The sequence below is a fragment of the Octopus bimaculoides genome, chromosome 2, assembly GCF_046866305.1.
Source record: "Octopus bimaculoides isolate indiv1 chromosome 2, ASM4686630v1, whole genome shotgun sequence".
Taxonomy (NCBI): Eukaryota; Metazoa; Mollusca; class Cephalopoda; order Octopoda; family Octopodidae; genus Octopus; species Octopus bimaculoides.
The window spans coordinates 84,418,708-84,490,796 of record NC_142929.1 but is presented as its reverse complement, the minus strand read 5'-3'; the positions used below and the strand labels follow the sequence as shown (position 1 = coordinate 84,490,796).

Sequence of the window (72,089 nt, the reverse complement as noted above, 5' to 3'; positions counted from 1 at the left end):
TAAAATCGACTGGAAATCACAAAATAAGCATTTTCAAGTTTTGTTGCTTTTTCATGGTTATTTGCCAAATTTTGTGAGTTTGTGTTTTCTGAAAACGGTTGTGACTTCGATGAACGCTTTGATAAATATAATGTTTTCAACACCCATCTAGCTTATATTAACCATCTAGACATCAAAACAAACAGTGGTTTTGCAAAAATGAAAACTACCTTAAAAGTGTCTAAATCGACTGGAAATCACAAAATAAGCATTTTCAAGTTTTGTTGCTTTTTCAAAATTATTTGCCAAATTTTGTGAGTTTGTGTTTTCTGAAAACTGTTATGACTTCGATGAACGCTTTGATAAATATAATGTTTTCAACACCCATCTAGCTTATATTAACCATCTAGACATCAAAACAAACAGTGGTTTTGCAAAAATGAAAACTACCTAAAAGTGTCTAAAATCGACTGGAAATCACAAAATAAGCATTTTCAAGTTTTGTTGCTTTTTCATGGTTATTTGCCAAATTTTGTGAGTTTGTGTTTTCTGAAAACGGTTGTGACTTCGATGAACGCTTTGATGAATATAATGTTTTCAACATCCATCTAGCTTATATTAACCATCTAGACATCAAAACGAATAGTGGTTTTGCAAAAATGAAAACTACCTAAAAGTGTCTAAAATCGACTGGAAATCACAAAATAAGCATTTTCAAGTTTGTTGCTTTATCATGGTTATTTGCCAAATTTTGTGAGTTTGTGTTTTCTGAAAACGGTTGTGACTTCGATGAACGCTTTGATAAATATAATGTTTTCAACGCCCATCTAGCTTATATTAACCATCTAGACATCAAAACAAACAGTGGTTTTGCAATGAAAACTACCTTAAAAGTGTCTAAATCGACTGGAAATCACAAAATAAGCATTTTCAAGTTTTGTTGCTTTTTCATGGTTATTTGCCAAATTTTGTGAGTTTGTGTTTTCTGAAAACGGTTGTGACTTCGATGAACGCTTTGATAAATATAATGTTTTCAACACCCATCTAGCTTATATTAACCATCTAGACATCAAAACAAACAGTGGTTTTGCAAAAATGAAAACTACCTAAAAGTGTCTAAAATCGACTGGAAATCACAAAATAAGCATTTTCAAGTTTTGTTGCTTTTTCATGGTTATTTGCCAAATTTTGTGAGTTTGTGTTTTCTGAAAACGGTTGTGACTTCGATGAACGCTTTGATGAATATAATGTTTTCAACATCCATCTAGCTTATATTAACCATCTAGACATCAAAACGAATAGTGGTTTTGCAAAAATGAAAACTACCTAAAAGTGTCTAAAATCGACTGGAAATCACAAAATAAGCATTTTCAAGTTTGTTGCTTTATCATGGTTATTTGCCAAATTTTGTGAGTTTGTGTTTTCTGAAAACGGTTGTGACTTCGATGAACGCTTTGATAAATATAATGTTTTCAACGCCCATCTAGCTTATATTAACCATCTAGACATCAAAACAAACGGTGGTTTTGCAAAAATGAAAACTTCCTAAAAGTGTCTAAAATCGACTGGAAATCACAAAATAAGCATTTTCAATTTTTGTTACTTTTTCATGGTTCTTTGCCAAATTTTGTGAATTTTCGTTTTCTGAAAACGGTTGTGACTTCGATGACCGCTTTGATAAATATAATGTTTTCAACACCCATCTAGCTTATATTAACCATCTGGACATCAAAACAAACAGTGGTTTTGCAAAAATGAAAACTACCTTAAAAGTGTCTAAATCGACTGGAAATCACAAAATAAGCATTTTCAAGTTTTGTTGCTTTTTCATGGTTATTTGCCAAATTTTGTGAGTTTGTGTTTTCTGAAAACGGTTGTGACTTCGATGAACGCTTTGATAAATATAATGTTTTCAACACCCATCTAGCTTATATTAACCATCTAGACATCAAAACAAACAGTGGTTTTGCAAAAATGAAAACTACCTAAAAGTGTCTAAAATCGACTGGAAATCACAAAATAAGCATTTTCAAGTTTTGTTGCTTTTTCACGGTTTTATGCCAAATTTTGTGAGTTTGTGTTTTCTGAAAACGCTTGTGACTTCGATGAACGCTTTGATAAATATAATGTTTTCAACACCCATCTAGACTTCAAAATGAATAGTGGTTTTGCAAAAATGAAAACTACCTGAAAGTGTCTAAAATCGACTGGAAATCACGAAATATGCTTTTTCAAGTTTTGTTGCTTTTTCATGGTTATTTTGCAAAATTTTGTGGGTTTGTGTTTTCTGAAAACGCTTGTGACTTCGATGATCTCTTTGATAAATATAATGTTTTCAACACCCATCTAGCTTATATTAACCATCTAGACATCAAAACGAATAGTGGTTTTTCAAAAATGAAAACTACCTAAAAGTGTCTGAAATCGACTGGAAATCACGAAGTAAGCAATTTCAAGTTTTGTTCGTTTTACATGGTTATTCGCCAAATTTTGTGAGTTTGTGTTTTCTGAAAACGCTTGTGACTTCGATGAACGCTTTGATAAATATAATGTTTTCAACACCCATCTAGACTTCAAAATGAATAGTGGTTTTGCAAAAATGAAAACTACCTGAAAGTGTCTAAAATCGACTGGAAATCACGAAATATGCTTTTTCAAGTTTTGTTGCTTTTTCATGGTTATTTTGCAAAATTTTGTGGGTTTGTGTTTTCTGAAAACGCTTGTGACTTCGATGATCTCTTTGATAAATATAATGTTTTCAACACCCATCTAGCTTATTAACCATCTAGACATCAAAACGAATAGTGGTTTTGCAAAAATGAAAACTACCTAAAAGTGTCTAAAATCGCCTGGAAATCACAAAATATGCATTTTCAAATTTTGTTGGTTTTACATGGTTATTTTGCCAAACTTTGTGAGTTTGTGTTTTCTGAAAACGCTTGTGACTTCGATGATCTCCTTGATAAATATAATGTTTTCAACACCCATCTTGCTTATATTGACCATCTAGACTTCAAAATGAATAGTGGTTTTTCAAAAATGAAAACTACCTAAAAGTGTCTAAAATCGACTGGAAATCACGAAATAAGCATTTTTAAGTTTTGTTGCTTTTTCATTTTTATTTGCCAAATTTTGTGAGTTTGTGTTTTCTGAAAACGGTAGTACCTTCGATGAACGCTTTGATAAATATAACGTTTTCAACACCCATCTAGCTTATATTAAACATCTAGATATCAAAAAGGATAGTGGTTTTGCAAAAATGAAAACTACCTAAAAGTGTCTAAAATCGACTGGAAATCACGAAGTAAGCAATTTCAAGTTTTGTTCGTTTTACATGGTTATTCGCCAAATTTTGTGAGTTTGTGTTTTCTGAAAACGCTTGTGACTTCGATGAACGCTTTGATAAATATAATGTTTTCAACACCCATCTAGACTTCAAAATGAATAGTGGTTTTGCAAAAATGAAAACTACCTGAAAGTGTCTAAAATCGACTGGAAATCACGAAATATGCTTTTTCAAGTTTTGTTGCTTTTTCATGGTTATTTTGCAAAATTTTGTGGGTTTGTGTTTTCTGAAAACGCTTGTGACTTCGATGATCTCTTTGATAAATATAATGTTTTCAACACCCATCTAGCTTATATTAACCATCTAGACATCAAAACGAATAGTGGTTTTGCAAAAATGAAAACTACCTAAAAGTGTCTAAAATCGCCTGGAAATCACGAAATAAGCATTTTCAAATTTTGTTGGTTTTACATGGTTATTTTGCCAAATTTTGTGAGTTTGTGTTTTCTGAAAACGCTTGTGACTTCGATGATCTCTTTGATAAATATAATGTTTTCAACACCCATCTTGCTTATATTGACGATCTAGACTTCAAAATGAATAGTGGTTTTTCAAAAATGAAAACTACCTAAAAGTGTCTGAAATCGACTGGAAATCACGAAGTAAGCAATTTCAAGTTTTGTTCGTTTTACATGGTTATTCGCCAAATTTTGTGAGTTTGTGTTTTCTGAAAACGCTTGTGACTTCGATGAACGCTTTGATAAATATAATGTTTTCAACACCCATCTAGACTTCAAAATGAATAGTGGTTTTGCAAAAATGAAAACTACCTGAAAGTGTCTAAAATCGACTGGAAATCACGAAATATGCTTTTTCAAGTTTTGTTGCTTTTTCATGGTCATTTTGCAAAATTTTGTGGGTTTGTGTTTTCTGAAAACGCTTGTGACTTCGATGATCTCTTTGATAAATATAATGTTTTCAACACCCATCTAGCTTATTAACCATCTAGACATCAAAACGAATAGTGGTTTTGCAAAAATGAAAACTACCTAAAAGTGTCTAAAATCGACTGGAAATCACGAAATAAGCATTTTTAAGTTTTGTTGCTTTTTCATTTTTATTTGCCAAATTTTGTGAGTTTGTGTTTTCTGAAAACGGTAGTACCTTCGATGAACGCTTTGATAAATATAACGTTTTCAACACCCATCTAGCTTATATTAAACATCTAGATATCAAAAAGGATAGTGGTTTTGCAAAAATGAAAACTACCTAAAGGTGTCTAAAATCGACTGGAAATCACGAAGTAAGCAATTTCAAGTTTTGTTGGTTTTACATGGTTATGCGCCTAATTTTGTGAGTTTGTGTTTTCTGAAAACGCTTGTGACTTCGAGGAACGCTTTGATAAATATAATGTTTTCAACACCCATCTAGACTTCAAAATGAATAGTGGTTTTGCAAAAGTGAAAACTACCTGAAAGTGTCTAAAATCGACTGGAAATCACGAAATATGCTTTTTCAAGTTTTGTTGCTTTTTCATGGTTATCTTGCAAAATTTTGTGAGTTTGTGTTTTCTGAAAACGGTTGTGACTTCGATGAACGCTTTGATGAATATAATGTTTTCAACACCCATCTAGACTTCAAAATGAATAGTGGTTTTGCAAAAATGAAAACCACCTAAAAGTGTCTAAAATCGCCTGGAAATCACAAAATATGCATTTTCAAATTTTGTTGGTTTTACATGGTTATTTTGCCAAACTTTGTGAGTTTGTGTTTTCTGAAAACGCTTGTGACTTCGATGATCTCCTTGATAAATATAATGTTTTCAACACCCATCTTGCTTATATTGACCATCTTGACTTCAAAATGAATAGTGGTTTTTCAAAAATGAAAACTACCTAAAAGTGTCTAAAATCGACTGGAAATCACGAAATAAGCATTTTTAAGTTTTGTTGCTTTTTCATTTTTATTTGCCAAATTTTGTGAGTTTGTGTTTTCTGAAAACGGTAGTACCTTCGATGAACGCTTTGATAAATATAACGTTTTCAACACCCATCTAGCTTATATTAAACATCTAGATATCAAAAAGGATAGTGGTTTTGCAAAAATGAAAACTACCTAAAAGTGTCTAAAATCGACTGGAAATCACGAAGTAAGCAATTTCAAGTTTTGTTGGTTTTACATGGTTATTCGCCAAATTTTGTGAGTTTGTGTTTTCTGAAAACGCTTGTGACTTCGATGAACGCTTTGATAAATATAATATTTTCAACACCCATCTAGACTTCAAAATGAATAGTGGTTTTGCAAAAATGAAAACTACCTGAAAGTGTCTAAAATCGACTGGAAATCACGAAATATGCTTTTTCAAGTTTTGTTGCTTTTTCATGGTTATCTTGCAAAATTTTTTGGGTTTGTGTTTTCTGAAAACGCTTGTGACTTCGATGATCTCTTTGATAAATATAATGTTTTCAACACCCATCTAGCTTATATTAACCATCTAGACATCAAAACGAATAGTGGTTTTGCAAAAATGAAAACTACCTAAAAGTGTCTAAAATCGCCTGGAAATCACGAAATAAGCATTTTTAAGTTTTGTTGCCTTTTCATTTTTATTTGCTAAATTTTGTGAGTTTGTGTTTTCTGAAAATGGTAGTACCTTCGATGAACGCTTTGATAAATATAATGTTTTCAACACCCATCTTGCTTATATTGACCATCTAGACTTCAAAATGAATAGTGGTTTTTCAAAAATGAAAACTACCTAAAAGTGTCTAAAATCGACTGGAAATCACGAAATAAGCATTTTCAAGTTTTGTTGCTTTTTCATTTTTATTTGCCAAATTTTGTGAGTTTGTGTTTTCTGAAAACGCTTGTGACTTAGATGAACGCTTTGATAAATATAATGTTTTCAACACCCATCTATCTTATATTAACCATCTAGACATCAAAACGAATAGTGGTTTTGCAAAAATGAAAACTACCTAAAAGTCTCTAAATTCGACTGGAAATCACGAAATAAGCATTTTCAAGTTTTGTTCGTTTTTCATGGTTATTTTGCTAAATTTTGTGATTTTGTGTTTTCTGAAAACGGTTGTGACTTCGATGAACGCTTTGATAAATATAATGTTTTCAACACCCATCTAGCTTATATTAACCATCTAGACATCAAAACGAATAGTGGTTTTGCAAAAATGAAAACTACCTAAAAGTGTCTAAAATCGACTGGAAATCACGAAATAAGCATTTTCAAGTTTTGTTGCTTTTTCATGGTTATTTTACTAAATTTTGTGAGTTTGTGTTTTCTGAAAACGGTTGTGACTTCGATGAACGCTTTGATAAATATAATGTTTTCAACACCCATCTAGCTTATATTAACCATCTAGACATCAAAACGAATAGTGGTTTTGCAAAAATGAAAACTACCTAAAAGTGTCTAAAATCGACTGGAAATGACGAAGTAAGCAATTTCAAGTTTTGTTCGTTTTACATGGTTATTTGCCAAATTTTGTGAGTTTGTGTTTTCTGAAAACGCTTGTGACTTCGATGAACGCTTTGATAAATATAATGTTGTCAACACCCATCTAGCTTATATTAACCATCTAGACATCAAAACGAATAGTGGTTTTGCAAAAATGAAAACTACCTAAAAGTGTCTAAAATCGACTGGAAATCACGCAATAAGCATTTTCAAGTTTTGTTGCTTTTTCATGGTTATTCGAAAAATTTTTGAGTTTGTGTTTTGTGAAAACGCTTGTGAATTCGGTGAACTCTTTGATAAATATAATGATTTCATCAAACATCTAGCTTTTATTAACCCACTAGACTTCAAAATGAATAGTGGTTTTTGCAAAAATGAAAACTATCCAAAAGCGAAAAAAACGACTGGAAAACACGAAATTTGCATTTTGAAATGTCGTTTTTTCATGCGTATTTAGTCTTCAAGTGATTCATGTGAGAGGGGATCACGGACAGGGTTCTCGAAGTCATGTGGGACTGGTTTTAGAGCTGACTTACACTCTGCGTACACAATTTTTACTTTGGTTTTCTTTGAGAAACTCCTAATATTACTCATGCAAATGTAACAATCAAAGACATGATTGGTTGGCTCATGTCATACCATTGGTACAGCAAAAGGCATTCCCTTTCGTTTCCTATTTAGCCACTGTGCAAGCCCTGAGTAACACACGGTGCAACATATATGAGGTGCCTGCCTCTTGTCTCGGTCCCCAACTTTACACTTGAAATAATATTTACAGGCAGCCCTTAATATGGTGGCAATGTTCTTCCGATGGTCATGTGGAGTAAATTTTCCACAGACATAACAAAAGTTGTCTAGGTGATTCATACAGCCTGTCCTATTCATAATCTAACACAATGAACATAGTTAAAACGATAATCACACAGAGTGAGAAATACACATACGACATGTGATGGCAGAGCAAAAGATCAAACTGTTGCATTTGGCACTTGCACACAATCTATTGCTAAACTAAATAATGAATTTTCTCATCATTTGTTTTATTACTGTTATTTCTTTAATTTTGAATTAAGACCACTTTCATTTTAGTAAATTTTATAATATGACCTATATCTAGCCGAAAGTATAGCTATAATCTTGTGCATGCACATAACTCAAAATCCTGACGTGCTCGAACATTTCTGAGTGTGGATTCAGAATCAACATCCTTGATTTAGTCTAAAACACATGTTTTTACCCCAGTAGCAACATTTTTGTTGTCAAGTGTTATTTATATTTATGCTAATACCCATGCATGGTTAATATTCCTGCTTAGATTAAAAGTAGTTATATTATCTGGTATTTAGTACAGGTTCAAATTTCATATTATTATTATGTAATATAGTATATGTTATTTATATTTGTTATTTCCAATCATTTTAATTTATGTTTGATTTTTAAATTTAGCCATTGTTTTATATTATTTTTGTATTTTTAATGTTAAGTTCAATTTATTATCTGTTTATTAAATTTATTTAAATTTCTACATTATATTTAGGTTAACCACAACAAATTAGAATAGTTTAATGTTTGGTTACATTTATTATCTATTCAATAAATTTATTTGATATTCTAAAATTACATTTAGCTTAATTGCCATAAATTAAAATATGCATCTTCCCTAAGTTAATCAAATTGCATTTAGATGTTATATGCTTTAATTATTACTGCTTATTTTGTATCTTATACTCATAATTTTCATTTCGAAAGACACATTACAAGTAGTGGTAACATGTCTATGCTTACAATTTTCAGTTTAATATTAATCTACTAATTTATTAAATTTTCTAAAAACATAATTTGAGTAGTGGCAACAAGCTAAAATATTTTTACAAGAATTCAATAATTTATGTTAGATTTTATGATTTGAAAAATCTCTTTGGTACATAAACGACATTTCCTATCTGAAATATGGTAAGCTATGACATGGCTTACAACCTCCCATTTAATCGTATAATCTTTTCCATTATCCTTTAACATTCATATAAATTTGCTGAAACTAGTATTATTAATTTTATGTCATGGTTTGTGATTCTTCATTTAAATCTATTTTCAGTTGAACCTAAGTAATAGTATTCCTTCCCCTCAGATTTAACAATAAAAATCAAACAAAATAACATATACTATATTATATTATATAATGTTTCAATTTCATTTTACTATCTGTCAGATAATATAACTACTTTTAATCTAAGCAGGAATATTAATCTTGCATGAGTATTTTTTGCTAATCAAGGCCTTAGTTTCCAGGTTTTGCTTTCGCACCTAGAATTTCTAGTTTAGTTCTGATATGGAATCTGCTATGAAGGCAAGATCATCAGCATAAAGTAGTTCCCAGCATATAGTAGTTCCCTGCTGGTCCTCTGTTATAGCCTGGAGGACAATGACGAAAAGGAGGGTACTAAGGACTAAGCCTTGATGAACTCCTACCTGTACACCAAATTCTTTGTGTACTCACGGTTAATTCTCTCCTTATTAATAGTGTCTAACTAACGTGGTCTGTACAGCTTTCACCAGCCAGCCACTCATCTATTCCTAGTTTTCTCAAGGTCCACCATATCACACAGCAGGGCACTCTATTGAAGGCTTTCTCTCGATCAACAAATGCCAGATGTAATGGTTTATTCTTAGCTAAGCAGTTGTCTGACTATGAAAATAGCATCAGTAGTGCTTCTTCCCCAGACAAAGCCAAACTGGATTTTGTCTAACCTAACTCTGATCTTCATTAATTGGATTATAACTCTCTCCACAATTTTTATCATCTGGTTCAGGAGTTTGATGCCTTTATCTATCTAAAGCATCACTCTTACCCTTGTAGCAGCTAACAATAATGCTCCTATGCCAGTCACTGGGCATGTTATATATACACATTCATATATATATATATATATATATATATATATATATATATATATATATACACACATTCATATAAAAATATGAAATAGCTGTTAGATGGGATGCAGTCTATTTGCATTGAATTGATAAATAATAATTGATGTAAATCAATTGCTGTTTATCAGTACTTCTCCATTTTCTGTTTTCTTTAAATTTTGATTCTTGATAAACCCATGTTTATCCTTGTCTTTACCTATAAATTAGAAACACAATATGTTTGCATATGTATACTCATGGTTAAGTATAGGTAATATACTGGTAGTGTGATGGATACTTCTATCCTTTAGATGGTTATTTTAACCTCCAACTCAACTAACCTATATATATATATATATATATATATACACATTCATATATATACACATTCATATATATATACATTCATATATATTAGTGCAAGTTTCGAAGAGGGCAGTTCGATTTTAACAGTTATTTTTTCAAAGCTATAATTGAAGTGACAAAGGAGCATATTTGGCATATTTTGCTTTATGAGTTCAATAAAGGCAACAAGAAGACGGAAAGTGCAAGAAATATTAATGCAGCATATGGGGTTCAGACAATAACCATAAACAAGTGTCAACGGTGGTTCCAGAAATTCCATCCTAGAAGATTTGTAGAGCTCAACAAGGATGTCTTGCAAACCCTGCTGGAACAAAATCCCATCATAACTGTTGAGGAACTAGTAGAGAAGCTTGGATTTGGTCATTCAACCAGTCATCAACACCTGTGTGCCATCGGAAAAGTCAGAAAATTGGGTCAATGGGTTCCTCACAAACTTTCTTAGTCTAATCGTGTGCAGAGAGTGAATGTGTTCTCTTCTTCGTTGTTACAAATGAACCTTTTTTTAACCAAATAGTGACTGGTGATGAGAAATGGGTTCTCTATAAAAATGTCAAGTACTGAAGAGAGTGGGTAGGGAAAGAAAGTTAAAGAAGGTCTTCACCCACATAATGTGTTGTTATCTGTTCGGTGGGATATGAAAGGTTTAGTCCACTCTGAACTTTTAAACCCAAACCAAACGATGACAAAAGAGTTCAACTGAGCAGCTTAAGTCAGCACTAGAAGAAAAACAACCATCCTGATGGAAGAACACCTTTCATCTTTGGTTTCAAGATGAATGGTGTTCTTCCATCAGGATAATGCTTGGCCACATACAGCAAGGATGACATTCCAAAGGCTGGAACAGTTTGAATGGGAAACGATGTTAATCTTAATTTTCAAAAATAAAAGAAGTCTAAAAAAAACATTATCTATAGGATGACCCAATATATATATGAAACAAAAATTAACAAAATGGAGAAATAGAATTTAATAATTCATTGGATATTACTATCCCTTAATGAGACTAATTTAACCTCTAATTGAGTATATATGTATATGACTATTGTAAATATGAGGGTAATAAATTAAAATAATTTATTTTAATTTATAAATTAAAATAATTTATTACCAGCGGTTAGCATGCATAAATAAAAGTCAAATATATTTTTAACAATATAAGAGTGTATAAAAATATTTTTATACACAAAGAGGAGACCATTGACAGGACTCTTCTTATGCTAAAAAGGCCAGTTAAAACCCAAAGAGAATTCATGAGGCACACCAATTATAACCCTAGAAGGAACAAAAAATGAATTAGTTAATCCTGACTCAAATCACCGAAACTCAGTCTCCAATCAAGAAGTCCTAGACATAGCAGAGTCCACAAACATATGAGTTACATTGGACTGGCCACATTATCAGAATGAATGACCACTGCATCACCAGACAGCTGATGTACGGTGAGCTGAAGGAAGGCACAAGACAACAAGGAAGACCCAAATTGAGGTATAAGGACACCCTAAAGGGCCACCTAAAGTAGTACGGCATCCATCCTTGCAAACTTGAGACTGCAGCCACAGACAGGGCTATCTAGCGATCAATCACCCACACAGCTGTAGCTGCCTTTGAGAAGGATAGACAGCAATGCCTTGCAGCCACAAGAGACAGATGTCACTGGTCTGCATCATCCTCAGTCCTAATCACAAACTACCAGTCTCCAACCTACGGGCACCCATGTGCTTCCAGCTTTAGGCTGTGGAGCCACATGCATTTCCACTGCTGACTGCTGAGACCACTATGTCTTCATTGGAGATTGATGGACTACCCAGAGAGAAGACACATAAATAGATAAATTTACCAAACATTTCAGAAAACCTACATCATTAAAAAACATGAACACTGAAAATCTTGCTGATCAGAGTGAAATAATTCAAAAATTGCAAAGTGATAAATTGTTGTTTTCTCAGGGTAAAATCCAGTATTTGTGACTTTCAACTTTTCTCCCTTACACTTTTCAGATTGAAATATTGATTTTCTATACATATACTAATTGCTGTGAAGATTATACTTACCAAACATTTCAGAAAACATACAACATTTCCATAAAAACATAAACACTGAAAATGTTAATCAGCATGAAATCATTAGGAAATTGCAAAATGCAAAATGGCTGTTTTCTCAGGTTAAAATTCAACATTTGTGACTTACAAGTTTTCTTACAATTGTCAGATTGAGGAGTTCATCATCATCATCATTTAACATCTATCTTCCATGCATGGATGGGTAGGACGGTTCACAAGAGCTGATCAGGTAGAAAAACAACCCCATGCTACTCTGTTTGGGCAGGGTTTTTATGACTGGATGCCCTTCTTGACACCAACCATTCTGCAGAGTGGGCACAGTGCTTTTTACGTGGCACTAGCACAGACGAGGTTAATTTTGGCATGATTTTGACAGCTGGATGCCTTTCCAAATGCCAACCATTTTACAGCATAGTCTGGATGCTTTTTACATGGCAGCAGCACTGGCAGGGTCACCAATTAACTCATGAGAAAAGGAATTATGAAAGGGGCAGGGGCATTTGAGGAGGGTAACTTGTGTCAGAGGATGAAAGATTAGGTGACAAAGAGATAGAGAGGCAGAAACAGGTGTCTTGCTATAACGGAGGTGATCCAGTATCAGATGATGAAAGGTTAGAGTGTGACAGAGAAATAGGGAGGCAGAAATAGGTATTTTGCTAAAGAGGAGATACATGGTTACCCAGCAACCAATAATGAGAATTCAGGGGTAATATACATTTACTAATAGATGGGAAGACTATATTGATCAAATACTTCCGAAAATCTACATTTCCTAAAAAACGTGAACACTGAAAATCTTGCTAGAGTGAAATAACGCAAAAATTGCAAAATGAAAACTTGTTTTCTCGAGGTAATATCCAACATTTGTGACTTTCAAATTTTCTCCCTTACACTTGTCCCCCTCCAATGCTTTGTGGATCCTCCTTGAATAAGAAATTTGTTTTAAAAGCAAGATCAATACTAGACTGCTCTTACATGATGGCTGAGCACATTTTGACATGATGAACCAGTGTTTGATTGCTTTCCTGTGGTACTTGGTATTCAGGTTGGCACCACATCATAACTGAGAGTGGGTTACTTTAACCATATTTGATTCAAGTCCAGTGATTACATTTTATTTAGAATTAAACTAAAAACTACTCCAGGTTCAACCAGCCATTCAAGTAAACACAGTTTCGTATATAAATGACACTGAAATTTAAATAGTTTTACATGTGGCATCTGGAGGCAGCACTGGCAATTGCATGTGGAAATTTCCAGCATTATTGTTCTTCAAACAATTACATTTAGATATTTTACCTTGACCATTAGAATGGTGTGAAGTTGTTTTACTTTGAACAAAATTATAGCTCAAAATATATAAACATCTTGAAATATAAATTAGGATCTTACATCTGAGTAGATTGAAGTTGGAGCTGCAATACCTGAACATAGAGAGAGAAACTTAGAGTAATTCATCTACAGATGCAAACAAGTAGTGATAAGAGTTAAATGTTTTCATGGTAACATTGTGATTTCAATTTTGTATAAGTGATGCATTGACTATGATTTGTTTTTATATCTTCTAAAGAAAATAGCAAATCTTGTGAATTTCTGACTACTTTCAAGAGTTATTTTGAATAAGGAAAATGGGCACAGCAAACAAATTGATGACTTCAGTAATAAATTACCCATTAAAGATTGTTGATTGTTCAGACTTAACATAAATACCTTCATTAAGGCAGTACAGAGAAGGGAAACAGAGATACAGCTTAGTGTTCATGTTGGTGGTTATATGACTGTCAGCTTGCTACATGCTATAACTATGCAATTCTGTAATATGAAATGTCACCATTCTTCTGCACTTTTCTTTATTACTAACCTAAAACTGAACTATGCTAGTTCATACTGATATTTTCACTCACTTTCATCTCTCTCTCTCTCATAGTTGCCTTTTCACAGCTTCAATGATTCTTAGACAAAATAATCTCCAAATTTTATTAAGTATAGCAACAGGACCACTTGATAACCACCAAATTTGATGACTGGCACCTGTGCCAGTGGAGAGTTAACAGCACCATCCAAGTGGGATCATTGCCAGAGCAGCGGTCTTGCTTCCGTGCTGGTGGCACGTAAAAAGCACCATTTGAGCGCGATCATTTCCAGCTTTGCCTTACTGGCACTTGTGTCGGTGGCATGTGAACAAAACATTGGACTGACTCCTGTGCAGGTGGCACGTAAAAAACAACATTTGAGCGTGGCCGTTGCTAGTACCACCAGACTGGCCCTCGTGCCGGTGGCATGTAAAAAGCACCCACTACACTCTCGGAGTGGTTGGCATTAGGAAGGGCATCCAGCATGCCAGATCAGACTGGAGTCTGGTGTAGCCATCTGGTTCGCCAGTCCCCAGTCAAATTGTCCAACCCATGCTAGCATGGAAAACAGACGTTAAATGATGATGATGATGACCATGCTAAGAAAACAGACATATGTCAACACCTATATAAAATCCAAACATTTATGTTATGGTAATGTCAATATTTCTTCGTTAAGATCTGTCAGGCAAGTGTTCTCACAAACCTTCTTTTCAAATGCTGAAAGCTGTCACCTCACTCCTGCAGCCAACCCAGCCTCACACTATCTCTCTTTCTCTCTTGTCCTCTCCTGTCAACTATACCTTCATTACTATCCTATTGCTCTCTTCTGAATCCCTCCACCTCGCCCAACTCATGCATCATTAGTCCCCCAACCCATCTTTATTCATCACTTCCTGCATCTACCTTTCAACCTTACACAATCTTTACAGTTATTGCCTACTTCCCCTCCCCTTTCATTCCCCCATACACACTTGACCTTCCCTACTCTCCTGCTTCCTCTGTCTCCACTCACTTCTATTCATATCGTACCTTGAGGGGTCACCTGGACACCTCGTTATCACTAGTTATATTTCTCAATTTGCAGCTCCTCTACAAGAATGTGCTCTACCACTCTCCATAACCCTATCAGAAGCCTCCTACTCCTTTGTTTCATAGTCTTGCAAGTTGCATAGTAAGCTCACTTGTGCCAGTGACATGAAAAAAAGCAGCCAGTGCACATTGTAAAGTGGTTGGTATTAGGAAGGGCATCCAGCCATGGAGATCATGCTAAATGACATGTATGAGCTCCTAGTTTTTGAGAACCATAACTCTCAATCAGAGATGACTCAGATCATGATGACTTATGGAAGGCATATATAAAATCACAATGAAGCTAATGTGTCAGTAACTAAATAAAGACATAAAATTCTTTAATAAAACAAAAATGTTATTTCTTCTTGAAAAATGAAACGTAGTTTTACTGACTGTTTTTTTCTCTCCATAAAGGTGGTCTTTCTTTTTCTTTTTAAATTAATTTCTCACAAGATGCAGTAATGTGATTTCAAGTGCAACCAGATTTTAGAGTCAGTTTTCTCTGGAAGTTTTCAATAAAATGTCAGCAGTCTTATTTGGAAAATTCTTTTATGACAAAATGCAAAGGAACTCAGTGTTCCAGAATGGAAATCAGTTGACCTGAGATGTCATGGACTGAACCAATTTTTATTTGGAATTATTGATCTCCTAGCTGACGCAGGGAAGCCACATCTTACTTGTGCACTCCATTTTGGCAGGGTTTCTATGGCCAGATGCCAACAACTTTACAGTCTACTGGGAGCATTTTATCATTGCATCAGTACTAGAAGGGTTGCCTTATCCCTCACATGCTAAATAGTCCTACTACTTTCTCCATTTATTGGTAACAAATATGACTGAGAGGGTGAATAGAAGAGAGAGAGTTAGAGGATAAAAGACAGAATACAAGTATGGCACATATAAAACGCAGAGACAGTGTTGGTTCAATACAATAATATAATTTAATTTCACAATTATATTTCTTAAAAAATACAATTTTTGCTTGGAAATATTACAAAAGAAAATCCAATTGCAAATAAAACTTTTAATGTATGTCTGTGTAAGTATGATTTCATACACATGTGTGACTAGTTACACAGCAACTATGTATTATATACACATACACATGCATAAATATAAATAGGTGTAATATACATACAAACTTGTGTGTATGCATGTATAAATACACATGCACACACACAATGATAGCAGATGACAAACTCATGTTTTCTCTGTGAAGAAAACAAATTTCTACAGAAGGTAAGATTAGATCCCCTACCCTTTCCCACAAAAAATAAAAAAGAGAAATAAAGAATTATATTATTCCAAAAAATTGTGTGTTTATTGTCAGTAATTAGTTTTGTTGTAAGAGAGGTGCAGGCATGGCTGTGTAGTTAAGAAATTAGTTTTCCAGCTATGTAGTTTCAGGTTCAGTCCCATTGCATAGCGTCTTCGGCAAGTGTCTTCTATTATTGTGAGTAGTGCTGGTAGACAGAAACTGAAAGAAACCCATTGGGTGTATGTGCCTTTGTCACTGTATGTGCCTTTGTCACATGTAGGTGGTGTCTTTTGTTTCCAGGTTTTCATGGAAAACATGTCCAATCAAAAAGAACTATTACCTTACTTGGAAACAGGTTGGGCTGGTGACAAGAAGGACATCTGACCATAGAAAATCTGCCTGACCCATGTGAGTATAAAAAATTGGACATTAAAATGATGATTTCTGTTTAAATAAAGATTGTTTTGTGGCGTGTGGACAGCTTAATTAGGGTCTAATTAATACTGTGGATGATGACACAGCACTAGAAGTCATTGTGAATAAAGAAACAATAATGATAATAATTCTAATTTTGGCACAAGGCCAAAAGAGAGGGAAAGTTAATGCTAATCAACTCAACTACTTAACTGCTATTCTATTTCATCAACCTTGCAAAGACAAAAGGCAAAGTTGACCTTGGTGGTATTTGAACACAGAATATAAGTAATTGAAAGAAATATTGCAAAGCATTTATTCTGATGCACTAATAATTCTGGCAGCTTACCACCTTAATAATGATAATAATTACTGATTTGTTTCCTAACACAAATTCTTGAAGAGATGGGGACCAATTGTAGTACTTGCTTTATCAAGGATTAAAAGGCAAAGTTGTTAGTAGGATTTCAGGTCAGAATTTAAATGAATACAAGGTACTACTTTTCAGAAATAATGATTTACATGGGCTCAAGGCCACACATGTGCAGGGACAAGATAGAAAGGATTAAAATAGTCTCAATTCTAATCAACTCCTGAAAAGATGAATAAAAAGTAGACAATTTACGGCTTCATCATAGAATATAATATCATAAGGCATTAAGTATTGTGTTGTGGTATTATATTATTTTATTACCAGCTAGCTTACTGCATCTCTAAGTTTTGCAAAGGAGATGAGTCATGACTGAGATAACCCAAAGGAACATCAACACTGGAGACAATTGCAATAATGGTTTTTAACATCAGCATAAAGGCTGAAACAAGGCAGGCGAAGGTTAGTCATAGATGTTAGTGGTTGGAGTTGATGAGAAGTGGAAGGGCAACTGCAGTGACTCTTTACAGAGGTCACTTGACTGGAGATGTCACCCAACAGTTTGCAACACTAACACTTATGGGTAGTGGTACTATCAAACCAGATAATGGATTACAATTAACAGCCAAGAACAAGAACATCAAATTATACTGATGAGTTTTTGGTGAAACTAAGGCTTCTTTGTTAGAAGACACTTGCTTAAAGTGCCATATTGTGGGATCAAACCTGAAAATAGGAGTTTAAGGTAAACCATTCACTGACAACTTGTTTTAGGGACTCTCAACAGATGGGAAGTAAAATTCAACCAGGCTCTCTGATTAACTCAGGGTTTATGATTTGTTATGTTAGTACATAGAGAAAAATTTAGGGGTATGGAATGGGCACAAATCAAATCCACTGAGTACATTACTGATAATGTATTTTATCAACACCAGATGGATAAATTCTGGAGAGGGATATAATTAAATATGACATCTTGTCTGATACTTTACCACCCACATACCTAGTCCTGCAGCTGCTAATAATAATAATCCTTTCAAGGCCTGAAACTTTGGAGAAGTGGGCTAGTAGATTACATCGATCCCAGTGCTCAATTGGTATTTATTTTATCAATCTCAAAAAGATGAAAGGCAAAGTCAACACTGGTGGCATTTGAACTCAGAATGTAGTGTCAGAAGAGATGTTCAGCACAGTAACAATTCTATCAGCTCACTGCCTTAATAATAATAATATGCAAAAACCTGGACTTGCCCCATGATAAAAACTGGTGGGAACACAAACCATCCCCAGTACTTGAAAATGATCACATCGCACTCCTCTGGAACTTCACCATTCAAACTAACAGAAAGATAGATGCAAATAGGCCAGACATCATACTGAAAGACTTCAGACAAAAGTCATGCCTCCTCATTGATATGACTGTCCCAATCGATATAAACATATCTGTCAAGACCTACCAAAAATTGAGCAAATATAAAGATCTTGAAGTAGAAATTAGCAAAATGTGGAACCTGAAGACTAAAACAATACCTATTGTCATAGGTGCCCTGGGAATGACAGCGAAACGGGCTGATTACTACCTAGCTCAGATACCAGGAAACCCCAAAATGGCTGAAGTTCAAAAGATAGTGCTCATGGGAACTGCCCATATCCTACGTAAAATACTGTCTATGTGATCTCAAATTTTAAAACAAACACATAATTTTCTTATGGTTTCTTAAACATTCTCTAGAACAACACTATGTACAAATCCAAATATATGGTACCCTAGGCGTAACACCTACATGAACTTCTAACTTGTTGCCTCTTGAGGTCTCTGGGTGAGACTTGGATTCAACTTGTACAAATGCAAAACAAAAGTCAAACATAAAATAATAATAATAATAATTTTTTCCACTATAGGCACAAGGCCTGAAATTTGATGGGAAGAGATAGTTGATTATATTGACCTTGGTGGAATTTGAACTCAGAACATAAATAATGGTTTCAAATTTTGGCACAATACCAGCAATTTTAGAGGTGGGGGGCTAGTTGATTACATTGACTCCAGTGCTCAACCCCAAAATGATGAAATGCAAAGTTAACTTGGGCAGAATTTGAACACAGAATGTAAAGACAAACAAAATGCTGCTAAGCATTTTGTCTGGCATGCTAATGATTTTGCCAGCTTGTAGCCTTAATAATAACAATAGGTTTCATATTTTAGTACAGGACCAGCAATTAAGGTCCTGTACCAAAATATGAAGGGTAAATTGATTACATCAGCTGCAGTCCTTGGCAGGTGCAATATTTTATTGACTTCAAAAGGATGGAAGGCAAAGCTAATGTCAATGGGGTTTGAACTCAAAACATAAAGAGCTAGAAGAAAATCTATTAAGCATTTTGTCCAATGCACTAAAAGTTCTACAGCTCACATTCTTAATAATGATAATAAATTCTGATTTAGGCACAAGTCCAGCAATTTTGAAGAGAGGTGGTTATTAAATATTATTGACCTCAGTAATTGACAAGTATTATATTTTGACTCCAGAAAAGCTGAGAGGCAAAGATGACCATAGTGGGATTAGAATTTAAAACATAAAGAGTTGGAACAAATATCACAAAGTATCTTTCCTAATGTTCTAATGATTCTGTCAGTTTACCATCTTTGGTTTCTAATTTAAGCACAAGTTCAGCAATTTTGAGTGAACCATGTTAGTTAATGCCATTGATCCACTAGTTGACTAGTACTTTATTTCATCAAACTTTGCAGGATGAAAGGCAAAGTTGACCATGACAAGATTTGAGCTCAGCACATAAAGAACCAGAACTAAAGGGTAGTTGATTGGTAGAATTATCAGAGTATTGTACAAAATAATAATAATTCTTTCTACTATAGGCACAAGGCCTGAAATTTTTGGGGAGTTGACCTTAGTGCTCAACTGGTCCTTATTTTATTGACATCAGTGGAATTTGAACTCAGAATGTAAAGATGGTTGAAATGCCACTCAGCAGTTTGTCCGGTGTGCTAATGATTCTACCAGTTCTCTGCCTTAATAATAATAATAATCCTTTCTACTAAAGGCACAAGACCTGAAATTTGCGGGAAGGGGACTAGTCGATTGTATCAACCCCAGTGTTTCACTTGTACTTAATTTATTGACCCTGAAAGGATGAAAGGCAAAGGTGACTTCGGCAGAATTTGAATTCAAAACATAAAGACAGACAAAATACTGCTAAGCATTTAGCCCGGTGCGCTAACGAGGGGATGAGTTGATTACATCGACCCCAGTGTTCAGCTGGTACTTGTTTTATTGACCCTGAAAGGACAAAAGGTAAAGTCAACCTTGGTGGAATTTAAACTCAGAACATAGTGACAAGCGAAATACCACTAAACATTTTATTTAGCGCACTAACGATTCTTCCAGCTTGCCGCCTTAATGATTATATCAATATTTAAAGTATTGATGTTACTCTTCCAGAAAGTAAAGAAACAATAAGAAAAGTGCGACTGTTATTGAATGAACAATATTTCGACATCTTGTGTGTCTTCCACAAGTTCAAAATAAACATCCCAATCTACTTCATTTTGGTAATATTTACATTACCAAAATGAAGTATATTGGGATGTTTATTTTGAACTTGTGGAAGACACATGAGATGTCGAAATATTGTTCATTCGATAACAGTCACACTCATCTTATTGTTAGTAATAATAATAACAATAATCCTTTCTATCATAGGCACCAAGCCTGAAATTCTGGGGGAGGGGGATAGTCAATTACATCAACCCTGAAAGGATGAACAGTAAAGTTGGCCTTAGTAGAATAATAATAATAAATTGCATGTTTTAGTAAATTTCAAAAAAAGAAGAAAAAAAAACCAATGAGAATCTGTATGAGGTCAGTGAACCTGCTAGAAATAGCTATCAAATCTCTCACAAAGCATACTTACCATGAAGGAAGAGAAGATACATTGGATAATGAAGTCCTAAACACACTTCAAAGGATAGTTGTGGTTGGAATGCCTTGATCAAGGGTCTTCTCACTCATAGATTATCTGGGCTTAAACAACTAACTTATATAGAACCTTGGGGAATATTTTTACTGGATATCACCTCAATGTGCCAGAAGATACACATACACACATTTTATATGTATGACATGCACACAGAATTATGAATAGGAATTTGTATACGTGCGTGTATATCAGACTATACAGAAAATTCTTGTCTAAAAGCTGTACTGTCTCCAGTGCAGGGTATCCAAAATGTTATCTTATAAAGACATAACACTTGTCATTTGTAGGAAGTGAGTCAGTTGATTAAATCAACCTCAGTACATGACTGGTAATGATTTTATCAAAGCTATAGGAGATGAAGGACAAATCTGACCAAGAGAGATTTGAAGTTTACATTCTAAGTTCAAATTTTACCCAAATTAACTTTGCTTTCCATCTCTCTGAAATGCAATACGAGTGGTGTGCAGGGATTGACGCATTTGACCCATCCTCTACACACAAATTGCTAGTCTGCTGGCGAAACTACTACTACTACTACTACTACTACTACTACTACTAAGGACCTTCTATGACAAGTGTTATGTCTTTATAAGATAACATTTTGGATACCCTGCACTGGAGACAGTACAGCTTTTAGACAAGAATTTTCTGTATAGTCTGATATACACGCACGTATACAAATTCCTCATCCCCTCGTTAGCGCACCGGGCTAAATGCTTAGCAGTATTTTGTCTGTCTTTATGTTTTGAATTCAAATTCTGCCGAAGTCACCTTTGCCTTTCATTCTTTCAGGGTCAATAAATTAAGTACAAGTGAGAAGACCCTTGATCAAGGCATTCCAACCACAACTATCCTTTGAAGTGTGTTTAGGACTTCATTATCCAATGTATCTTCTCTTCCTTCATGGTAAGTATGCTTTGTGAGAGATTTGATAGCTATTTCTAGCAGGTTCACTGACCTCATACAGATTCTAACAGGTCCACTGACCTCATACAGATTCTCATTGGTTTTTTTTCTTCTTTTTTTGAAATTTACTAATTAGTAGCATCATTAGAGTGTAAGAAAAAAATTCTTTCTGGCATTTCTTCTGACTCATCCTGGGGTCAACTTTGCTTTTCATTTATTTATCATTTTTGGGGGGTGGGTGGGGGTGGGGGTGTCAATAAAATAGACTACAAGCCAAGTACAGGGGCTTATTTCCTTTCATATGAGCACAGTTTGGACTGGAAGTGATTTTATTTGGTTTAGAAAAACAAGCCTGTAAATGCTGGCCAATTATTGAGTAACAAACAATATTTTTAATTTGTGTACCATGTATACACAGTCAATCAGTCTCTCTCTCTCTCTTTCTATATATATATATATATATAGATAGATAGATAGATATATACATACATACACACACACACACACACACATGTATCATCATCATCTAACACCCAAATTCTATGCTCGCATGGGTTGGACAGTTTGACAGGAGCTGATAAATGCAAAGACTGCATCATCCTCTACTGTTTGCTTTGGCATGGTTTCTTTGGCCATGTGCTCTTTCTAAAAACAAATACTTTACAGCATATATTGGATGCTTTTTTGTGGCACAAATATTTGTAAGGTTGCTACACAATTTGCAAAAATTAAGAACCCCTTCAACTGAGTGGGTTTACAGTAGAGGAATATCTATCTATCTATCTATCTATCTACCTGTCTATACACACACACACACACACACACACATTAAATACAAATATACACATATGATGTTACATAAACCCACACATAACTGTTCCTCTTGTAATTAATTTTCTGTTAATTTTCTTGTAATAAAATAATAACTGTTTCTAAAATAGAGATTAGGATTAGGAGGAGATTAGTTGATTATATTGACATGGTATTTCCCTTTATCAACCCCAAAAGGATGCAAGCAATGCTGATTTTGGCAGGATTAAACTAAGATCCAGAATAAATATACAAAGTATTTTTCCCAGTAATAATAAAGGTTTGGAGACTGAAATTTGTTGGGGAAGGATTAGTAGATGATATCAACCTCAGTATTTGGCTGCTATTTTATTTCAAACATCCTGAAAAGATGACCTTGGTAAAATTCGAACTCAGAACATAAAGAATCACAACAAACACTGCAAAGCATTGTGTTTGATGCTATGCTGACTCTTCCAATCCACTGACAAAGTAATAATAATCATTCTTTCTTTCTATTATAGGCACAATGCTTGATAATTTGGGAGAGGAGGCTATTTGAATACATTGATCACAGTGTTTAAATGGTACTTATTTCATCAACTCTGAAAAGGTGAAAGGCAAAGTTGACCACACTGGTATTTGAACCCAAAATATAAAGATGTATGAAATGCTGTTAAACATTTTATCTGGCATGCTAATGCTCCTCTAGCTCATCCACTTGATAATAATGGTTTCAAATTTTGGCAAAAAGTCAGCAATTCTTAGAGAAGGGATCAGTCGATATTATTAATCCCAGTTCTAGAATGGGATTTATTCTGTTGACTCTGAAAGGATGAAAGGAAAAGTCAACCTCAGCAGAATTTGAAATTAGAAAGTAAAGATGGATGAAATGCTGCTCAGCATTTTGTCCAGCATGCTTAACAATTCATCTGGCTTGCCAACTTAATAATAATAGTAATCCTTTCTACAAAAGGCACAAGGCCTGAAATTTTGGGGGAAGTGGACTAATCGATTACATCGACCTCCCCAAACGAAATGCAGCTAAGCATTTTGTCCAGCGTGCTGATGATTCTGCCAGCTCACTTGCCTTAATAACAATAATAATATAGAGTTTCTTCCAAGTTATTTTATACTTTTAACTTTTTTGTTTTGGTTTAAATAATTTGGTTGCAGGGCTATTCTTTATTTTATTTAAAAAATTTTTATATTTTTTTTTTTTTTCTCATAAACACTCACTACATGATATATGTATATATATATATATATATATATATATATATATATATATATACACACATACACACATACACCCTTACATATACTTACACACACATATACACCCTTACATATACTTACACACACACATATGTGTGTGTATATATATATAGTTCAAATTTACAGAAAACAAAAGAAGACAAGTGAGGGAACAACAAGCAGGTGTATTAGTTTGATTCTTGGGAAGAATGGAAAAGTCTTTGATGTTTTGAGCCTGTGCTCTTTGACAGAAAGGGTTGAGAGGAGAAAAATGTGTAGGGATTAACAGTTCAACATGAGATGACCAGAAGAAAGCGGTTGAATGGCAGGGAGATAATAATGGTGACCAGGTTGAACTAAGGTGTGCAAGTGTGTGTGTGAGTGTATAGTATGTGTGAATTGGGGGGGAGCACATGTGAATGTATGTGTGGGTGAGCTTAAAATTATGTAGGCGTCTGTGTGTGTGTATGGGAGCATGTGTGTATAAGTAACCTAATGCATGCATTGTGTGGAGTGATGTGTGTTTCATGTATTTATGTGGGTATGGACATGTGTATATGTGTGAGGCTATCATGTGAGTGTGTGCATGTTCAAGTGGTGTGTGCACATGTGTGTGTGTATTAATGCATGAATTGTATATAGTGTGTGTAAGTGTATTGTGTATGTTCATGTGAGAAAGTTGTATGTGTTTATGCATGTGTATATTGTCTGTGCTCAGGCATGTTGTGTGCATGTGCATTGTGTTTTTAGGAGTGAATACTGTGTTGTAGGGCAATGCATGGAGGTGCAAGGTGGGATAGGGGTGACAAGAGTTAGGGGTTGGAGGTATTGGGTGCTAGTGTATGTGGAATGGGAAGGTATGTGTGTGCATGTGAGTGTGTGGGGGAGGGTGCATAATGGTGTGTGGTGTGGTGTGGGTGCATGTTCATGTGAGTACTGAGTTGAACAGTGTGTATGGGTGTTTGTATAATGGTGTATAATGGCTCTACCTCTTTCTCTTCCCACCTCACACACACACACACCAAAATTTACACGTTTCTGCAAGTGTATATTGAGCACTTTAAAGTCTTAAATGCAAAATTTTAAATACACTGCATATGTATATAAAATAATAATGATGGACTCTCCCACCAAAGATGATGTATGAGCATTCAGCTTTTGCTGAATGACCCACACAAATGATTTGTTTATAGTGATCAAATGTTCATGTCACACATTAGCTCACTCCCTCCATCAAATTGACATTGTTTGAACAAGTGCCCTGTGTGTTCGTGTGAGGTATCAAAATGATCACAATGCAACATGAGATGAAGTGTTTTACTCAAGAACACAATGCACCATCCAGTCAAGGAATTGAAATCATGATTTAGCGATTGTGAGTGCACTACCCTAACCACTAGGCCATGTGCCCTCAATAATAATAATCCTTTCTGTTATAGGCACAAAGCCTGAAATTTGGAGGAGGGGTAAATCAATTACATCAACCCAGTGTTCAACTGATATTTATTTTACTGATCCGAAAAGGATGAAAGGCAAAGTAGACCCCAGCAGTATTTGAATGTAAAGACAGATGAAATGCCACTAAGCATTTTGCCCAACACAATAACAATTCTGCTAGGTTGCTGCCCTAATAATAATGATAATAATAATAATTCTTTCTACTATAGACACAAGGCCTGAAATTTGGGGGAAGAGGGCTAGTCGATTGCATTGACCCCAGTGTTCCACTGGTACTTATTTTATTGACCCTGAAAGGATGAAATGCAAAGTCAACCCTGACAAAATCTGAACTTAGAACTTAAGGATGGACGAACTGCTGCTAAGCATTTCACCTGGCATGCTAACAATTCAGCCAGCTTGCTGCCTTTAGTAATAATAAAGAGTTTGCTTCAAGTTGTTCTTTTCATTTTGGTTTAAATATTTTGGCTGTGGGACTATTCTTTATTTCATTAAAAAAAATGTTTATATTTTAGTTTTTTCTCATAAGCACTCACTATGTGATATACACACACACAGACATATATACCCATATATATACATACACACACATAGTTCCTTTCTAAGAGCTATGCTTGAAATGTCAAAAACTCTCACTTTTTACTGAGCATCAAACTAATATATTCCTTGTGCACACACACACACACACACATTCCATTTTCCTCTCTCCCTCCTCCTCCACTATTCTTTAATCATCTATAACTCACCTTTGAGAATTTCACCAACCTACATTCCAATTTATTGGCTGCTGTCTTCACCTGTCTTCACCTGTCTTCTCTCCCTCTTCTTCTTCACACACACCCACCAAATGTACAGCAAAATTTACACTTTTCTGCAAGTGTGTAATTAAGCATTTTAAAGTCTTGTATATAAAATTTTAAGTACACTCCATATGTATAGAAGATAATAATAATAATAATAATAATAATAATAATAATAACAATAATAATAATGGTTTCAAATTTTGGCACAAGGCTAGCAATTTTAGGGGAGGGGAAAGTCAATTACATTGACCCCAGTGCTCAACTGGTACTTATTTTATTAACCCCAAAAGGATGAAAGGCGATGTTGACCTCAGCAGAATTTCAACTCAGATTGTAGAGGGTGAAATGCTTCTAAACATTCTGCCTGGCATGCTAATAGTTCTATGCATATCAAAATAGGTTCAGAACCAGTTTTTGTTCCCCATGAAATCACTCTAAGCCCCAACACAACTTGTATACACTCTCATAATAGTGTGTGTGTGTGTGTGTGTGTGTATATATATATATATACGTGTGTGTGTATGTAGGACAAGGAACAGTAGATGATTTGAAGAATACATAAATTCAATGATATTGTTTATAAAGAAAAGACTGAGATGGGCTGAATTGTTCAGGATAGACCAAAATATAAAAATAATCTCTGTGTGTGTGTGTGTGTGTGTGTATGTGTGTGTGTGTGTATATAGGCACAGGTATGGCTGTGTGGTAAGAAGTTTGCTTTCTAATGATATAATTCTGGGTTCAGTTCCACTGTATGGCACCTTGGGTAAGTGTTGTCTACTAAAACTCTGGATTGACCAAAGACTTGAGAGTGGATTTGACTGATAGAAACTGAGAGAAGCCTGTGTATATATATATTAATCATTTATAGGATTCATGTGAAGCACGGTATTTTCTATATATAATATATATATGTATGTGTGTCTTTATGTCTATATTTGTCCCCCCACCCCCACCACCACTTAATAACTGATGCTGGTTTGTTTATGTCCACATAACTTTGTGGTTCAGTAAAACAAGACTGATAGAGTAAGTACCAAGCTTTAATAAAGAAGTACTAGGGTCAGTTTATTTGACAAAACCCTTTAAGGTGGTATCCCAGCATGGTTGCAGTCTATTGACTGAAACAAGTAGAAGATAGGTATATCTTTTATCTTTTACTTACTTCAGTCATTGGACTGTAGCCATGCCAGGACACCGCTTTGAAGGGTTTAGTCAAACACCCACGCTCATAGGTGCAGGTATGGTTGTGTGATTAAGAAGCTTGCTTACCAACCATGTGATCTAGGGTTCAGTCCCACTGCATGTTAGCTTTGACAAGTGACTTTTATTACATAAAGCCTTAGGCTAACCAAAACCTTGTGAGTGGATTTGGTCAAAGAAAACTGAATGAAACTCAGTGTGTACCCTTGTCTGGACATCATGTGATAGCTGTACATGAGCATCAAGTGATGTTGCTAATTTCCAGACTTGTGTGAAAAACACATCAAGCCATGGAGAAATATTACCTTAATTGGAAACAGGTGAAGTTTAGTGACAAGAAGGGCATCCAGCAGTAGAAAATTTGCCTCAACAAATTCTGTCTGACTCACGCAAACATGGAAAAGTGGACATTAAATAATTATGATTATATATATATAATATTATACATGTCATGAGAGAGAGAGAGAGAAAAAATTATCTCCTTTATGTTTTTCTAATTTTCTTTTTGTATTCCTTCTTCTTCTTATTTTTTGCAATAAAAAAAATAAAGGAAAAAAGAGAAAAGAAATAGGGTTTAGAATTTCACTAAGCATTGACGCCTGAGATTTTGGTCAAAAGAATTTGAGGTTTTATGGCATTTTATGGTCACTGTTCTACTGATTTGTTTGGGTTGTCATTTCTATGTTGTGTGGTGTTGGTTTCTTCATTAGAGATTGACTGTTTTCTTTGAAATGAGTCATTATATATAATGGTGGTGGTGGTGGTGGTAGAGTTGACCTTCTCTGCTTCACACACACATATAAGAGGAGAGGTTGAAGAGGTTGAGAAAATTAGGAAGAAAAAGAAGGAAAGAAAAGACAAATTGAGGAAGCTCAGAGGAACACAACAAGAGAGGCAGGAGAAAAAGAACAAAGGGGTAACTGGTTGAAGTAATGAGATATGAAAGGTAAAACAATAAGGAAAAGAAAAGGTTGGGTGGAGGAGCTGTAGAGACAAATAAACTAACACACAACAAAACTAGGTTGAACTTGTGAAACAGTTGTTCTGCACAAACATATGTTAATACTAATGGATACTTTAAGTTATAAAGTGGGAAGTTCAACAAATAATTAGACATGACCTGCAGATTGAGGGCCAAAAAAATACATACTTAGCTAAACACAAGAGAGAGAGGGCTAGAGAGAGAGTGTACAGTTGTATCACTGAAGACTGAGCTGTCAGATTCACTTGTGCTGTTTTCTTGGAAATAATGCCTGTTAATTTCCTTGCGGGTCTTCTTCAAATACAGTTAGAATTTATGGAGAAAAACAGTTTTCGTGTGTTTTTGCCAGAATGTGGTTGAAAGACGTTGATAGTCAGAGCCAAACAGAGAATGGGTGGGGGGAAGGAAGGCAGTATAACCCAAACTGAGACAACAATTGGTGCTGCTGGTGGGAGTTTAAGAAAGAAAATACTGTAAAACAGAGGCAGAGTAGGGTGGCCCACACTGATAGTCTCTTGGCTCAAATCCAATATACCGCTGCCTTGAATCCGAGAGATTCTCCAAGTGCTTGTTATCAAACTGAAGTAGAAGTTAAAGTAGTTAATAGTGGTGGTGGTGGTGGCAGCGGTGGTGGTGGTTGTCGATCTAATCCAGATGGAGGAATAAGATCATTAATCTTTGACCCACAAGCTGATGCTTGCAACATATCATGCAGTCGCATCATTCACGCAGTCGCAACAAGATTCCATTTGTGGTTTGGATGCTGGAAACAAAACAAAGGGAAAACAATTAAGATGAAATAAATAAATGAAGGAAAAAAAAAGCTCTGAAGCTCAATGGTTGAGAGGTCACAGCGGTGGATTACTGAGTCACAAAGTCAAGTTCAAATTTAACTATTACAGAAGTGATGTGGCTCTTGTCAATGTACACAACACTGACTGAGAAACAAAAACCCCAAAAAACAAAAGAAATAAGTCAAAGCGATAGTCTCTAAGTTGTAGCTCAAGTTGTTAAAAATAGCAGCCAGTCTTCTTGATCTGGACTAACCTAGAGCTAAAAAGCAACAATATTCTTAGACTAAATGAAAAAGCTAAGACCAGGAATTAAAATTGGATGATCTGGAATTTATCTTCACAACATTCCACTATAATAAAAATAATAATGCTTCAAATTTTACCACAAGGCCAGCAATTTTGGGAGAGGGATTACATCGATTACACCATCTCCAGTGTTCAACTGGTACTTATTTCATTGACCCTGAAAGCATGAAAGCCAAAGTTAATCTCAATGAAATTTGAACTCAGAATGTAAAGACAGACAAAATGCTTTGCAAGGCCAACAATTTCAAGGAAGGGATTGAGTCCATTACTTCGATTCAAGTGCTTAGCTAGTACTTTTTTTTTATTGACCCTGAGAAGATGAAAGGCAAAGTCAGTGTCAATGAAATTTGAACTCAGAATGTAAAGATGGATGAAATGTCCATTAAGCATTTTGCCCAGTGTGCTAATGATTCTGCCAACTGACTGCTTTCAATATTCATTTCTGATTTAGGTACAAGGCCAGCAATTTTGAAGGAAGTGGGTTAGTTAATAGCATCAGTTTACTTTACCTATCCAATACCTTGTTAAATCCAGCCCCATTTTAAATAAGAGTATTTAACTTACCAGTCAACCAAGTCAGCACCAATAATATCATGAATATGGTAGACTATACCCAACCTAGCTAGACGAGGCCACTTCCGTTGTTCCAGATCCTGTAATGGAAATGAAGACAAAGTATTCTTAATGTTTATTTGGGAGGGAAAGAAGCACAGCTGATTATATATATATATACATCATTTACATTATTTACATTTGATGGATATTTGTCCTCATTTTGTTTATTGTCAACACAACGTTTCGGCTGATATACCCTCCAGCCTTCGTCAGGTGTCACGGGCATATGGCGTAGTGGTTAAGAGCGCGGGCTACTAACCCCAAGGTTCCGAGTTCGATTCACGGCAGCAACCTGATTAATAATAGTAATAATAATAATAATAATATAATAACAGTAACATCATTAGGAATGAGAACCCAGGTTCAAAATTTCCCCAAGACACCTGACGAAGGCTGGAGGGTATATCAGCCGAAACGTTGTGTTGACAACAAACAAGATGAGGACAAATATCCGTCAAATGTAAATAATGTAAATAATTCCTCATCTCTTAAATATAGAACTGTATATATATATATATATATATATATATATATATATATATATATAGAGAGAGAGAGAGAGAGAGAGAGAGAGAGTGAGAGAAAGAGTGAGGAGAGAAAGGGGAAACAAAAATGAAAATAGACAGATGATGGGAGAAATATAATTGTGCAGACACACAGATACATAAGCAAATAAAGGAAATAAACATTTAAATGAAATCTGGATATACTGATAGATACAGAAGTAGAGTTAAGTGACTTGCTTAAGAGCCTCCACATACTGGTTTGCTCAAAGTGGATATAGAATATAAGAAAGGAGAGTTATGAAAATTGCTTAAGCCTGCAATGTCATCTCCACCCAAATATTGATAGAATGTTTGTCTTCTCCAAACCCAAACAGTGAAGTGGCAGAGTGTACTGGGCATGGGTGCTTTTTATGTGGCACCAGCACCTACAAGCCTGTTAGATTAGGGATGCTCAGCTGGAGAAGGTTGCAGGGGACAAGTCTTTATGCAAGGGCAGTTATGCTTGATATGTCTTTTCAAACACAGCAAACCATTAGGAGTCTTGGTCCCCTATTATCCCCTCTGTGAATCCCAATGTCTGAAGACCCTTTCTCACTACTTCATCCTATGTCTTCCTGGGTTTATATCTTCCACATGTTCCCTCTACAATTAGCGATTGGCACCTCTCAATGCAACTGTCTTCATTCATATGCATTATATGGCCATACCAGTGAAATCTTCTCTTTTGCACACTACATCTGATGCTATGTATACCCAGTTTTCTCTCAAATCACTTACACTGTTGTATTGGGTCATCCCATAAATAAAGGGGTTTTTTTCAATTTTTTGAACTACAAGTCGAAGGGGGACAGGATAAACTACCTCTATTAACTTGCTATAAAAGCAGGTAGTAATTTCACCTTGTACTTATTCTTAGTGCAAGTTTTGAAGAGTGCAGTTCGATTTTAGCAGTTATTTTTTCAAAGCTATAATGGAAGGGACAAAGGAGCATATTTGGCATATTTTGCTTTATGAGTTCAAGAAAGGCAACAACGCAATGGAAAGTGCAAGGAATATTAATGCAGTATGTGAGGATCGGACAATAAGCATAAGCCAGTGTCAACGGTGGTTCCAGAAATTCTGAGCTTGACAAGGATGTTCTGCAAACCCTGATGGAACAAAATCCCATTGTAACTGTTGAGGAACAAGCAGAGAAGCTTGGAGTTGGTAATTCGAGCATTCATTGACACCTGCATGCCATCAGAAAAGTCAGAAAATTGGGTCAATGGGTTCCTCACAAACTTTCCGGGTCTAATCACATGCAAAGTGAATGTGTGCTCTTCTTTGCTGTCATATCTCACGAATGAACCCTTTTTGGACAGAATAGTGACTGGTGATGAGAAATGGGTTCTCTATAAAAATGTCAAGTGCCAACAGTGGGTAGAAAGGTGAAACACCGGCACCCCAGGCTAAAAAAGGTCTTCACCCATGTATGGTATTATCTGTTTGGTGGGATATGAAATGTTTAGTCCACTTTGAACTTGTAAACCCAAACCAAATGATAACAAAGGAGATCTACTGCAAGAAGCTTGAGTGGCTTAAGTCAGAGCTAGAAGAAAAATGATCATCTTTAGTTTCAATACGAAAGGTGTTCTTCCATCAGGATAATGCTTGGCCACATACAGCAAGGATGACATTCCAAATGCTGGAGCAGTCTGGATGGGAAATGATGCCCCACCCACCATATTCACCGGACATTGCCCCATCTGATTATCATTTATTCCGCAGTCTTCAAAATCATTGACAACAAAAATATGAATTTTGTAGACAAGGTCAGAACAGTACTAGAAGAGTATTTTTCGTCACAGACAAGTGAATTTTGGAAAAAGGACCTTGCAAGTCTACCAGATAGATCTTAGAGCATTGTAGAAAATAAAGGATAGTATATTTTAGATTAAAAAAGAAGTTTGTTTATCTTAAATTTGATAAATAAAAGTATTAAAAAACTGCATTATATATGAGATGACCCAATATATGCACACTGACATTACTCATCCAGTGAAGCATACTGGCTTAATTTCTTTCAAGTTTTCATATCCTCAGTAGTCACAGCTCATGTCTCACTGCCATGTAGCATAGTTGTTTGTACACAAGCATCATGCAATCTGCCTTTCACTCTGAGAGAGAGGCCCTTCATTACTAACAGAAGTAGTAGCTCTCTGAACTTTACCTAGCCTATTTTTTTTTAACATCTAACTTGGTCACCCAAGTAACAGAAAGTGTCCGCTGACATATGAGGAAGTCCATTTTTCTGCCACATGTAAAGGCTACTTTTTCTGTTAGACATCTAGTGATACCACTGCACCTCTTACATGTCCATTGTTGGTATTGGGAGCACAGAGTTTCTCCTGACACCATTTCTACATATCGAGCAGGGTTATGTGATTTGTCTATTTTCATACTTTGGTCTTTTGCTACATTACTTTTACAATACTTTAGTCTTCACTACAGGCACGGTGATCCCAGACTTTGCTTCTATACCTGAAATTTTTTCCTTAGTTCTGGTAGTGATTCAGCAATAAGAACAAGGTCATTGGCATAGAGAAGCTCCCAAGGGCAGCCAGTTTTAAATTCCTCAGTTATAGCTTGAAGGCCCATGATAAATAAGAGAGGGATAAGAACTGAACCCTGGTGGACTCCTACTTGTACACTAAACTCCTTGCTATACTCATTGGCAACTCTCACTTTACTAACAGCATCCCTGTACATGGCTTGTACAGGTCTCACCAGCCACTCATCTATCCCTAGCTTCTGCATTACCTACCAAATAAGGAAGTAGGGAATCCTGTCAAAAGTTTCTCCATGTCAACAAAAGCCAGAAATAGAGGTACATTTTTGGCCAAATATTTCTCCTGCAGTTGCTTCACCAGGAAGATAGTATCGGTGGTGCTTTTCTCTAGCACAAATCCAAACTGATTCTTATCTATGCTAACTCTCTTCCTAATTAATTGAATTATGACCCTTTCTGCAACTTTCATCACCTGGTTCAGCAATCTGATGCCTTTGTAGCAGTTGTCTATAATGCTGGTACATCAGTCATTGAGTATGACTCCCTTGTGGACAACCTGATTAACTATATGGGTGACCAGATCATCTCCCACTCCACCAGAGATTTTAAGCATCTCAGTTGTGATCCCTGATGGGTCAGAGGTTTTCTCTGTCTTCATCTCCTTAATTACTTTATCTACTAAGCTACTGTCGATTCAAATAGTCAGCCCCTCAGTTGGGTCCACATTAGGCAAGTTCTCCTTCTCCCATGCATTCCCTACATTTAGCAGCCTTTCATAGCAGCACTTCCAAACCTCCTTCTTAGCAGAATCACTACCTACAAGTGAACCATCATCCATACAAACACATTGTCTTGCAATCTGAAAACTCTTCAAGCCCCTGGTACTCACAATGCAGAACATTGGCAAACTTCCTTTTTTCTGCTTCTCCCCTGGCTAAGTATACCTGTCTTCTAGCCTCCCTCTGAGCTACCTGATATAGTTCTCTGCTACCACCACTCTTCCAGTCCTTCCATGCCTGTTTCTTTGCTCTAATGGCCTTGTCTACGGCATTGTTCCACCACCACATCACCCTAGATCTAGTTGGACTTTGTGCACTAACAGCAGATTTGGTCTGTTGCACTCAGCAAGCTGTCCTGCAGGAATTCTCAGTTGCCATCTATATTACAAGTCTGTAGTTCCTCCTCCTTTTCATTAAATTTCTCACTTAGGGTGTTCCTAAATCTCAGACCATACAAAATATCCTTAAGATTTCCAATCCTTCTTTTCCAGATTGGTCTGCTTCTTAGCATCTTTCTAGCCTAACCTAAAGTCTAAAGTCACTAATGACTAGTCTATGCTGGGGGTTACTTTCTTCACCAGGGAAGGTCTTTGCATTTACGAGCAACCATGTATCTTACTGTCTGTTGAGAATGTAATCAATCTGACTAGTGTGGCCGTCCGGTTGGTAGGTTATCAATTAATGGTGGGATTCCTGAAGTTGGTATTGTAGATCATTAGGCTATTTGTACCACAGAACTCCAGTACTTTTTCTCCCTCTTCATTTTGGGAATCAATTCCATGGCTCTGGCTCCCATGTACACCATGGAAGATAACTGGCTACTGCCCAACACATCCATTGAAATCACCAGCTTCAAAGATGAGGTGATTGTCATTTGTCTTTGAGACAGCCTGCAGAAGAATATCATAAAAGCAGTCCTTTTGTTCATTCAGCAGACCTGCCTGGTAGGGAATAGGCAGAGATAATTGTTGCTGTACTACTCTGAAAAACAAGGCCAAATTTAAGTACTCTGTTGCACACTCTGACTAAAGTAAAAATTACCTTGTCAACCCATTTCTCTGTGAGAAGAATGCCTACACCACCTACTCTATCACTGTTACCATCCCAGAAGATTTTATACCAGACTTCTGACCGAGACCTTTGGAAATATGCTGTGCGTGAGAAGACCCGGCAAGCCAAGTGAGACCTAATTTCAAGGCCTCTGCCAGGGGTGTAGCCAGCCCACTTATGCGTACCTTCCTCCATGGACACTAAACTCTGCTTGTGAAGACCTGTTGAGGCAAGTGAAATCGAAATAAATTTGACGACTGGCACCCAAGCCAACGTCGTCTCTTTCATTGGACACAAAACTTGGCTTGCGAAGACCTGTTGAGGCAAGCAAAAGCGAAATCGTGATGGCACCTGTGCCCAGCATCGCCTTCCTGGCACTTGTGCCGGTGGTACGTGTAAAGACATTCGAGTGAGATCATTGCCAGTGCTGCTGGACTGGCTCCTGTGCAGGTGGCACGTAAAATACACCATTTTGAGCATGGCCGTTGCCAGTACCGCCTGACTGGCCTTCATGCCGGTGGCACGTAAAAGGACCCACTACACTCTCGGAGTGGTTGGCGTTAGGAAGGGCATCCAACTGTAGAAACTTTGCCAGATCAGATTGGAGCCTGGTGCAGCCATCTGGTTCACCAGTCTTCAGTCAAATCGTCCAACCCATGCTAGCATGGAAAGCGGATGTTAAACGATGAGGATGTATCTTACCCATGAGTAAACTGGATGAAGTTCCCCTCCACCTTACTTCTTGACTGCAACATGCATCAACATGCTTCCATAAGCCAGAAATTGGAGTTGGGTAGAGATATAGCTGATTAAACTAATGCAAGTACATGACTGGTAAGTATTTTATCAACTAAAGAAAGATGAAAGCAAAGTCAATCCTCAGCAAGATTTGGACCAAGGACATAAAGATTTTAATTAAATACCATAAGGTATTTGTCTAAGACTATTAATTCTACCCTCCACTTCCTTCAGCACCATATGATTTTCAATCCCAATGAAAATGTTTAAAAGGTATATAATTACTTACATCTTTGAAAATTTCTTTGTATTTTGTTTTCTTAATAATTGTAATGGCAGCTTTCCGGCCTCGAATTAAATTTTTCATAAAAATACCAGCATTAGGGATAGAAAGCCACCAGGTACCTGAATCTCGCACAGTTAATACAGATGCCTTTACTAGATGCCTGAAAGTAGAGATGGACCAACATTACAATTTACAGTTTATGGCTGGTAACTTCCTTTGGTTATATTACTGTCAGTTGAATTTTTGGTAGACTTATCACAAAAAAACCTAGTTCATTTCTTTTGTTAATAACAGTCCTACTGGGAATTTTAATTTTTATTTTTTGTCAGTGAGGTAGGAGTATGAGAAACATTTCAAATGTGAGAGGTGTTAAGCTATTTCTCATAAACAGGTAAGTAATAATCAAGTTTGTAGCCTCCATTGGATTGAAAGTAAGCAGTCTATCTCAATTAGGTAGATTTTTAAAATTATCATGTTTATTACTGGACATTTGAGTGTACGTATGTACGAGACTAAAGTAAAAATGCACATACATTTAATGCAATGAATTTGAATTCATTTTTCATATGTTAGATTAAACAAATAAACTTCAAAGTGTGATCCTCACAACAGAAAACTGGATGTTTTGACATATTTGTAAGATATTGTACATACTTGATCAAACCATTTATAATTAAATGTATTTTCAAACAATTAGCTATTAAATTTAGTTATATTCTAAATTCAAATTTTCTATTTTCTTTTGTCACAAAATTTCCTTAGGTTAATGCTGATGATGGTAATGAACTGAAATCATTGTTTAACGTCACCTTCCATGCTGGCATGGGTTGGATGGTTTGACAGAAGCTGGCCAGGCAGGAACCTGCACCATACTTCTGTGTCTGTTTTGGCAGGGTTTTTATGGCTGCATGCCTTTCCTAACACTAACCACCCAGCAAAGTGGACTGAATGCTTTTTATGTGGTACAAGCACAGACAAGGTCAGTTTGGCATGATTTTTACAGCTGGATGCCCTTCCAAATGCCAACCACTTTACAGCATGGACTGAATGCTTTTTAAATGACACCAGCACTGGCAGAGCCACCAAGTAACTTGCAAGACAAAGATCCTTTGAGAGGGGAAGGGACATTGGAGGAGAGAATCTTGTGTCAGACGATGAAAGATTATAGTGAGCCAGAAACAGGTGTGCTGCTGTAAAGGTGATACATCATTAACCAATCTGAGGGAAGAGCAGGAGAAGGAGAGAGAGACAGCAGGAGTGCAAGAAAGAGCAGGAGAGAGATGGTGGCAAAATGTCAGGTGTACTCACAAGGGACAGGAATCAGAAAACAGGATGGTTGAGTAAAAGAAGAGAGAGAGAAATGGTGGCATACTCTTGAGATACAGAAGTTATAATATAAGTGGCATAAGAAACGTGAGTAGAGAGTGGGGCGAGGGGAATGTAGCGAATGGTGAAAACCTGGGTATATAGGGCGGGGGTTACTGGATAGTAATGATACAATGAACAGGGCCATTAGGACAGGATTGGGGTGTGAGAGATAAGCATAGTGCATGAAAGAGAAGATATGAGGAAGAGAAGAGCTATAGTTTGGTTTGTTGTGGTAGGGTGTATGAAAAGTTTTCTTGTTACATGTGGGTGGAACACACAGCACTTCTAGAACTTAGTTTTGCTGATGTGGGCAGGTCTACTCAAGAACTTTATATAGCTAGACATCTTGGTCCATTGTCATTTCCTCCATGTGGCCCAGCATCCTGAGATCGGTCCTTACCACTTCATCCCATGTCTTCCTGGGTTTCCCTTTTCTGAAGGTACCTTCCACTTTCAGTGATCGGCACTTCTTTATACAGCTGTCTTCATTCATACGCATCACATGTCCAAACCAATGTAGTCTTCTCTCTTGCATGCTGCATTTGATTCCTCTTATGTTCAACTTTTCTCTCAATAGGTTTGCACTTTGTCGTACATGCACACTGATGTTGCACATCCAGTGGAGCATATTGCCTTCATTTTTCTCCAGTCTACACATGTCTTCCGCATTCACGGCCCATGTCTCACTACTATGAAGTATAGCTGTTCACACACAAGCATCATACAGTTTACCTTCCACTCTGAGAGAGAGTCCTTGTGTTGTCAACAAAGGTAATAGCTCTCTGAACTTCCTCCATCCTATTCTTATTCTAGAAACAATACTTTCAAAGTATCCTCCACCACTGCTAATTTGGTCACCTAGGTAACAGAGACTATCTACAACCACAAGAGAGCCTCCTGGGCATTTAAGAGAATCTAAGTCCTGTGTGCTCTTACTGCTTATTGTTCCTGTACCTCTACCACATATGACAACGACTTTATCTGTTATTCTACCTGTGATTCCACTGCACTTCTTACGTGTCCATAGCTTACACTGAGTGCAGCGAATAGAATTACTTCCAACACCTTTCCTACATATTGAGCAGGGCTATTTACATGACGTGTCTTGCTAACAACTTTGGTCTTTGTGAAGTTAACTTTAAGGTCCTTTGATTCCAGGTTTTGCTTCCATGCCTGGAATTTCTTCTCCAATTCTGCTACAGATTCCTCAATATGAGCAAGGTCATCAGCATAAAGTAGTTCTCATGAGCATCCACTTTTGAATTCCTGTTATGGTTTGGAGGACTATAATGAATAAGAGTGGGCTGAGAACTGAACCTTGGTGAACCCCTACTTGTATGCTAAATTTGTCACTGTATTCACGATTGACTCCCACCTTACTGACAGCATCACTGTACATGGCTTGTATAAGTCTGTAGTGACGTCATATTGGTGCCAAAAAGCATAGGCGCCATTGCTGAATCCTTAACCACGCATGCGTGGGTTTCAACATCGAAGCGTTCCCGCTATTAGACTGTCTCTTACCAAGCCTGACAGCGACCAAGCAAGACGTCTAAGCAAGCTCTCCCATTTGAGTGTGGTTGAACCAAGTTGTCTCTATAATGACACCAGCTCGAAGAACCGTACATCTACATTTCAGGCTACTCTAAAACCAGACAATTAGAAGCTGTTTTATTTTCCCCCGTACAATAAATATTTGTTGTTGTTGATCAGTTTGGAGTTTCTGCGTTCAGTTCTCTTCCAATTTAACATAAGAAAGTTAGGTGTATATCTAAAGATATATAACCCACTCTCCTAAAGTGGTGACCCCGACTAAGGAACGACTGCAGCCACGACGATCTGGACTGATCAGCATCATCATTGGTATGAGCAACACGAGTTTCCGGCCGCAACACGAGTTTCCGGCCGCAACACGAGTTTCCGGACTTTTTGAACAATTTCACAGTGAGATATTGACTCTATAGCATTTCCGACTATACAAACTCACATTGTGCCAAGCTGATACAGACGTTTTTTTTCTTCTTTCTTTCTGACTATTATTTTCCATTTTCTTTCAGCACGTCAAGGTGGGTTTTCAAAAAAAAAAAAAGAAAAAATTTTTTTTTTTCCCGCAGACAGTACAAGCTCACAACTAAACACACTACAAAAAAAAAAAAAGGAAAACAATACAAAAAAAAAAATACAGAAGGCAACCACATTGTTTTTTTTTTTAGCGAATATTTCTTTTTTTTTTCCATTTTGGTTCTTATTGTGCACATACATTACGGAGGAAAACAGAAAGGTACAGAAAAAAAATAGTGTGTTTTCCTTTTCCATTTGTGGTGAAATTTTTTTTGGCCTTTTGCATATTTTACACGTTTTTCGTTATTGTTTCTTCCTATTTTACCTTTGACGGAATCATTTACCGATATGTGTGCGTTGCCAAGCCTGCCTTCATTCGCCGGAGAGACTGACGTATTTTTTGGTCAGTTAGAGAATTTTTTTCGGGCACATGATGTCTCGCCCACTTGGAGGCTATCTTTAATGCTATGCAATTTGCCTTTGTCGCTTCTAAAAGTGTCGAAGGATTTTATCATGACTCCGAAAGATGACGCGACCTACGATGAGGTCAAGACTGAGATATTGCGAAGGACTGCCAGAACTGCCACCAGCAAGTTTCATGAGCTGATGGCGGATGAACAACTAGGCGATAGAACTCCAACAAAGTTTTTAACTCATCTACGCGGTCTCAGCGGTGAATCAACAGACGGGCCACTTCTTAGAAAGATATTCTTTAAACGGTTACCGTCGCAAGTCCAGACAATATTGGCAACGGTTTCGGACTCGAACTCACTAGATCAAGTGGTCACCATGGCCGATAGGGTCATGGAATTTTCAGTGAACCCTTCTCGACTTGTTTCAAATTGCTCTGAGTCCTCCACGGACACACCACGTACAGTTTCCGTAGATCCTGCAAAGCAGTCCTCTTCAGTGACCAATGAGGATTTGCTACGTAGCATTCAGGAGCTCACTCGCACCGTAAATACCCTCTGTTTCTCGAGATCTCGTGGTGGTTCCCAATCTCGTAGCGTTTCCCGGTCTCGAAAATTTTCTCGAGATCGGGGAGCTACCTGGAAGAAGCAAGGTCTGTGTTGGTACCATGCAAACTTTTCGAACAAGGCGACAAAATGTATTCAGCCTTGTTCGTTCAAGGCGTTGGGAAACGAGTAAAGGAGAAAGTGCGCACGTCATTTTCCTCCACCCAACCTGTTTTTAATCGTGCAATATACGTCCAGGACCAAGTGTCGAAGAAATTCTTCATGGTTGACACTGGTTCCTGTTGTAGTATTTGGCCGCTTCGTCTAACAGTCGACAAACCTCACCGTTCTGAAATCGTTTTGCACGCTGTTGATTCATCTCCGATTCCTACTTTTGGTCAGCTTTCTCTACGTTTAGACATTGGTCTTCGCAGAGACTTTCAATGGGTTTTTGTCATAGCTGACATTCCACATCCCATTTTGGGTGCGGATTTTTAAAATCATTTTCAATTATTGGTAGATGTCCGACGTCGAAGGCTTGTCGATGACTCGACATCCCTTTCCACGCCGGCAAGGAGCTCTACCAATTCTCCTCTTAGCCCAGCATTTTTTATTGCCACTGCTGGGGACGCTTTTCATTCTCTTTTAGCGTCTTTTCCGGAGTTGGTGGATATTACTTTCAAGCCGGTTAAACCTGCACATTCCACCCTCCATTATATCATGACGACTGGTCCTCCGGTTTTTTCTCGACCACGTCTTAAGACGGCCAAGGCCGAGTTTGAGCACATGCTTCAACTCGGCCTCATTCGCCCCTCCACCAGCCCATGGGCATCTCCTCTACATTTGGCCCGTAAAGGGGATTCGGATTTTCGCCCGGTGGGGGACTATCGGAGACTAAATGCTGTGACGATAGCTGATCGCTATCCCATCAGGAATTTGCAGGATTTCTCGGTGAACCTGCATGGATGCACCATTTTCTCTAAGATTGATCTGGTATGGGCCTATCATCAGATACCAGTAAATCCAGAGGATATCCCTAAAACAGCCATCACTACACCTTTCGGTTGTTTTGAATTTCTATTTATGAGTTTTGGTTTGCGTAATGCTACTAGCACTTTTCAGAGGTTTATGGATGAGGTCGTTCGTGGACTTGATTTTGTCGATGATATACTCATCGCTAGTGATACGGAAGAGAATCATCTCCACCATTTGTCGCAACTTTTTCAGCGTCTTCGCGCTTATAATGTGAAGATTAATCCCGACAAGTGTCTTTTTGGGCAGTCATCCCTGAATTTTCTGGGACATTTGGTTGATTCTAATGGGATCAAACCTCTTCCTGCTAAAGTCGATGCAATTCAACGCATCGCACCTCCAACCTCTCTGCGACAGTTGCGCCATTTTTTAGGCATGGTCAATTTTTACAGGAGATTCATTGACCGGTGTGCATACAAACTACTTCCTTTAACGAGGCTACTGCAAGGCCATTCTAAGAAGGATGCTGGACTCACTCTTACTGATGAGGCGTTATCTGCTTTTGAGTCTGTGAAACAGGAGTTAACCTTCGTTCCTGTTCTTGCACATCCCGCTCCTGATGCTCCGCTTTCTTTATCTGTGGATGCTTCCGCTTCTGCGGTCGGTGCTGTTTTGCAGCACACTGTAGACAATCAAACAAAACCTTTGGCTTTCTTTTCTTGTAAATTACAGCCTGCCGAACGCAGGTATAGTACTTCTGATCGTGAGCTATTGGCGATCTATCTGTCGATTCGGCATTTTCAACACCAACTCGAGGGACGAGAGTTTGTGATTTATACTGATCACAAGCCACTCACTTTTGCTCTGTCCTCTAAAACGGACAAGCTCTCTCCTCGTGCTTTTCGTCACCTGGATTTTATCTCACAATTTACAGGTGACATTCGTCATGTGCCAGGGAAAGAGAACATTCCAGCTGATGCTCTTTCTCGACTTCCTGTGCATTTTATTTCCACTCCCGCGGAAATTGATTTGCTGGCAATTTCGCAGGAGCAACCTTCTTTGTCAAGTTTAGATTTGACTTCGTCAAAATTCAGCAACTGTAAATTTGCTTATCTTCCACTCCCTTCATCCGAGGGCTCTATATTATGTGACACATCCACAGGTTCTCCTAGGCCTTTAATACCTACGAACCATCAACGTTCTGTGTTTGATGCCCTTCATTCTTTGTCACATCCGGGCATCTCAGCAACAGTAAAGCTTATCACTGCTCGGTTTTTCTGGCCCAATATGCAGCGATCAATTGCCACTTGGGCATGCTCCTGCATGAAGTGCCAGAGTGTGAAGGTCCATAGGCATGTTCGTGCCCCTCTTGGACAATTTCCTTCTCCTGAAGCCCGTTTCCGTCACGTCCATCTTGATTTGGTTGGACCGTTACCAGTGTGTCGCGGGTTCTCATACCTGTTAACTTGTGTTGACCGTTTCTCACGTTGGCCAGAAGCCATTCCTATAGCAGATATTACTTCTGAGACTGTTGCCCAGGCTTTCGTTTCTGGGTGGGTGTCGAGGTTCGGAGTACCGGTCAGTTTGACCACAGATCGTGGCCGGCAATTTGAGGCCGCGCTTTTTCGTGACCTATCACGAATCCTGGGGGTGCATCGTATACGCACACCCAGAGTCCTATGTTACTCGGTTGCGAGAGTATTTCTCCAATCTTCCATCTATGGGCCCCAGACAACAGTCACCTCCCTTTAGAGTGCCAGCAGACATTGAGTCTTGGTCTCATGTGTTTATTAGGGATGATTCTGTCAAAGGACCCCTTGTTTCTCCTTACAAAGGACCCTATCATGTGCTTTCTCGCACTCCAAAGTTTTTCAAGGTCGACACTAATGGTCGTACAGAAATTGTGTCTGTCGACCGTCTGAAAAAAGCGTACCTTGAGAAACCTTCAACTCCCGTGGACAACATGCTCGTGTTTCAAATGCCGCACACACCACTATCACTGTTGTGCGTGAGTGGATAAATCCCACTCATACAGTGAAGATAAAACCGAGTGTTTGATATATATATATTTGTGCCGCATTTTCTGCGTGGTTTCGATGGCCATCTCACCTCAGACGTCCCTCCAAAATTTTTTAATTTCATGTTTCACACTCAAGGGGGAGCCATTGTAGTGACGTCATATTGGCGCCAAAAAGCATAGGCGCCATTGCTGAATCCTTAACCACGCATGCGTGGGTTTCAACATCGAAGCGTTCCCGCTATTAGACTGTCTCTTACCAAGCCTGACAGTGACCAAGCAAGACGTCTAAGCAAGCTCTCCCATTTGAGTGTGGTTGAACCAAGTTGTCTCTATAATGACACCAGCTCGAAGAACCATACATCTACATTTCAGGCTACTCTAAAACCGGACAATTAGAAGCTGTTTTATTTTCCACCATACAATAAATATTTGTTGTTGTTGATCAGTTTGGAGTTTCTGCGTTCAGTTCTCTTCCAATTTAACACAGGAAAGTTAGGTGTATATCTAAAGATATATAACTCACTCTCCTAAAAGTCTAACAAGCCACTCCTCTACTCCTAACTTCCTTAGAGACCAATAGATAACAGAGCAGGGGATTCTGTTGAAAGCTTTCTCCAGGTCAATGAAAGTTAAGTACAATGGCTTACTTTTGGTCAAATACTTTTCCTACAGCTGTCTCACTAGGAAGATGGCATCTGTGGTACTCTCCCCAGGAACAAAACCAAACTACATCTCATCTAGTTTAATTCTATTTCTAATCAATCAAGCTATAACCCTCTCAGTAACTTTCATGACCTGGTCTAACAGTTTGATACCTCTGTAGTTGTTTCTATCTAAGGCATCTCCTTTACCCTTGTAGCAGCTAACTATAATACTATTACACCAGTCATTGGAGATAGTGCCTTCCTGAATAACTTGATTAACTATACAGGTGATTAGGCTGTATCCTACACCACTAGATATTTTAATCATCTCAGCAGTGATTCCTGATGCCTGAGGGGACTTTCTCTGACTTCATATCCTTAATTGCCTTATCTATTATGCTGCTATCAACTCTGATGGCTGGTTTGATATTTGAAAGACTTTCCTTCTCCCGTTCATTTTCCACATTTAGTAACCTTTCATAGTGGTACTAACTAAATAAAATTCATCAGGTTTTTAGCTACATTGAAAGAATAGAAAATGTTTCTGAAAGAAAATGAGTGTTTCATAAGTAAATATTTAATGTATTAAAAGAAATACATACTCCTGATTTGAATCATATTTGTAACCAAAATAATAATTGAAAAAAAATAATGCTTAATGAAATAAAAGTTTAACATAAATCTACAAATATCGATATGTTAGATAGTTTATACAAGGTATAGAAAAACACAGGTATTAGCTAATAGTGAAATACATTAATATCTGATACAAATTATTATAATTCAGATACATGATGATGAACTTAATGATATAAGCAAAACTGAAAGTTTATATATTACTATAACAATATTTAACAAACATTACACCCTATTCAATCTTCAGTTTTATTCTCTGGTAATATTAATCAAAAATTCAGAGGACAGCCATGTAAAAAAGTGCTGATCTCTAACTGTGGAGGGAACCTGTGGAACAGGTAGACCAAGGAAGACATGGGATGAGTTGGTGAAGCATGATCTTTGAATGTTAGGCCTCACAGATGCAATGACTAGTGATAAGCTGTGCTTGAGAAGACCTGTCAAACTAAGTGAAATCATAGTCATGGCCAATGCTGGTCCTGAGCAACTAGTACTCATGCTGGTGGCACTTAAAAAACACCTTCAAGTGTTGGGCCTCATGGAGGCAATGTGGCTGATGCCAGTGTCATGTAACTGGCACCTGTGCTGGTGGCAAGTAAAAAGCACCTTCTGAGTATTGGACCTCATGGAAGCAATGACAAATGACCGAAACCTTTGGCAATATGCTGTGCTTGAGAAGAAGACCCATCAAGCTAAGTAAAATTGTAGTGGTGGCAGATACTGGTGTTGTGCAACTGGCTCCCATGCCAGTGGCTCGTAAAAGCACCCATTACATTCTCAGAGAGGTTGGCGTTAGGACGGACATCCAGCCAAAGAAACCATGCCAAATCAGATTGGAGTCTGGTACAGCCCCTCAGCTTACCAGCCTAGGTCAAACTGTGCAACCCATGCCAGCATGGACAACAGACATTAAATGATGATGATCTTCCAAACTAACATATCAAAGAGTAGATATATTTCAACTATGCATGAGTCATTGAGAAGTTTGTTGGAACAATATATCAATAGATTGTGCAATGAACAAAAATAGATATAAATAGTTTTAAGAGGATCCAGTTTACTGAGTACAGATAATTTTCATATTGCATATTCCTCCATGAGAATTTGGTCACAAAAATATGGTTACTATAATAACCATTATTCTTTAATGTTGTGTCTTAATGGAATAAATATAATCATAGCAGCCCTTATATATATATATATATATATATAATATAGATTTAATCAAAATATTAAATGTGGTACTTAAAATGTTTGAGGCACCAGAATTTGGTAGGGTAAAAACCAAAAACAAAATCAAGAGATTTGGTGAATAAAATTTGAAGAAAAGCAACAAAAATTCATTAGGTTATAGCAGTATGTACATTTAGTACAAACTTCATTTATTTTTGTAGTGAGAACACCACATAAGACGTGCAATGATTAACAGCCCAGTCAAGATGGTATTTTCCTACTCTTATTTTTGCACACATCTACAAAATGACTTTCTAAAATGAACTTCCATTATGCAACTGAGGAGTACATTTTCATTGCACATCTTATGTGGTGTTCTCACTACATAAATAAATGAAGTTTGTACGAAATGTACGTACTGCTATAACCTGAAGAATTTTTGTTGCTTTTCTTCAAATATATATATATATAACTCTATAAGATGTACCCGGTGCAAGCTATGGACACATAAGAGGTGCAGCAATATCAAAGGCAGATTAACTACAAAGTTAGTTTTTGTATGTGGCAGATGTTCAGGTGCAATAAACACTGTAAACAAACAGGAAACAACTTCTATCTCATTCCAGGGAGAAAAACTAGAGGTAGTTGATAGCTTCCGCTATCTGGGTGACCAAGTTAGTAGTGGGGGTGGGTGCGCTGAAAGTGTAACTGCTAGAATAAGAATAGCCTGGGCCAAGTTTAGAGAGCTCTTACCTCTGCTGGCGACAAAGGGACTCTCACTCAGGGTAAAAGGCAGACTGTATGACGCATGTGTACGAACAACCATTCTACATGGCAGTGAAACATGGGCTGTGACTGCTGAGGACATGCGTAAGCTCGCAAGGAATGAAGCCAATATGCTCCGCTGGATGTGTAATGTAAATGTGCATACCCGTCAGAGTGTAAGTATCTCGAGCGTGGCCATTTTCGTGCGGGTGACACGTAAAAGCACCCACTACACTCTCTGAGTGGTTGGCGTTAGGAAGGGCATCCAGCTGTAGAAACTGCCAAATTAGATTGGAGCCTGGTGTAGCCATCCGGTTGCACCAGTCCTCAGTCAAATCGTCCAACCCATGCTAGCATGGAAAGCGGACGTTAAACGATGATGATGATGATGATGATGATGATGATGATGATATATATATATATATATATATATATATATATATATATATATATATATATATAAATAAAAGAAGTTTGATCAAAAAGTATCAGGACTAATACTATAAAAAGAAAATTACAACACATCAGTTTAGCTTTTAACCACCTTTGAAGTAGTTCCCTTCTGAAGGCACACACATTATCTAGTATCGGCAGCATTGATGGAAGAATTCCTAGAGATATTGCATTTTCTTGGATTGGTTTAAAGTCTTGAAATCTTGTTCCTTTCAAGCACTGTTTTTGGGGGTCAAAGCCATAGACCCACGATATGTATGTGTGTGTGTTTGTTTGTTTGTTAGTATCTCTGTATGTATGTACCTATGCATACAGGAAAATTCCTATATCCAAGGGGAAGGAAACAAGAAATTCAAACACAACTCAAAATGCAATAAATAAAATTGTAGACATTATACTTGTTCAGTATATTTTAGATTTAAGTCAGTGAACTGACTGAATCATTAGCCAAAGCTTGCAATATCATCAAAATAAAGAAAACTAGGTGAGTTAACATGTATCAAATCATTAACAAATCATCACAGCTGATGCTGTATTATCTAATCCATCACACTAGACCTGCTGCTCACTTTTACCAAAGTGAGGAAAAGAATAAGTTCAATTTAAAGTATTTGAACTCAAAAGGCAGGGTGCCAGAATAAAGTGAATAGTCATCTCTATTAGGGCTTTTATTCTCTGAATATATTGGGACATTCCTAAAGATAATCTTCATGCAGTAATTTAAGGAAATATATACACAGTATTGATTACACTGTTGTCTTTTCCATGCCCACCAATAGATTTGTTCTCATGACAGCAAGTTAATGAAATTCTGCTTGTAATAGTGAGGTGCATTAAGTCAGAGTAGTGAGAATAGTAGTGAGGTGTATCTACGTTTATTTGCAGATATGTGTACTACAAGGCCATCAAGATACTGGAAGTGATATTTACACCATCATTTCTGACCAATGTTTCACAATTTCAAAGTATAAATTTTGTTTGGTTGTCAGAGACAACTCAGATCTCATGAATAATGTCTAGCTTCTGGTGTTTCAGATGACACATGGAATAATGTAGTTCAGAGTTCTGTGCATGAAGATAAAAGACTAGATGGTGGCAACTGCAATGATCAGAAACCTGACTGATCAGGGCTGTTTTGTAGTTAAATAATAGTAAAAACAATCACAAACACCTCATAGACGACATACACTGCTATGTTAAATAGAGAACATCCCATATCCTGCAGTACCCTCACAAAATAACAACAGTAAATCATCTGATAGGTCTGACTTAGACAATGCATGTTAATGGACTTCATGTGATTATTCTGAAGAAATGACAACAAATAATAACAATAAGGTTAATAAATGTCCAGTGTGATAGAGTACAGTAGAGACAGTTGAGTACAGATACGAGGAGTATTAAAGGTAACTACCTTGTTTTAAAAATCAATAAATATATGCAAAGCAACAACACCAACAATAACCCATTTGTTTGAAGGTGGAAACTGCAGCTGTCACTTACGTAATTTCTTCATCCTTGAAATGGAATTTGTCAATCATAACTTCTTTATTGACACTGACATCAGTCCAGTTTCGCACAACTGTATTCAGGAATTTGTCTATAGAAAAAAATTAAAAAAGCAATAAATAAAAAAAAACATACACTTATTCAGTTTTCTGTGTGACTGCATTTAATATAATGTTTGTTGAGTACCCCCTCCTACTACTGTTGGTTGGGGCAGATTTACTGAAGAAAACACCAACCAGTCACCAGTTTTACTGATTCTGTGCTGTGTGACCAAAACATTACTCTGTATTTTGGCTAACATACCTCAGCTCTATTTAGTTGAGATTTAGCCTCAGTACAAAACTGGTTTATGATCAAAGACATTCCACTCATGATAATCCTTATAATTTCTCTTCTGATATTGTATATCCAATGAGTGCCCATTGTTATTTGAAGGGAGTAGGGTGTGATTTGAGGGAGATTTGGTTGCCATTTATAAGCTGGTCAAATGACTACATGGAGGCTTCATCAATGTTTTAAGATGTTTTCAATTTCTATAGCTGTACTGTAAACGTTAAATGAAAGAGGTATATTAAATGGACATTACTGTTGAGAAGACAAATATATACTGGGTAAATGAAGTTCCATAGGAGTCAGAGACCAAACACTCTGAGGGGGTAGTAGCCAGCTGTCAATAACCAGGAGATATACAGGGTGTTTCAAAAGTCTATGTCACATTCTAAGAACTCTTATATCATGAACTACAAATGGTAGCATGATTGAACTGGTACCATTTAAAAGCTAAAAGTGTCAAGTTTTCTTCTGTTGATTTAATTTTAATTTAATTAAATTTAAATTAATTTTGTTTTTTGGCTTTTTTCAGATCCAGGAATGTCATTCACAAAACAAGATAAGTAATTTTGCGTCCTAGAATATGCTAAAACTGAATTATAGACAAGTGTTCAATGCACGTTTTGGATGTCTACCAAGCAGGCATCAGACAAATGTTCCATTTTGAATTGGCATGCAAAATTTAAGGAGAAGGGTTGTTTGAGCCCGGCAAAGAGAACAGGACACCCCTCAACTTCAGATGATACGGATGAACAAGTTTGGCAAGCCTTCCGGTGTAGCCCCCAGAAATCGGTCAGAATAGCCAACTGAGAACTTCAGTTCCCATCAACAACTGTTTGATGCGTCTTAAGGAGACAGCTGCAGTTCACACCATACAAGCTGCAATTGGTTCAACAGTTGAAGTACACTGATAAACCTATTCGCCATGAATTTTGCACAGGGCACAAACACCCCTCCTTCTTAAATTTTGCATGCCAATTCAAAATGGAATGTCTGTTTGGTGCCTGCTTAGTAAACGTATGAAATTTGCATTGAACACGTGTCCATGATTCAGTTTCAGCATACCCTAGGATGCAAAATGACTTCTCTTATTTTGTGAATGACATTATTGGATCTGAAAAGAGCTAAAAATTAAATTAAATTAAATTAAAATTAAATTAACTGAAGAAAACTTGACACTTTTAGCTTTGAAATGGTACCAGTTCAATCATGCTACCATTTGTAGTTCATGATATAAGAGTTCTTAGAAAGTGACAGACTTTTAAAACACTCTGTAGATCCAGAAAGTTAGCAAGATAATTCATATTTTAGCAGAATAAGGCCTATATAAAGAAGGACCAAAACATTTCATTTCATTCTAAAATGAAATTATCATGCTGCTATTGTGATATACAAAGAATGGAGTCTAAAAGAAGAGTTTTTCTTTTTAAATGACTACAGTTTATAGAGATGAGATGGTGTCAACCACTTTAGAACATGGACTATCTTAATAAGAAAAGGACACATTAGATAAGGTTGACCAAGATACAGTATGCCAGAAACAAACAAACAAAAAAAAAACAACATAAAAGACAGGAATGTGTTTGAGCATAAGTGTGTTCAATCTAGGCTGATACAGAGCCAAACAACCTCCACCTCTGTTACAGTCACAACCACCACCACTAACCTGACAATTAAATGGATATATTTCCATTGAAATCAATTAGTGGGTCTTCAGCTCATCCTCCTAGGTTGGATTAATGTTTCGTGTTTGAGAATAAGACACCATGAAGGTAAGAAGCTGCTCAATCTCAGCTTCCCTACTCCACTTGAGAAAATATTGAAACCAGAAGAAACGTACCTATAATGACTTTACTGATGCAGTTATCCTCTGTCAGCCGACTGATGTGATTTCGGTAGTCTTCTGTGAATAAAATACTGAAGTCATTGGTGTCTGTTCCAAACTTGAAGAGTTTAATCTCACCATTTGACTTTAGATCTGCCTAAAATGAGAGAGAGAATGAGATGTGTGTGAGAATAAGCAAGAAAGAATAATTAAAAGATAAAGAAAGGAGAGAGAGAAAGAGGCAAAAGGTATGAAATAGTAAAAGAATGAGTTTGGAATTGCCTTTTCTTTGCTGTTATTCTTTCATTCTCTCTTACACTCCCATCACTATATCCTCTCTTCCTTCTAACCCCATCACCATACTCTCTCTCTCTCTCTCTCTCTCTCTCTCTCTCTCTCTCTCTCTCTTTCTGAGACCATTTAAGCTGGCCCCAGCTTACCTACCCTAATCACTTTACTCATTTCTTTACCAAAAGTATGCATTCCTCCCTCAACCAAAAATATGCCTTCCTCCCTCAACCATCACTACTCAGAAGAATTTATACCATTGTTCTTTGAGTGTGAGAAGTCTGGATGAGGCTTCCTCCATCTTACTACAATCTCTCCAGATCTACATTTCATTGTGCTGCTCTAAAACTGTAGGCATGATAGGAAAAGTGAGTGGGTAGTTGAGAGACAGTTTTCAGTAACTGAAAAGGTTTGTGCAAATGTTTGCTTAAAGGTAGAGGTCTATATATATATATAGGCACAGGTATAGCTGTGTGGTAAGAAGTTTACTTCCCAAACACATGGCTCTGGGTTCAATCCCATTTTGGGTAAGTGTCTTCTGCTATAGATTTGGGCTGACCAAAGCCTCAAGAGTACACTTAGTAGACAGAAACTGGAAGAAGCCCATCATCATCATCATCATCATCATCATCATCATCATCATCATTTAACATCTGTTTTCCATGCTGGCATGGTTTAGATGGTTTGACTGGAATTGGTAAGCAAGTGAGCTGCAACAGGTGCCAGTCTGTTTTGGTTTGTTTTCCATGGCTGGATGCCCTTCCTAATGCCATCCACTCCATTGAGTGTAGTAGGTGCCTTTTATGTGTCACCAGCACTGGACATGACTATGATTTCACTTGGCTTGATATGTCTTCTCAAACACAGCAAATCACCAAAGGTCTTGATCACTTGTCATAGCCTCCGTGAGACTCAACATTCGAAGATCATCCTTCACCATCTCATCTCATGTCTTCCTGGGTCAACCTCTTTAACAGGTTCCCTCCACTCCTTTACGTAGCTGTCCTCATCCATATGCATCACAAGACCCTATCAGCACAGTCTTCTTTCTTGCACACTACATCTGATGTCTCGTATACCCAATTTTTCTCTCAAGATACTTACACTCTGTCATACATGCACACTAACATTGCACATCCAGTGAAGAATATGAGCGTCATTTCTTTCAAGCCTTCACATGTTCTTTGCAGTCACAACCCATGTTTCACTGGTGTGTAGCATGGCTGTTTGCACACAGGCATCACTCTGAGGGTAGAGGTAGGTTTCTGAACTACCAACAGAGGAAAAGGTCTCTAAACTTTGCCCAACCTGATTTTATTCTAGCAGCTACACACTTGGATCATCCTCTTCCACTGCTGTCTTGGTCACCTAGGTAACAGAAGCTATCTTCAACTTCTAAATATGCCCCTGGGCATTTAATGAAGTCTATTTTCAGTACATTTCGAATGTTTATGATACCTATACACCCACCACACACAATGACTTCTTTCTGTTAACCTGCACCTCTTATGCATCCATAACTTGCACCAGGTACACCATATGGAGTTTCTACCAATGCTTGATCTACATATCAAACAGGGCCATATCTCAGAAGAGATTTTTGATTTGTCTGTTTTCCTACTTACTGGGATTTTGGTCTTAGCTAAATTAACTCTAAGACTCTTTGATTCCAGACCTTGCTTCCACGCCTAAAATTTCTTCTTTAGTTCTGGTAGTGAACTAGGTCATCAGTATAGAGGAACTCCCAAGGGCAGCCTGTCTTAAATTCCTGAACCAATCTCTGGTGGACTCCTACTTGTACACTAAATTCTTTGCTATACTCCAATGAGTATAGCAATGACAGCATTGCTGTACAGCTCTCACTAACCACTCATCTGTCCTTAGCTTCCATATAATATATATATTATATATGTGTGAGTGTGTGTGTGTGTGTGTGTGTGTGTGTGTGTGTGTGTGTCCCACCAATGCTTGACAAGTGATGTTAGTTCGTTTACGTTCCCATAACTTAGGAGTTCAGCAAAAGAGACTGACAGAATAAGTACTAGGCTTAAAATAAAAATAAGTACTGGGGACAATTCGCTTGACAAAAATTCTTCAAGGTGGTGCCCCAGCATGGCAGTAATTTAATGACTTAAAAAGATATATATATATCATTATCATCATTTAACGTCAGTCATCTGTGCTGGTATGGACTGGATGCTTAAACAGGATCCAATGAACTGGAGGGCTGTTTCAAGCTCTAGTGTTAGCTTTGGCATGGTTTTTATAGCTGGATGCACTTCCTAATACCAATCACTTAACGGAGTGTACTGGGTACTTTTCTGTGAGACTGGCCCTAGTGTGGTTGCCAAGTACTCACAAAACAAAGAAAATGCCTCCATAACTGGAGGTGCAGTATTGGAGATTGCTTTATGCCAGGTGTTGAGTGGCTAAAGTATAATAGAGGGACAGAAACAGGTGCTTTGCTGTAGAGGAGATAACATGGTTACCTCACATTATATAAAGGTGGGTGGAACTAGCTGGAAAGATAGAATAAAGACGGTGATGATACAGTGTCAGGATACAAGGTGAAAAGTGAGTATAGAGACACCCATCTAGCTTATATTAAACATCGAGACTTCAAAACGAATAGTGGTTATTCAAAATTGAAAACTACCTAAAAGTGTCTAAAATCGACTGGAAATCACGAAATAAGCCTTTTCAAGTATTGTTGGTTTTTCATGGTTTTTTGCTAAATTTTGTGAGTTTGTGTTTTCTGAAAACGGTTGTGACTTCGATGAACGCTTTGATAAATATAATGTTTTCAACACCCATCTAGCTGATATTAACCATCTAGACTTAAAAATGAATAGTGGTTTTGCAAAAATGAAAACTACCTAAAAGTGTCTTAAATCGACTTGAATCACGAAATAAACATTCTCTTTTTTATGGTTATTTAGCAAAAGTTTGTGAGTTTGTGTTCTCCGAAAACGGATGTGACTTCGATGAACTCTATGATAAATATAATGTCTTCAACACCCATCTAGCTTATATTAACCATCTCTTTTAGAAATATGTTTTCAACACCCATCTAGCTTATATTAACCATCTAGACTTCAAAATGAATAGTGGTTTTGCAAAAATGAAAACTACCTAAAAGTGTCTAAAATCGACTGGAAATCACGAAGTAAGCATTTTCAAGATTTTTTGGTTTTTCATGGTTATTTTGCATAATTTTGTGAGTTTCAGTTTTCTGAAAACGGTTGTAACTTCGATGATCTCTTTGATAACAATAATGTTTTCAACACCCATCTAGCTGATATTAACCATCTAGACTTCAAAATGAATAGTGGTTTTGCAAAAATGAAAACTACCTAAAGGTGTCTAAAATCGACTCGAAATCACGAAATAAGCATTTTCAAGTTTTGTTACTTTTTCATGGTTATTTGCTAAGTTTTGTGAGTTTCTGTTCTCCGAAAACGCTTGTGACTTCGATGAACTCTATGATAAATATAATGTTTTCAACACCCATCTAGCTTATATTAACCATCTAGACTTCAAAATGAATAGTGGTTTTGCAAAAATGAAAACTACCTAAAAGTGTCTAAAATCGACTGGAAATCATGAAGTAAGCATTTTCAAGATTTGTTGGTTTTTCATGGTTATTTTGCATAATTTTGTGAGTTTCAGTTTTCTGAAAACGGTTGTAACTTCGATGATCTCATTGATAAATATAATGTTTTCAACACGCATCTAGCTGATACTAACCATCTAGACTTCAAAATGAATAGTGGTTTTGCAAAAATGAAAACTACCTAAAAGTGTCTAAAATCGACTTGAATCACGAAATAAACATTCTCTTTTTCATGGTTATTTAGCAAAAGATTGTGAGTTTGTGTTCTCCGAAAACGGATGTGACTTCGATGAACTCTATGATAAATATAATGTCTTCAACACCCATCTAGCTTATATTAACCATCTCTTTTAGAAATATGTTTTCAACACCCATCTAGCTTATATTAACCATCTAGACTTCAAAATGAATAGTGGTTTTCCAAAAATGAAAACTACCTACAAGTGTCTAAAATCGACTGGAAATCACGAAATAAGCATTTTCAAGTTTTGTTGGTTTTTCATGGTTATTTTGCATAATTTTGTGAGTTTCAGAGTTCTTAAAACGGTTGTGACTTCGATGATCTCATTGATAAATATAATGTTTTCAACACGCATCTAGCTGATACTAACCATCTAGACTTCAAAATGAATAGTGGTTTTGCAAAAATGAAAACTACCTAAAAGTGTCTAAAATCGACTCGAAATCACGAAATAAGCATTTTCAAGTTTTGTTACTTTTTCATGGTTATTTGCTAAATTTTGTGATTTTGTGCTTTCTGAAAACGCTTGTGACTTCGATGATCTGTTTGATAAATATAATGTTTTCAACACCCATCTAGCTTATATTAACCATCTCTTTGAGAAACATAATGTTTTCAACACCCATGTAGCTTATATTAACCATCTAGACTTCAAAATGAATAGTGGTTTTGCAAGAATGAAAACTACCAAAAAGCATCTAAAATCGACTGGAAATCACTAAATAAGCATTTTCTTTTTCATGGTTATTTAGCAAAATTTTGTGAGTTTGTGTTCTCCGAAAACGGTTGTGACTTCGATGAACGCTTTGATAAGTATGATGTTTACAACACCCATCTAGCTTATATTAAACATCGAGACTTCAAAACGAATAGTGGTTATTCAAAATTGAAAACTACCTAAAAGTGTCTAAAATCGACTGGAAATCACGAAATAAGCCTTTTCAAGTATTGTTGGTTTTTCATGGTTTTTTGCTAAATTTTGTGAGTTTGTGTTTTCTGAAAACGGTTGTGACTTCGATGAACGCTTTGATAAATATAATATTTTCAACACCCATCTAACTTATATTAAACATCTAGAATTCAAAACGAATAGTGGTTTTGCAAAAATGAAAACTACCTAAAAGTGTCTTAAATCGACTTGAATCACGAAATAAACATTCTCTTTTTTTTGGTTATTTAGCAAAAGTTTGTGAGTTTGTGTTCTCCGAAAACGGATGTGACTTCGATGAACTCTATGATAAATATAATGTCTTCAACACCCATCTAGCTTATATTAACCATCTCTTTTAGAAATATGTTTTCAACACCCATCTAGCTTATATTAACCATCTAGACTTCAAAATGAATAGTGGTTTTGCAAAAATGAAAACTACCTAAAGGTGTCTAAAATAGACTCGAAATCACGAAATAAGCATTTTCAAGTTTTGTTACTTTTTCATGGTTATTTGCTAAGTTTTGTGAGTTTCTGTTCTCCGAAAACGCTTGTGACTTCGATGAACTCTATGATAAATATAATGTTTTCAACACCCATCTAGCTGATATTAACCATCTAGACTTCAAAATGAATAGTGGTTTTGCAAAGATGAAAACTACCTAAAAGTGTCTAAAATCGACTCGAAATCACGAAATAACTATTTTCAAGTTTTGTTGCTTTTTCATGGTTATTTGCTAAATTTTGTGATTCTGTCCTTTCTGAAAACGCTTGTGACTTCGATGATCTGTTTGATAAATATAATGTTTTCAACACCCATCTAGCTTATATTAACCATCTAGACTTCAAAATGAATAGTGGTTTTGCAAAAATGAAAACTACCTAAAAGTGTCTAAAATCGACTGCAAATCACGAAATAACCATTTACTTTTTCATAGATATTTAGCAAAATTTTGTGAGTTTGTGTTCTCCGAAAACGGTTGTGACTTCGATAATCTCTGATAAATATAATGTTTTCAACAGCCATCTAGCTTATATTAACCATCTAGACTTCAAAATGAATAGTGGTTTTGCAAAAATGAAAACTACCTAAAAGTGTCTAAAATCGACTGGAAATCATGAAGTAAGCATTTTCAAGATTTGTTGGTTTTTCATGGTTATTTTGCATAATTTTGTGAGTTTCAGTTTTCTGAAAACGGTTGTAACTTCGATGATGTCTTTGATAACTATAATGTTTTCAACACCCATCTAGCTGATATTAACCATCTAGACTTAAAAATGAATAGTGGTTTTGCAAAAATGAAAACTACCTAAAAGTGTCTAAAATCGACTTGAATCACGAAATAAACATTCTCTTTTTCATGGTTATTTAGCAAAAGTTTGTGAGTTTGTGTTCTCCGAAAACGGATGTGACTTCGATGAACTCTATGATAAATATAATGTCTTCAACACCCATCTAGCTTATATTAACCATCTCTTTTAGAAATATGTTTTCAACACCCATCTAGCTTATATTAACCATCTAGACTTCAAAATGAATAGTGGTTTTGCAAAAATGAAAACTACCTACAAGTGTCTAAAATCGACTGGAAATCACGAAATAAGCATTTTCAAGTTTTGTTGGTTTTTCATGGTTATTTTGCATAATTTTGTGAGTTTCAGAGTTCTTAAAACGGTTGTGACTTCGATGATCTCATTGATAAATATAATGTTTTCAACACGCATCTAGCTGATACTAACCATCTAGACTTCAAAATGAATAGTGGTTTTGCAAAAATGAAAACTACCTAAAAGTGTCTAAAATCGACTCGAAATCACGAAATAAGCATTTTCAAGTTTTGTTACTTTTTCATGGTTATTTGCTAAGTTTTGTGAGTTTCTGTTCTCCGAAAACGCTTGTGACTTCGATGAACTCTATGATAAATATAATGTTTTCAACACCCTTCTAGCTGATATTAACCATCTAGACTTCAAAATGAATAGTGGTTTTGCAAAGATGAAAACTACCTAAAAGTGTATAAAATCGACTCGAAATCACAAAATAACTATTTTCAAGTTTTGTTGCTTTTTCATGGTTATTTGCTAAATTTTGTGATTTTGTGCTTTCTGAAAACGCTTGTGACTTCGATGATCTGTTTGATAAATATAATGTTTTCAACACCCATCTAGCTTATATTAACCATCTCTTTGAGAAACATAATGTTTTCAACACCCATGTAGCTTATATTAACCATCTAGACTTCAAAATGAATAGTGGTTTTGCAAGAATGAAAACTACCAAAAAGCATCTAAAATCGACTGGAAATCACTAAATAAGCATTTTCTTTTTCATGGTTATTTAGCAAAATTTTGTGAGTTTGTGTTCTCCGAAAACGGTTGTGACTTCGATGAACACTTTGATAAGTATGATGTTTACAACACCCATCTAGCTTATATTAAACATCGAGACTTCAAAACGAATAGTGGTTATTCAAAATTGAAAACTACCTAAAAGTGTCTAAAATCGACTGGAAATCACGAAATAAGCCTTTTCAAGTATTGTTGGTTTTTCATGGTTTTTTGCTAAATTTTGTGAGTTTGTGTTTTCTGAAAACGGTTGTGACTTCGATGAACGCTTTGATAAATATAATATTTTCAACACCCATCTAACTTATATTAAACATCTAGAATTCAAAACGAATAGTGGTTTTGCAAAAATGAAAACTACCTAAAAGTGTCTTAAATCGACTTGAATCACGAAATAAACATTCTCTTTTTTTTGGTTATTTAGCAAAAGTTTGTGAGTTTGTGTTCTCCGAAAACGGTTGTGACTTCGATGAACGCTTTGATAAATATGATGTTTACAACACCCATCTAACTAATATTAAACATCTAGACTTCAAAACGAATAGTGGTTATTCAAAATTGAAAACTACCTAAAAGTGTCTAAAATCGACTGGAAATCACGAAATAAGCCTTTTCAAGTATTGTTGGTTTTTCATGGTTTTTTGCTAAATTTTGTGAGTTTGTGTTTTCTGGAAACGGTTGTGACTTCGATGAACGCTTTGATAAATATGATGTTTACAACTCCCATCTAACTAATATTAAACATCTAGACTTCAAAACGAATAGTGGTTATTCAAAATTGAAAACTACCTAAAAGTGTCTAAAATCGACTGGAAATCACGAAATAAGCCTTTTCAATTTTTGTTGCTTTTTCATGGTTATTTGCTAAATTTTGTGAGTTTGTGCTTTATGAAAACTCTTGTGACTTCGATGATCTGTTTGATAAATATAATGTTTTCAACACCCATCTAGCTTATATTAACCATCTAGACATGAAAACGAATAGTGGTTTTTCAAAAATGAAAACGACCTAAAAGTGTCTAAAATCGACTCGAAATCACGAAATAACCATTTTCAAGTTTTGTTGCTTTTTCGTGGTTGTTTGCCAAATTTTGTGAGTTTGTGTTTTCTGAAAACGGTTGTGATTTCGATGACCGCTTTGATAAATATAATGTTTTCAACACCCATCTAGCTTATATTAACCAACTAGACATCAAAACAAACAGTGGTTTTGCAAAAATGAAAACTACCTGAAAGTGTCTAAAATCGACTGGAAATCACAAAATAAGCATTTTCAAGTTTTGTTGCTTTTTCATGGTTATTTGCCTAATTTTGTGAGTTTGTGCTTTATGAAAACTCTTGTGACTTCGATGATCTGTTTGATAAATATAATGTTTTCAACACCCATCTAGCTTATATTAACCATCTAGACTTCAAAATGAATAGTGGTTTTGCAAAAATGAAAACTACCTAAAGGTGTCTAAAATCGACTCGAAATCACGAAATAAGCATTTTCAAGTTTTGTTACTTTTTCATGGTTATTTGCTAAGTTTTGTGAGTTTCTGTTCTCCGAAAACGCTTGTGACTTCGATGAACTCTATGATAAATATAATGTTTTCAACACCCATCTAGCTTATATTAACCATCTAGACTTCAAAATGAATAGTGGTTTTGCAAAAATGAAAACTACCTAAAAGTGTCTAAAATCGACTGGAAATCATGAAGTAAGCATTTTCAAGATTTGTTGGTTTTTCATGGTTATTTTGCATAATTTTGTGAGTTTCAGTTTTCTGAAAACGGTTGTAACTTCGATGATCTCATTGATAAATATAATGTTTTCAACACGCATCTAGCTGATACTAACCATCTAGACTTCAAAATGAATAGTGGTTTTGCAAAAATGAAAACTACCTAAAAGTGTCTAAAATCGACTTGAATCACGAAATAAACATTCTCTTTTTCATGGTTATTTAGCAAAAGATTGTGAGTTTGTGTTCTCCGAAAACGGATGTGACTTCGATGAACTCTATGATAAATATAATGTCTTCAACACCCATCTAGCTTATATTAACCATCTCTTTTAGAAATATGTTTTCAACACCCATCTAGCTTATATTAACCATCTAGACTTCAAAATGAATAGTGGTTTTCCAAAAATGAAAACTACCTACAAGTGTCTAAAATCGACTGGAAATCACGAAATAAGCATTTTCAAGTTTTGTTGGTTTTTCATGGTTATTTTGCATAATTTTGTGAGTTTCAGAGTTCTTAAAACGGTTGTGACTTCGATGATCTCATTGATAAATATAATGTTTTCAACACGCATCTAGCTGATACTAACCATCTAGACTTCAAAATGAATAGTGGTTTTGCAAGAATGAAAACTACCAAAAAGCATCTAAAATCGACTGGAAATCACTAAATAAGCATTTTCTTTTTCATGGTTATTTAGCAAAATTTTGTGAGTTTGTGTTCTCCGAAAACGGTTGTGACTTCGATGAACACTTTGATAAGTATGATGTTTACAACACCCATCTAGCTTATATTAAACATCGAGACTTCAAAACGAATAGTGGTTATTCAAAATTGAAAACTACCTAAAAGTGTCTAAAATCGACTGGAAATCACGAAATAAGCCTTTTCAAGTATTGTTGGTTTTTCATGGTTTTTTGCTAAATTTTGTGAGTTTGTGTTTTCTGAAAACGGTTGTGACTTCGATGAACGCTTTGATAAATATAATATTTTCAACACCCATCTAACTTATATTAAACATCTAGAATTCAAAACGAATAGTGGTTTTGCAAAAATGAAAACTACCTAAAAGTGTCTTAAATCGACTTGAATCACGAAATAAACATTCTCTTTTTTTTGGTTATTTAGCAAAAGTTTGTGAGTTTGTGTTCTCCGAAAACGGTTGTGACTTCGATGAACGCTTTGATAAATATGATGTTTACAACACCCATCTAACTAATATTAAACATCTAGACTTCAAAACGAATAGTGGTTATTCAAAATTGAAAACTACCTAAAAGTGTCTAAAATCGACTGGAAATCACGAAATAAGCCTTTTCAAGTATTGTTGGTTTTTCATGGTTTTTTGCTAAATTTTGTGAGTTTGTGTTTTCTGGAAACGGTTGTGACTTCGATGAACGCTTTGATAAATATGATGTTTACAACTCCCATCTAACTAATATTAAACATCTAGACTTCAAAACGAATAGTGGTTATTCAAAATTGAAAACTACCTAAAAGTGTCTAAAATCGACTGGAAATCACGAAATAAGCCTTTTCAATTTTTGTTGCTTTTTCATGGTTATTTGCTAAATTTTGTGAGTTTGTGCTTTATGAAAACTCTTGTGACTTCGATGATCTGTTTGATAAATATAATGTTTTCAACACCCATCTAGCTTATATTAACCATCTAGACATCAAAACGAATAGTGGTTTTTCAAAAATGAAAACGACCTAAAAGTGTCTAAAATCGACTCGAAATCACGAAATAACCATTTTCAAGTTTTGTTGCTTTTTCGTGGTTGTTTGCCAAATTTTGTGAGTTTGTGTTTTCTGAAAACGGTTGTGATTTCGATGACCGCTTTGATAAATATAATGTTTTCAACACCCATCTAGCTTATATTAACCAACTAGACATCAAAACAAACAGTGGTTTTGCAAAAATGAAAACTACCTGAAAGTGTCTAAAATCGACTGGAAATCACAAAATAAGCATTTTCAAGTTTTGTTGCTTTTTCATGGTTATTTGCCTAATTTTGTGAGTTTGTGCTTTATGAAAACTCTTGTGACTTCGATGATCTGTTTGATAAATATAATGTTTTCAACACCCATCTAGCTTATATTAACCATCTAGACTTCAAAATGAATAGTGGTTTTGCAAAAATGAAAACTACCTAAAGGTGTCTAAAATCGACTCGAAATCACGAAATAAGCATTTTCAAGTTTTGTTACTTTTTCATGGTTATTTGCTAAGTTTTGTGAGTTTCTGTTCTCCGAAAACGCTTGTGACTTCGATGAACTCTATGATAAATATAATGTTTTCAACACCCATCTAGCTTATATTAACCATCTAGACTTCAAAATGAATAGTGGTTTTGCAAAAATGAAAACTACCTAAAAGTGTCTAAAATCGACTGGAAATCATGAAGTAAGCATTTTCAAGATTTGTTGGTTTTTCATGGTTATTTTGCATAATTTTGTGAGTTTCAGTTTTCTGAAAACGGTTGTAACTTCGATGATCTCATTGATAAATATAATGTTTTCAACACGCATCTAGCTGATACTAACCATCTAGACTTCAAAATGAATAGTGGTTTTGCAAAAATGAAAACTACCTAAAAGTGTCTAAAATCGACTTGAATCACGAAATAAACATTCTCTTTTTCATGGTTATTTAGCAAAAGATTGTGAGTTTGTGTTCTCCGAAAACGGATGTGACTTCGATGAACTCTATGATAAATATAATGTCTTCAACACCCATCTAGCTTATATTAACCATCTCTTTTAGAAATATGTTTTCAACACCCATCTAGCTTATATTAACCATCTAGACTTCAAAATGAATAGTGGTTTTCCAAAAATGAAAACTACCTACAAGTGTCTAAAATCGACTGGAAATCACGAAATAAGCATTTTCAAGTTTTGTTGGTTTTTCATGGTTATTTTGCATAATTTTGTGAGTTTCAGAGTTCTTAAAACGGTTGTGACTTCGATGATCTCATTGATAAATATAATGTTTTCAACACGCATCTAGCTGATACTAACCATCTAGACTTCAAAATGAATAGTGGTTTTGCAAGAATGAAAACTACCAAAAAGCATCTAAAATCGACTGGAAATCACTAAATAAGCATTTTCTTTTTCATGGTTATTTAGCAAAATTTTGTGAGTTTGTGTTCTCCGAAAACGGTTGTGACTTCGATGAACACTTTGATAAGTATGATGTTTACAACACCCATCTAGCTTATATTAAACATCGAGACTTCAAAACGAATAGTGGTTATTCAAAATTGAAAACTACCTAAAAGTGTCTAAAATCGACTGGAAATCACGAAATAAGCCTTTTCAAGTATTGTTGGTTTTTCATGGTTTTTTGCTAAATTTTGTGAGTTTGTGTTTTCTGAAAACGGTTGTGACTTCGATGAACGCTTTGATAAATATAATATTTTCAACACCCATCTAACTTATATTAAACATCTAGAATTCAAAACGAATAGTGGTTTTGCAAAAATGAAAACTACCTAAAAGTGTCTTAAATCGACTTGAATCACGAAATAAACATTCTCTTTTTTTTGGTTATTTAGCAAAAGTTTGTGAGTTTGTGTTCTCCGAAAACGGTTGTGACTTCGATGAACGCTTTGATAAATATGATGTTTACAACACCCATCTAACTAATATTAAACATCTAGACTTCAAAACGAATAGTGGTTATTCAAAATTGAAAACTACCTAAAAGTGTCTAAAATCGACTGGAAATCACGAAATAAGCCTTTTCAAGTATTGTTGGTTTTTCATGGTTTTTTGCTAAATTTTGTGAGTTTGTGTTTTCTGGAAACGGTTGTGACTTCGATGAACGCTTTGATAAATATGATGTTTACAACTCCCATCTAACTAATATTAAACATCTAGACTTCAAAACGAATAGTGGTTATTCAAAATTGAAAACTACCTAAAAGTGTCTAAAATCGACTGGAAATCACGAAATAAGCCTTTTCAATTTTTGTTGCTTTTTCATGGTTATTTGCTAAATTTTGTGAGTTTGTGCTTTATGAAAACTCTTGTGACTTCGATGATCTGTTTGATAAATATAATGTTTTCAACACCCATCTAGCTTATATTAACCATCTAGACATCAAAACGAATAGTGGTTTTTCAAAAATGAAAACGACCTAAAAGTGTCTAAAATCGACTCGAAATCACGAAATAACCATTTTCAAGTTTTGTTGCTTTTTCGTGGTTGTTTGCCAAATTTTGTGAGTTTGTGTTTTCTGAAAACGGTTGTGATTTCGATGACCGCTTTGATAAATATAATGTTTTCAACACCCATCTAGCTTATATTAACCAACTAGACATCAAAACAAACAGTGGTTTTGCAAAAATGAAAACTACCTGAAAGTGTCTAAAATCGACTGGAAATCACAAAATAAGCATTTTCAAGTTTTGTTGCTTTTTCATGGTTATTTGCCTAATTTTGTGAGTTTGTGCTTTATGAAAACTCTTGTGACTTCGATGATCTGTTTGATAAATATAATGTTTTCAACACCCATCTAGCTTATATTAACCATCTAGACTTCAAAATGAATAGTGGTTTTGCAAAAATGAAAACTACCTAAAGGTGTCTAAAATCGACTCGAAATCACGAAATAAGCATTTTCAAGTTTTGTTACTTTTTCATGGTTATTTGCTAAGTTTTGTGAGTTTCTGTTCTCCGAAAACGCTTGTGACTTCGATGAACTCTATGATAAATATAATGTTTTCAACACCCATCTAGCTTATATTAACCATCTAGACTTCAAAATGAATAGTGGTTTTGCAAAAATGAAAACTACCTAAAAGTGTCTAAAATCGACTGGAAATCATGAAGTAAGCATTTTCAAGATTTGTTGGTTTTTCATGGTTATTTTGCATAATTTTGTGAGTTTCAGTTTTCTGAAAACGGTTGTAACTTCGATGATCTCATTGATAAATATAATGTTTTCAACACGCATCTAGCTGATACTAACCATCTAGACTTCAAAATGAATAGTGGTTTTGCAAAAATGAAAACTACCTAAAAGTGTCTAAAATCGACTTGAATCACGAAATAAACATTCTCTTTTTCATGGTTATTTAGCAAAAGATTGTGAGTTTGTGTTCTCCGAAAACGGATGTGACTTCGATGAACTCTATGATAAATATAATGTCTTCAACACCCATCTAGCTTATATTAACCATCTCTTTTAGAAATATGTTTTCAACACCCATCTAGCTTATATTAACCATCTAGACTTCAAAATGAATAGTGGTTTTCCAAAAATGAAAACTACCTACAAGTGTCTAAAATCGACTGGAAATCACGAAATAAGCATTTTCAAGTTTTGTTGGTTTTTCATGGTTATTTTGCATAATTTTGTGAGTTTCAGAGTTCTTAAAACGGTTGTGACTTCGATGATCTCATTGATAAATATAATGTTTTCAACACGCATCTAGCTGATACTAACCATCTAGACTTCAAAATGAATAGTGGTTTTGCAAAAATGAAAACTACCTAAAAGTGTCTAAAATCGACTCGAAATCACGAAATAAGCATTTTCAAGTTTTGTTACTTTTTCATGGTTATTTGCTAAGTTTTGTGAGTTTCTGTTCTCCGAAAACGCTTGTGACTTCGATGAACTCTATGATAAATATAATGTTTTCAACACCCATCTAGCTGATATTAACCATCTAGACTTCAAAATGAATAGTGGTTTTGCAAAGATGAAAACTACCTAAAAGTGTATAAAATCGACTCGAAATCACAAAATAACTATTTTCAAGTTTTGTTGCTTTTTCATGGTTATTTGCTAAATTTTGTGATTTTGTGCTTTCTGAAAACGCTTGTGACTTCGATGATCTGTTTGATAAATATAATGTTTTCAACACCCATCTAGCTTATATTAACCATCTCTTTGAGAAACATAATGTTTTCAACACCCATGTAGCTTATATTAACCATCTAGACTTCAAAATGAATAGTGGTTTTGCAAGAATGAAAACTACCAAAAAGCATCTAAAATCGACTGGAAATCACTAAATAAGCATTTTCTTTTTCATGGTTATTTAGCAAAATTTTGTGAGTTTGTGTTCTCCGAAAACGGTTGTGACTTCGATGAACGCTTTGATAAGTATGATGTTTACAACACCCATCTAGCTTATATTAAACATCGAGACTTCAAAACGAATAGTGGTTATTCAAAATTGAAAACTACCTAAAAGTGTCTAAAATCGACTGGAAATCACGAAATAAGCCTTTTCAAGTATTGTTGGTTTTTCATGGTTTTTTGCTAAATTTTGTGAGTTTGTGTTTTCTGAAAACGGTTGTGACTTCGATGAACGCTTTGATAAATATAATATTTTCAACACCCATCTAACTTATATTAAACATCTAGAATTCAAAACGAATAGTGGTTTTGCAAAAATGAAAACTACCTAAAAGTGTCTTAAATCGACTTGAATCACGAAATAAACATTCTCTTTTTTTTGGTTATTTAGCAAAAGTTTGTGAGTTTGTGTTCTCCGAAAACGGATGTGACTTCGATGAACTCTATGATAAATATAATGTCTTCAACACCCATCTAGCTTATATTAACCATCTCTTTTAGAAATATGTTTTCAACACCCATCTAGCTTATATTAACCATCTAGACTTCAAAATGAATAGTGGTTTTGCAAAAATGAAAACTACCTAAAGGTGTCTAAAATAGACTCGAAATCACGAAATAAGCATTTTCAAGTTTTGTTACTTTTTCATGGTTATTTGCTAAGTTTTGTGAGTTTCTGTTCTCCGAAAACGCTTGTGACTTCGATGAACTCTATGATAAATATAATGTTTTCAACACCCATCTAGCTGATATTAACCATCTAGACTTCAAAATGAATAGTGGTTTTGCAAAGATGAAAACTACCTAAAAGTGTCTAAAATCGACTCGAAATCACGAAATAACTATTTTCAAGTTTTGTTGCTTTTTCATGGTTATTTGCTAAATTTTGTGATTCTGTCCTTTCTGAAAACGCTTGTGACTTCGATGATCTGTTTGATAAATATAATGTTTTCAACACCCATCTAGCTTATATTAACCATCTAGACTTCAAAATGAATAGTGGTTTTGCAAAAATGAAAACTACCTAAAAGTGTCTAAAATCGACTGCAAATCACGAAATAACCATTTACTTTTTCATAGATATTTAGCAAAATTTTGTGAGTTTGTGTTCTCCGAAAACGGTTGTGACTTCGATAATCTCTGATAAATATAATGTTTTCAACAGCCATCTAGCTTATATTAACCATCTAGACTTCAAAATGAATAGTGGTTTTGCAAAAATGAAAACTACCTAAAAGTGTCTAAAATCGACTGGAAATCATGAAGTAAGCATTTTCAAGATTTGTTGGTTTTTCATGGTTATTTTGCATAATTTTGTGAGTTTCAGTTTTCTGAAAACGGTTGTAACTTCGATGATGTCTTTGATAACTATAATGTTTTCAACACCCATCTAGCTGATATTAACCATCTAGACTTAAAAATGAATAGTGGTTTTGCAAAAATGAAAACTACCTAAAAGTGTCTAAAATCGACTTGAATCACGAAATAAACATTCTCTTTTTCATGGTTATTTAGCAAAAGTTTGTGAGTTTGTGTTCTCCGAAAACGGATGTGACTTCGATGAACTCTATGATAAATATAATGTCTTCAACACCCATCTAGCTTATATTAACCATCTCTTTTAGAAATATGTTTTCAACACCCATCTAGCTTATATTAACCATCTAGACTTCAAAATGAATAGTGGTTTTGCAAAAATGAAAACTACCTACAAGTGTCTAAAATCGACTGGAAATCACGAAATAAGCATTTTCAAGTTTTGTTGGTTTTTCATGGTTATTTTGCATAATTTTGTGAGTTTCAGAGTTCTTAAAACGGTTGTGACTTCGATGATCTCATTGATAAATATAATGTTTTCAACACGCATCTAGCTGATACTAACCATCTAGACTTCAAAATGAATAGTGGTTTTGCAAAAATGAAAACTACCTAAAAGTGTCTAAAATCGACTCGAAATCACAAAATAACTATTTTCAAGTTTTGTTGCTTTTTCATGGTTATTTGCTAAATTTTGTGATTTTGTGCTTTCTGAAAACGCTTGTGACTTCGATGATCTGTTTGATAAATATAATGTTTTCAACACCCATCTAGCTTATATTAACCATCTCTTTGAGAAACATAATGTTTTCAACACCCATGTAGCTTATATTAACCATCTAGACTTCAAAATGAATAGTGGTTTTGCAAGAATGAAAACTACCAAAAAGCATCTAAAATCGACTGGAAATCACTAAATAAGCATTTTCTTTTTCATGGTTATTTAGCAAAATTTTGTGAGTTTGTGTTCTCCGAAAACGGTTGTGACTTCGATGAACACTTTGATAAGTATGATGTTTACAACACCCATCTAGCTTATATTAAACATCGAGACTTCAAAACGAATAGTGGTTATTCAAAATTGAAAACTACCTAAAAGTGTCTAAAATCGACTGGAAATCACGAAATAAGCCTTTTCAAGTATTGTTGGTTTTTCATGGTTTTTTGCTAAATTTTGTGAGTTTGTGTTTTCTGAAAACGGTTGTGACTTCGATGAACGCTTTGATAAATATAATATTTTCAACACCCATCTAACTTATATTAAACATCTAGAATTCAAAACGAATAGTGGTTTTGCAAAAATGAAAACTACCTAAAAGTGTCTTAAATCGACTTGAATCACGAAATAAACATTCTCTTTTTTTTGGTTATTTAGCAAAAGTTTGTGAGTTTGTGTTCTCCGAAAACGGATGTGACTTCGATGAACTCTATGATAAATATAATGTCTTCAACACCCATCTAGCTTATATTAACCATCTCTTTTAGAAATATGTTTTCAACACCCATCTAGCTTATATTAACCATCTAGACTTCAAAACGAATAGTGGTTTTGCAAAAATGAAAACTACCAAAAAGTATCTAAAATCGACTGGAAATCACTAAATAAGCATTTTCTTTTTCATGGTTATTTAGCAAAATTTTGTGAGTTTGTGTTCTCCGAAAACGGTTGTGACTTCGATGAACGCTTTGATAAATATGATGTTTACAACACCCATCTAACTAATATTAAACATCTAGACTTCAAAACGAATAGTGGTTATTCAAAATTGAAAACTACCTAAAAGTGTCTAAAATCGACTGGAAATCACGAAATAAGCCTTTTCAAGTATTGTTGGTTTTTCATGGTTTTTTGCTAAATTTTGTGAGTTTGTGTTTTCTGGAAACGGTTGTGACTTCGATGAACGCTTTGATAAATATGATGTTTACAACTCCCATCTAACTAATATTAAACATCTAGACTTCAAAACGAATAGTGGTTATTCAAAATTGAAAACTACCTAAAAGTGTCTAAAATCGACTGGAAATCACGAAATAAGCCTTTTCAATTTTTGTTGCTTTTTCATGGTTATTTGCTAAATTTTGTGAGTTTGTGCTTTATGAAAACTCTTGTGACTTCGATGATCTGTTTGATAAATATAATGTTTTCAACACCCATCTAGCTTATATTAACCATCTAGACATCAAAACGAATAGTGGTTTTTCAAAAATGAAAACGACCTAAAAGTGTCTAAAATCGACTCGAAATCACGAAATAACCATTTTCAAGTTTTGTTGCTTTTTCGTGGTTGTTTGCCAAATTTTGTGAGTTTGTGTTTTCTGAAAACGGTTGTGATTTCGATGACCGCTTTGATAAATATAATGTTTTCAACACCCATCTAGCTTATATTAACCAACTAGACATCAAAACAAACAGTGGTTTTGCAAAAATGAAAACTACCTGAAAGTGTCTAAAATCGACTGGAAATCACAAAATAAGCATTTTCAAGTTTTGTTGCTTTTTCATGGTTATTTGCCTAATTTTGTGAGTTTGTGCTTTATGAAAACTCTTGTGACTTCGATGATCTGTTTGATAAATATAATGTTTTCAACACCCATCTAGCTTATATTAACCATCTAGACTTCAAAATGAATAGTGGTTTTGCAAAAATGAAAACTACCTAAAGGTGTCTAAAATCGACTCGAAATCACGAAATAAGCATTTTCAAGTTTTGTTACTTTTTCATGGTTATTTGCTAAGTTTTGTGAGTTTCTGTTCTCCGAAAACGCTTGTGACTTCGATGAACTCTATGATAAATATAATGTTTTCAACACCCATCTAGCTTATATTAACCATCTAGACTTCAAAATGAATAGTGGTTTTGCAAAAATGAAAACTACCTAAAAGTGTCTAAAATCGACTGGAAATCATGAAGTAAGCATTTTCAAGATTTGTTGGTTTTTCATGGTTATTTTGCATAATTTTGTGAGTTTCAGTTTTCTGAAAACGGTTGTAACTTCGATGATCTCATTGATAAATATAATGTTTTCAACACGCATCTAGCTGATACTAACCATCTAGACTTCAAAATGAATAGTGGTTTTGCAAAAATGAAAACTACCTAAAAGTGTCTAAAATCGACTTGAATCACGAAATAAACATTCTCTTTTTCATGGTTATTTAGCAAAAGATTGTGAGTTTGTGTTCTCCGAAAACGGATGTGACTTCGATGAACTCTATGATAAATATAATGTCTTCAACACCCATCTAGCTTATATTAACCATCTCTTTTAGAAATATGTTTTCAACACCCATCTAGCTTATATTAACCATCTAGACTTCAAAATGAATAGTGGTTTTCCAAAAATGAAAACTACCTACAAGTGTCTAAAATCGACTGGAAATCACGAAATAAGCATTTTCAAGTTTTGTTGGTTTTTCATGGTTATTTTGCATAATTTTGTGAGTTTCAGAGTTCTTAAAACGGTTGTGACTTCGATGATCTCATTGATAAATATAATGTTTTCAACACGCATCTAGCTGATACTAACCATCTAGACTTCAAAATGAATAGTGGTTTTGCAAAAATGAAAACTACCTAAAAGTGTCTAAAATCGACTCGAAATCACGAAATAAGCATTTTCAAGTTTTGTTACTTTTTCATGGTTATTTGCTAAGTTTTGTGAGTTTCTGTTCTCCGAAAACGCTTGTGACTTCGATGAACTCTATGATAAATATAATGTTTTCAACACCCATCTAGCTGATATTAACCATCTAGACTTCAAAATGAATAGTGGTTTTGCAAAGATGAAAACTACCTAAAAGTGTATAAAATCGACTCGAAATCACAAAATAACTATTTTCAAGTTTTGTTGCTTTTTCATGGTTATTTGCTAAATTTTGTGATTTTGTGCTTTCTGAAAACGCTTGTGACTTCGATGATCTGTTTGATAAATATAATGTTTACAACACCCATCTAGCTTATATTAAACATCGAGACTTCAAAACGAATAGTGGTTATTCAAAATTGAAAACTACCTAAAAGTGTCTAAAATCGACTGGAAATCACGAAATAAGCCTTTTCAAGTATTGTTGGTTTTTCATGGTTTTTTGCTAAATTTTGTGAGTTTGTGTTTTCTGAAAACGGTTGTGACTTCGATGAACGCTTTGATAAATATAATATTTTCAACACCCATCTAACTTATATTAAACATCTAGAATTCAAAACGAATAGTGGTTTTGCAAAAATGAAAACTACCTAAAAGTGTCTTAAATCGACTTGAATCACGAAATAAACATTCTCTTTTTTTTGGTTATTTAGCAAAAGTTTGTGAGTTTGTGTTCTCCGAAAACGGATGTGACTTCGATGAACTCTATGATAAATATAATGTCTTCAACACCCATCTAGCTTATATTAACCATCTCTTTTAGAAATATGTTTTCAACACCCATCTAGCTTATATTAACCATCTAGACTTCAAAATGAATAGTGGTTTTGCAAAAATGAAAACTACCTAAAGGTGTCTAAAATAGACTCGAAATCACGAAATAAGCATTTTCAAGTTTTGTTACTTTTTCATGGTTATTTGCTAAGTTTTGTGAGTTTCTGTTCTCCGAAAACGCTTGTGACTTCGATGAACTCTATGATAAATATAATGTTTTCAACACCCATCTAGCTGATATTAACCATCTAGACTTCAAAATGAATAGTGGTTTTGCAAAGATGAAAACTACCTAAAAGTGTCTAAAATCGACTCGAAATCACGAA

At 35.5% G+C, this 72,089-nt stretch overlaps 1 protein-coding gene across 1 annotated transcript; it reads right to left on the bottom strand.

The window, feature by feature from the left end:
* Positions 1–15,924: 15,924 nt before the first annotated feature.
* On the bottom strand, positions 15,925–51,400 carry LOC149137137 (winged helix repair factor 1-like). Its single transcript, XM_089338605.1, has 6 exons — positions 51,374–51,400; positions 50,795–50,936; positions 48,619–48,715; positions 36,071–36,227; positions 30,110–30,198; positions 15,925–29,208 (listed from the first exon to the last, which is right to left on the bottom strand). The coding sequence occupies exons 1-6, from the start codon at positions 51,398–51,400 to the stop codon at positions 29,166–29,168; spliced, it is 555 nt and encodes a 184-aa protein (XP_089194731.1). The 3' UTR covers positions 15,925–29,165.
* Between the last annotated feature and the right edge of the window lie 20,689 nt (positions 51,401–72,089).

Bases quoted from the DNA above. Each gene is read 5' to 3' on its own strand.
- LOC149137137 (XM_089338605.1), bottom strand. From the start codon at position 51,400: ATGAAATGTAGATCTGGAGAGATTGTA. The intron at 30,199-36,070 runs GTAAGTAATTAT...TTTCCATTACAG, and splicing joins ACAAAGAAATTTTCAAAGAT to GATCTGGAACAACGGAAGTG. The intron at 29,209-30,109 runs GTAAGTTAAATA...TTTTGTTTCCAG, and splicing joins GGTGCTGACTTGGTTGACTG to CATCCAAACCACAAATGGAA.